Genomic DNA, 72,089 nt, shown 5'->3' with positions numbered 1-72,089 from the left:
TTTCCTGAAGCAAATTCCATTCGTAGACCACCCATTTTCAATGGTGAGGGTTACCATTATTGGAAAACCCATATGCAGATTTTCATTGAAGCTATAGATTTAAACATTTGGGCAGCAATAGAAATAGGACCATACATACCCACTGTAGTAGATATAAGCACAAGCACTGTAGAAGCAAGGCTTCATGATGAATGTAATTCAAATGTTTTTTATGATAACAATGATGACAACAAAAGGTGATGAACAAAAAGCTCAAAGATCAAAGAACAACTCAAGAGAATCAAGAACAATTCAAGAGTTCAAGAATCAAGAACAATTCAAGACTCAAGAAGAAAGCCTAGAATCAAGAATCAAGATTCAAGGTTCAAGCTCTCAAGAATCAAGATCAAGATTCAAGACTCAAGATTCAAGAATGAAGAAAATACTCAATCAAGATAAGTATTAAAAAGTTTTTTCAAAACTTTGAATAGCACATGAGTTTTTGACAAAACCTTTACCAAAGAGTTTTTACTCTCTCGTAATCGATTACCATATTGGTGTAATCGATTACCAGTAGCAAAATGAGTTTGAAAAAGTTTTCAAATTGAATTTAAAACGTTCCAATTATTTTCAAAAGGCTGTAATCGATTACAATGTTTTGGTAATCGATTACCAGTGCCCTTGAACGTTGAAATTCAAATTCAAATGTGAAGAGTCACATCCTTTCACTTAAAATCCTTGTGTAATCGATTACACTAATTTGGTAATCGATTACCAGTGACTGTTTCTGAATAAATCAAAAGGTGTAACTCTTCAAAAGGTTTTTGACTTTTTCAAATTGGTTTTAAGTTTTCCTAAAAGTTATAACTCTTCTGAATGGTCTTCTTGACCAGACATGAAGAATCTATAAAAGCAAGGCTTTGTTTTGCATTTCAAGTATCTTGAACACTTATTCTTAGAATCCTTTACAAGCCTTGAATCTCTTTGAACTTCTTCTTCTTCTTTGTACCAAAAGATTTCTGAAGTTTTATGGTTTTCCAAACCTTGAAAACATGTGCTATTCATCTTTTCATTATCTTCTCCCTTTGCCAAAAAGAATTCGCCAAGGACTAACCGCCTGAATTCTTTTTGTGTCTCTCTTCTCCCTTTTCCAAAAGAACAAAGGACTAACCGCCTGAATTCTTTTGTGTCTCCCTTCTCCCTTGTCAAAGAATTCATAACGACACAGTCTGAGAATTCTTTTGATTCTTCCCATTCCCTAATACAAAAGTGTTCAAAGGACTAACCGCCTGAGAATTCTTTTGTATCCTCATTCACAAAGTATCAAAGGTTTAACAGCCTGAGATCTTTGTCTTAACAAATTGGAGGGTACATCCTTTGTGGTACAAGTAGAGGGTACATCTACTTGGGTTTGATTGAGAACAAGAGAGGGTACATCTCTTATGGATCAGTTCTAGTGGAGGGTACATCCACTAGGTTCAAAGTGAACAAGGAAGGGTACATCCCTTGTGGATCTTTGCTTGTAAAAGGATTTTTACAAGGTTGAAAAGAAATCTCAAAGACCGCAGGTTGCTTGGGGACTGAATGTAGGCACGGGTTGTTGCCGAACCAGTATAAAAACTCTTGTGTGTTTGTTTCCTTCTTCCCTACTCTTTTACTTTCCGTTGTGCATTTAAATTCTGCTTTTACTTTCTGTTAAGTTTCTCTTCTACTCCATATTCTCTTAACAACATAAGTAAAAGCCTTAAAAGAGTAATTTTTTAATTAATAATGGTTTAGGAATAATTAATTCAACCCCCGCTTCTTAATTATTCTGAGGCCACTCGATCCAACAAGTGGTATCAGAGTAGGTTTCTTGTAGAATGGCCTCCTCAAATCCTTTGTTTCCTGAAGGAAATTGCATTCACAGACCACCCATTTTCAATGGTGAAGGTTACCATTATTGGAAAACCCGCATGCAGATATTTATTGAAGCCATAAATCTAAATATATAGGAAGCAATAGGATTAGGACCACATATACCCACTATAGTATATGTAAGCACAAGCACTACAACCCAAAAACCGAGAGATCAATGGACAGAAGAAGATAGGAGAAAAATCTAGTATGATCTCAAAGCCAAAAATATCATCACTTCAGCCCTAGGGATAGATGAATACTTTAGAGTGTCAAATTGTACTAATGCCAAGGATATGTGGGATACTCTCCAGTTAACCCATGAAGGAACCACAGATGTAAAAAGGTCTAGAATAAATACCCTTACCCATGAATATGAATTATTTAGGATGAATCCAAATGAAAATATCCATAGTTTACAAAAGAGATTTACACATATAGTAAACCATCTTGCATCTTTAGGAAAAAAATTTCCTAATGAAGATTTAATTAATAAAGTCTTAAGATGTTTAAGTAGGGAATGGCAGCCCAAGGTAACTGCTATTTCTGAAAGCAAAGATCTCTCTTCCATGTCTCTTGCCACTCTATTTGGTAAATTGCAGGAACACGAGATGGAACTTCAACGACTCAATCAGAATGAAGAAAATGACAAAAAGAAAAGAAGCATAGCCCTTAAAGCCTCATCTTCAATACAAGAAGAAAACGAAGAAGAAGATTCAAATGATGAAGAAGATTTTTCTTTCTTTGTTAAGAAATTTCAGAAATTCATCAAGAAAAGAAGAATTGACAGGCGTCAGAATTTCAATAATGGAAGAAAATCACAAGATGATTCTGAAGTCCTTAGGTGCTACAAATGCAATCGAATTGGTCACATCAAGGCCAACTGTCCGTCAAATGAAGAATGGTCGGAGAATAGTGAAAAGAAAAGATTTGACGAAAGAAGAACTAAGAAAGCATACATTGCATGGGATGACAATGATTCATCTGATGGTTCAGAAAAGGAGATTAATCTTCTAACCAAAGATTACGAAAGTGACGAGAACATCTCTCAAGGATGAAAAACAAGGATAAAAAGCATGATCCTCGTCTTTGAAGATCTAGACACTTCAATCCTGAAAAAGGCAATATCAAAACCATTATCTTATTAAAATTTCTCTTAAAGTTGAAATTTTTTTTCAAACAATTTGATTATGATGACTAACAATTATTTATTTGTTTGTCTTTTGATTGTTTGAAATCATGAGTATATTTGCTTGATTGATTTCATCCTATTTGCATGAAATATTCATTCATTTATTTAAGTAAAATCAATATTTTTCATACTTGTGTTTTGATTGTTCTTGATAAAATTGATTATCTTCATATTTTAAATATTTTTGCATGACATGATATGTAAATTACATGATTGAAAATTATTCATAAAGTATTTTCAAATATAGTATTTACAAATATAGTTTTTTTTAAAACTTCTTCTCTCTTAGAAAGCCTTCTATTTTTGTTTTCTGGCTAAAATAACCACTGGTAATCGATTACCATAATAGTGTAATCGATTACAAGCAGTTATTTCTGGCAAAGTTGCTCTCTGGTAATCGATTACCATATTTGTGTAATCCATTACAATGCGTCCCTGCACCTATATATTCAAATTTCAAATTCTGAAACCTGCAACCTTTCACTCTCTCGAAAACCCTCGCCCCCAATTTTTCTTCCAGCCATATCTCACTCAATTTTTGTCCAAATCACTCCCCGCATAGCCCAAACTTCATCTTTTTTCAATCTCTTTCATTTGAACCAACTGAAATCCCGAAAAAACTCTTCAAATGGTGGAACCATCGAAAAAGAGGAAAGGAACTTTGAGTCGGAGTCAGCGGCATTCCGAGTCACATGAAGCCCCAATTCCTCCCTCCATTCCCTCTGGATCATTATTCTCATCAGAGGAACAACATATATAGTACACAAACCTCTTTTCCTCTCGTTCCATTGTAGACCCAAAATTCATAGATATGGAGTTAATCTCAAATGAGAATTTTGAATGCTTCCAAGCATTTGAAAACTCCAATCTTATTCCATTCATGTCTCTGAAGTTACCAGTCTATTCTGAATTAGTCAAAGCTTTCTATTCTAATTTAGAAATTCATGAAGGTGCTCTAATGTCTGAAATCTATGGGATTAAGATGGTCATTGACCAATCCCTATTTTATGATTTAACAAAATTGTCTAGTGAAGGTGTACCTTTTGAGGGTGCACTGATTGATGAATGGAAATTCGATTTCTCTGTGCATGATGCCCGCCGGTTGGTTTGCACCAACCAAGCGGATATGACCGAAAGGCTTCTTGCCGGTTCATTGGCTTTTGAAAGTCGCATCCTCCATTACCTTATAGTTCGCATTTTGCTTCCTAGATCTTCAAACCTTGCCTAGGTTTCTGAAGAAGATCTCATTGTCATGTGGGCCTTTCATAAAGGTTTACAAATTGATTGGGCACATCTTGTTAGATATCGCATGCATAAGGCAATGCGATTGAATGCCCCATTGTCTTATCCTCATCTAGTTACTCTTTTCCTTCAACACTTCAACATCCCTCTTGATTCTGAACCCTATGTTCCAATCAAGAGATCATTCCTTATAGGCGCTTCAGTCATAGCATCCTTTGGATATGTTAAAGAGCATGATGGATCTTGGATAAAGAAGGGTGCTAGAAATGTTGGTGAAGAAGGACATGAGGGAGAAGATTCATCTCTTCTTTCGAAGATTTTGGAACGGTTTGATGGTCTTCAAACCTTTGTTGGTGAGAGGTTTGATACTTTGGAACTGCAAGTGGATATGCGCTTCAATGAAATGGAGTCAAGAATGACTAAGGTTGAAGAAGATGTATCTTACATGCGGTCAAGCTTTGATTTTCCACCACCGCCACCACCATCGTCTTAGACTTATATCTTAATATTAGTACTTCGATTTTCAGCCTTGTATTTTGGCTATATTAGTATGGTATTTGAACAATTTACTATTTCCTTATTTGCATGGTATGTTTGGACCAATATTAAGTATGTTATTTGACTATGTGGAGTTTATAATTAATATATGCCTGGTTGTTTGATTCATGGTTTCATGGTTCTTGCTTCTTGCTTCATGATTTGGTTGATATTTTTTATGAACATTGTATGGATGCTTAAATTAAATTTATTTGATACGCATTTTGGCTTTTTGTTGATGCCAAAGAGGGAGAGAAATGAGTTTAAATCAAGCATTCACATCAATAATCAACTTATTTTTAAGATATGCATAAATTTAAAAACAAAGGGGGAGAATTTATGAGAGTAATCGACTAGGAAGAAGTGTGTGTGTGTGTTTCTTGATTTCAGAAGTTGTCATCATCAAAAAGGGGGAGATTGTAGAAGCAAGGCTTCATGATGAATGTGATTCAAAGGTGTTTAGATGATAACAATGATGGCAACAAAAGGTGATGAACAAAAAGCTCAGAGATCAAAGAACAACTCAAGAGAATCAAGAACAATTCAAGAGTCCAAGAATCAAGAAGAATTCAAGACTCAAGAAGAAAGCCTAGAATCAAGAATCAAGATTCAAGGTTCAAGATCTCAAGAATCAAGATTCAAGACTCAAGATTCAAGAATGAAGAAAATACTCAATCAAGATAAGTATTAAAAAGTTTTTTAAAAACATTGAATAGCACGTGAGTTTTTGACAAAACCTTTACCAAAGAGTTTTTACTCTCTGGTAATCGATTACCACATTGGTGTAATCGATTACCAGTAGCAAAATGAGTTTGAAAAGGTTTTCAAACTGAATTTACAACGTTCCAATTATTTTCAAAAGGTTGTAATCGATTACAATGTTTTGGTAATCGATTACCAGTGCCCTTGAACGTTGAAATTCAAATTCAAATGTGAAGAGTCGCATCCTTTCACTTAAAAGCCTTGTGTAATCGATTACACTAATTTGGTAATCGATTACCAGTGACTGTTTCTGAATAAATCAAAAGATGTAACTCTTCAAAAGGTTTTTTACTTTTTCAAATTGGTTTTAAGTTTTTCTAAAAGTTATAACTCTTCTGAATGGTCTTCTTGACCAAACATGAAGAGTCTATAAAAGCAAGGCTTTGTTTTGCATTTCAAGTATCTTGAACACTTATTCTTACAATCCTTTACAAGCCTTGAATCTCTTTGAACTTCTTCTTCTTCTTTGTACCAAAAGCTTTCTGAAGTTTTATGGTTTTCCAAACCTTGAAAACTTGTGCTATTCATCTTTTCATTCTCTTCTCCCTTTTCCAAAAAGAATTCGCCAAGGACTAACCGCCTGAATTCTTTTTGTGTCTCTCTTCTCCCTTTTCCAAAAGAACAAAGGACTAACCGCCTGAATTCTTTTGTGTCTCCCTTCTCCCTTGTCAAATAATTCAAAACGACACATTCAGAGAATTCTTTTGATTCTTCCCATTCCCTAATACAAAAGTGTTCAAAGGACTAACCGTCTGAGAATTCTTTTGTATCCTCATTCACAAAGTATCATAGGTTTAACAGCCTGAGATCTTTGTCTTAACACATTGGAGGGTACATCCTTTGTGGTACAAGTAGAGGGTACATCTACTTAGGTTTGACTGAAAACAAGAGAGGGTACATCTCTTGTGGATCAATTCTAGTGGAGGGTACATCCACTAGGTTCAAAGAGAACAAGGGAGGGTACATCCCTTGTGGATCTTTGCTTGTAAAAGGATTTTTACAAGGTTGAAAGAAATCTCAAGGACTGTAGGTCGCTTGGGGACTAGATGTAGGCACGGGTTGTTGCCAAACCAGTATAAAAACTATTGTGTGTTTGTTTCCTTCTTCCCTACTCTTTTACTTTCCGTTGTGCATTTAAATTTTTCTTTTACTTTCTGTTAAGTTTCTCTTCTACTCCATATTCTCTTAACAACATAAGTAAAAGCCTTAAAAGAGTAATTTTTTAATTAATAGAGGTTTATGAATAATTAATTCAACCCCCCCTTCTTAATTATTCTGAGGCCACTCGATCCAACAAGCACCACAACACAAAAACCTAGAGATAAGTGGACAGAAGAAGATAGAAGAAGAATCCAGTATGATCTTAAAGCCAAAAACATTAATACTTGAGCCCTAGGAATAGATGAGTAATTTAGAGTGTCAAATTGCACAAATGCCAAAGAGATGTGGGATACACTCCAACTTACACATGAAGGAACCACTGATGTAAAAAGATCTAGAGTCAATACTCTTACACATGAGTATGAATTGTTTATGATGAATCCTAATGAAAACATCCATAGCATGCAGAAAAGATTTACACATATAGTTAACCATCTTGCCTCTTTAGGAAAAATCTTCCCTAATGAAGATTTGATTAATAGTCTTAAGATGCTTAAGTAGGGAATGGCAGCCCAAGGTAATCGCTATTTCTGAAAGTAAAGATCTCTCTTCTATGTCTCTTGTTACTCTGTTTGGAAAATTGCAGGAACATGAAATGGAACTCCAATGTCTTAATCAAAATAAAGAAATCGACAAAAATAAGAGAAGTATAGCACTTAAAGCCTCATCATCAATACAAGAAGAAAATGAAGAAGAAGATTCAGATGATGAAGAAGACTTCTCACTCTTTGTAAAGAAGTTCCAGAAATTTGTCAAGAGAAGAAAAATAGAAAGGTGTCAGAACTTTAACAATCAAAGAAGATCACAAGAAGACTCTCAAGTTCTTAGATATTACAAATGCAATCAACTTGGTCACATCAAAGCTAACTGTCCTTCAAATGAAGAATGGCCTGAGAAAAGTGATAAGAAAAGATATGATGAAAGAAGAACCAAGAAGGCCTACATTGCATGGGACGACAATGATTCATCCGATGGTTCAGAAAAGGAGATCAATCTTCTAACTAAGGATTATGAGAGTGATGAAAACATCTCTCAAGAAGGTTAAACAAAGAGCAAAAGTATGACTTTCATCTTTGAAGATCTAGACATCATAATCATGAAAAGGTAATATCAAAACCATTCTCTTGTTAAAATATATTTTTAGTTAAAATTTTCCTTCATTTTATTTGATTATGATGACTAACAATTGTTCATTATTTGGTTGTTTTGATTGTTTGAAATTATAAGTATGTGTTCTTGATTGAGTTTATCTTCTTTGCATGAACTCTTCATTCAAATTTTTTGATAATGTCTATAATCATTATTCTTCAATACTTGTGTTTAATTGCTTTGATATAATTGAATATCTACATGTTTTAATGTTTTTTGCATGATATAATATGTGAATTACTTGATTAAGATTCATTCATAAAGTATTTTTAATATATTTTTTTATATAAAGTTTTTTTTATACTCATTCAAATTCCTTCTCCTCTAAAAAGTCAATCAGCTTTTATTTTTTGGCTAAAATAACCTTTGGTAATCGATTACCATATTAGTGTAATTGTTTACAAGCAGTTATTTCTGGCTATGTTGCTCTCTGGTAATCGATTACCATATTAATGTAATCGATTACCACGCGTCCCTGCACCTATATATTCAAATTTCAAATTCTGAAATCTGCAACCCCTCTTCTTCTCGAAAACCCTCGTCCCCAAATCTTTCTTCAACCATATCTCACTCATTTCTTGTCCAAATCACTCCCCACAAAGCCTAAACTTCATAGTTTTTCATTCTCTTTCTTTTGAACCGATTAAAATTTCAAATAATCTCTTCAAATGGCAGAACCATCAAAGAAGCGAAAGGGTACTTCGAGTTGAAGTCAACGACATTCCGAGACATAGGAAACGCTGATTCCTTCCTCTATTCCCTCTGCCTCATTGTTTTCATCCGAAGAACAGCGGATACGGTACACAAACCTCTTTTCATCTTGTTCCATTATTGATCCCAAATTCATTGATATGGATTACTTTTCAAATGAGAGTTTTGAATGCATTCAAGCATTTGAAAACTCCAATCTTATTCCTTTCATGTCTTTAAAATTGCCTGTTTATTCTGATTTAGTCAAAGCCTTCTATTCAAACCTAGAAATCCAAGAAGGCACTTTAATTTCTGAAGTTTATGGGATTAAAATGGTCATTGACCAATCCCTATTCTATGAGTTAACCCAATTATCTAGTGAAGGTGTACCATTTGAAGGTACATTGATTGATGATTGGAAATATGAATTTTTTGTGCATGATGCTCGTCGGTTGGTTTGCACCAACCAAGCGGATATGACCGGAAGGCTTATTGTCGGTTCATTGGCTTTTGAGAGCCGCATACTTCATTACGTTATTGTTCGTATCTTGCTTCCAAGATCTTCAAACCTTGCACAGGTTTCTAAAGAAGATCTTATTGTTATGTGGGCTTTTCATAAAGGCCGACAAATTGATTGGGCATACTTAGTCCGATATCACATGCATAAGGCATTGCGATTAAATGCTCCATTGCCATATCCACACCTAGTCACCCTCTTCCTTCAACACTTTAACATTCCTCTTGATTCTGAACCTTATGTTCCAATCAAGAGATCATTTCTTATAGGTGCTTCAGTCATTGCATCTTTTGGTTATCAAAAAGAGCATGATGGCTCTTGGGTGAAAAAGGGTGCTCGACATGTTGATGAAGAAGGACATGGTGGAGAAGATTCATCTCTTCTTCAAAAGATTTTGGATTGGTTCGATGGTCTTCAAACCTTTGTTGGTGAAAGGTTTGATACTTTGGAGTTACAAGTGGACATGTGCTTCAATGAGATGGAGTCAAGAATCACCAAGGTCGAAGAAGATGTTTCTTATATTCGTTCAAGCTTTGATCTACCACCCCCGCAGCCACCATCATCTTAGTTTTCTATTATTTAATATTACTAGTACTTTGCTTTCTAGCCGTGTATTTGGCTATATTATGACATTTGGATAATTTAGTATTTCTTTATTTTTATGGTTTGAATGAACAATTATGAATTGTATTATATGACTATGTGGTTTTTTTATATATTTGATCTATTCATGTTTCTTGCTTCATGATTGGTTTATATTCTTCAATGTATGCCTTGTGAATGATTAATAGTATATGTTTGTCCTATACTTGTTATGCACTTTGGCTTTTTGTTGATGCCAAAGGGGGATAGAAATAGGGAATAAATCAAGAACTCACACAAGTAATTACTTAATTTCAAATGAAGCATAAACTCAAAAACAAAGGGGGAGAATGGAAATTTATGTGAGTGTTCGACTAGGAAAAAGTGTGTGTGTGTGTGTTTCTTGATTTCAGAGTTGTCATCATCAAAAATGGGGAGATTGTAGAAGCAAGCTTCATGATGAATCAAGATTTATTCAAGGAGTTTTGATGATAACAAAAAGCTCAAAAGTCAAGATCACTTCATGATAACAAAAACGATGGCATTCAAGAATGAGTTCAAGATTGAGTCAAGAACACTTCAAAGATCAAGAGGAAATTTGATTTCAAAAATCAAGAATCAAGATTCAAGAATAATCAAGATCAAGATTCAAGACTCAAAGATTTAAGAATCAAGAGAAGACTTAATCAAGATAAGTATTAAAAAGTTTTTCAAAACATTAAGTAGCACAAGAAGTCTACACAAAATCAATACCAAAGAGTTTTACTCTCTGGTAATCGATTATCAGATTATAGTAATCGATTACCAGTGGTTTAAAAACGTTAAGATTTTCAAAATTCAAAATGAAGAGTCACATTTGTTGATGTGTAATCGATTACAATTACCAGTAACTGATTTCGAAAAATTTATTTGCAAAAGTCACATTTCTTCAAGTGACTTGTTTCTAAAGATTCTTTCAAAAGCCATATCTTTTTAAGTGATTATTTTTAAAGGAATTGCCAAGAGTTACAAGTTTTGACTTGAGTCATCAAGAAACTATAAATATGTGACCTTGGCATGAAACAAAACAACAATCATTTTCATATCCATCATCTTTTTCAATCATTCTATCTTTCAATCTATCTTTCAACATCTTCTTTCATTTCTTTCAGAACTTTATGGTTTCATCTTCTCTTCATCTTTCTAAAAGTTTTTGTTCAAAAATTTCTCTTCCAAGAAAAGTTCTTTGTTCAAAAACTTGGCTATTCATCTTTTTCATTCCCTTCTCCCTTTGCCAAATAGAATTCGCCAAGGACTAACCGCTTGAATTCTTTTTGTGTCTCTCTTCTCCCTTTTCCAAAAGAACGAAGGACTAACCACCTGAATTCTTTTGTGTCTCCCTTCTCCCTTGTCAAAAAATTCAATAAGACATAGTCTGAGAATTCTTTTGATTCTTCCCTTTCCCATAAACAAATGATTTCAAAGGACTAACCGGCTGAGAATTCTTTTGTTTCCCCCTTCACAAAGTTTCGAAGGACTAACCGTCTGAGAACTTTGTCTTAACACATTGAAGGGTACATCCTTTGTGGTACAAGTAGAGGGTACATCTACTTGGGTTGTTGACTGAGAACAAGAGAGGGTACATCTCTTATGGATCAGTTCTAGCGGAGGGTACATCCACTAGGTTTTCAAAGAGAACAAAGGAGGGTACATCCCTTATGGATCTTTGCTTGTAAAAGGATTTTTAGAAGGTTGAAAAGAAATCTCAAGGACCGCAGGTCGCTGGGGGACTGGATGTAGTCACGAGTTGTTGTCAAACCAGTATAAAAACTCTTGTGTGTTTGTCTCCTTCTTCCCTACTCTTTTAATTTCCGTTGAGCACTTTAATTCCCGCTTTTACTTTTGGTTAAGTTTCTTTTCTATTCTTCATTTACTTAAAAACATAGTAAAATCCTTAGAAGAGTAAATTTCTAATTAGTAAAGGTTTAGGAATAATTAATTCAACCCCCCTTCTTAATTATTCTGAGGCCACTTGATCCAACAAAAGGGGAGGGGCAAAAGGGTCTTTTCAAGGATTTTTCTGGACCCCAGCTCACCCAGGCTAGCCTTTGACTTGCCTGGGCCTCCAAATTGCCTAGGGCTGAAGGAACCAGCTCTCCTGGGCGAGCTTGTTACTTCAGGATGAAGCATCAGCTCGCCTTGGTGAGCTGCCATTGTCTCAAATGCCATTTTTTGCTATAAATAGGCGTGATGGGGGCTGAGTAAAGGGTTCCAACATTGAGAGATTTTGGGAGAAATAAGGGAGAAGAAGAAGAAAGAAGAGAAAACGAAGTCGAGGCACTGTCGAATCACGACTGTAATCAGCCTCTACATCGTTCTTCATTCGTCATCCGGTTAGTGTTTGTTTTTAAGGATTTGAACATGATATCGATGCACCCTTAGGGGTCCCTTTTGTTGTTTTGTGCATATACATCTCCTCCTTCTATCATCGGTAATCTCTTTTCTTTTGTAAAGTTTAATCTTAACCGATCTTTTGTAAAGTCATTGAAAGTTGATAAAACCAACGCATAATTGATTTTCTCTCTGTCAAAGTCACTTAAGATTGTTCAAGGTCCAACGCCTTAATGACCTTTTTTGTTCTTCAATAATAAAAATAAATAAATCTTTCAAAAGCATAAAAACAACTCAATGCACAAGCTTTCAGACTTAAAGAACTACGTAGGTCTAAATTCCTCATCGCACCTGAGGATACATAGGAGCAAAGGCAACACCCTTGTCAACCCCAAAAAAATAAAAAATATAAAAAGGGAAAATGCATAATTTTGAAGTCATGTTTTCCAATTTCAATTAAAGGTTGTCGTTCATTGTGACGGGCACGTGGGGTGCTAATATCTTTCCCATGTGTAAACTACTCCCGAACCCTTATTTTCAAAATTTGCAGACCTTTTTTTTGGTTTTTCTAACGTTTTCCTTAAATAAACGTTGGTGGCGACTCCCATGCATTTTTTCTTTTTGAAAAACATGCCTATTATTTCACCTCACCCCTCCCGTCGTAGGGTAGGTTGCAATAGTTGGTGACTCCACTGCGGACTTTTGTTAGAGTTAAGCCTTTTAATTAAGCATGCATTTGTACCGTGACTTTTTCTTTATTCATGTTCCCTTTTCCCTTCTACCTTTTGTGTCGTTCATATTTGTATATAACCTTTGTTGTGTTATTGTGTTTTATGTGTCTATCTACCTATTACATTCGTAGTTAGAAATATTTGTTCATACTATGCACACATGGCACCTACACCTTTGCACACACATTGAGGTATTAGGCCCTATACTCGGGTCTGAATGATACATAGGGAGTGGAGGTTGATTTGTGGTCATGCTAGGTCTCCGACTCGCTTGATAACAGTAAAGCCTTATCTAGAGTTTTCCTCTTTTGATGATACATTGTCACTGGTAGTCCCTACCGCCACAACGTTGACATCAAAGATGATATCTCTAGAAACCTTGAAAGTTACATACAACTACCCTTGGGAATTATCACCGGATAGCGAACTTTTGATCCCTTCCATTAGGATCCTAAACTAGGGACACGAAACAAACTCACTATGTCTTGTTTCCTTGATCTAGTCATGCATATCTTTATACGTTATAATAGTATACATCATTCCTATGTTTATCATTTATATTATGTTCACACGCGGCATTTTGCACTATGTCATTATGTTATCATGCTCACTCGTCTAGCATGTTTCTTTGTGCTGCCAACCATATACCTTTTGTTTCCATTAGTCATTATGTTCACTCATGCATACTTCCTTGTGTCGTTACTCATGCCTTGCATTCTTTTTCGTCATCAAAGTCACAAAGAAGCGTGAAAGTCTGCACTGCTTTCTTAACTGCATGCATTAGGTACCATGGTAATATCTACAAACAAACCATGATGCCCAATGCATTATGGATAAGAAAAGATGGTCTTTCAAGTGTCTTGTCTCATTTGATAAATACGTTTTTCATGCATAACATAACCATGCCCTGATGCATTCATCATATCTCCTCTATAATAGGGTGTTGAAGTATTGGTCACTAGAATTTTCATTCTCGTAAACATGGGGTCGAACCAAGTGCCATCTTTTAAAAAAGAGGTTTTATCATGTCAAAGCCAAGAATCTAGAACTATCCATCTTGCGAGAACTAAGGCAGCAAATGGATTAATTTCGACGTCAAGCCTTTAGCAAGGCATATGGGAAGATCTGGGATTTGGCAATGATTGAAGTGTTCGCAGAAGCCATCACATCCCTCACTCAATACTACGACCAATCACTTAGATGCTTTACTTTTGGGGACTTTCAGTTGGCACCAACCATAGAAGAGTTTGAGGAGATCTTAGGATGCCCATTAGGGGGGAAGGAAGACATACCTCTTTGTCGGATTCTATCCTTCTATGGCAAGAATAGAAAAAGTGTTCAAGATCTTGAAACAAGAGCTAGACTGAGTGAAGCAAGATAGGAATGGGGTGGTAGGGATACCATGGAAGCGCTTGGAGGAGAAGGTAGAAGCTTTGGCAAATCAAGGGGAGTGGACCTCGTTCATTAACATGTTAGCACTATTGGTGTTTGGGACTATACTATTTCCGAATGTGGACGGGCTAGTGGATCTAGCAGCGATGGACGCCTTTCTTGCTTATCACCACGACAAGGAAAGCCTCATCATCGCTGTTTTGGCATATGCATATGATACATTCGACTTGAGGTGCAAGAAGAGCAGTGCGAGAATTGTCTATTGTACTCCTGCTCTTTATGTATGGTTGGCATCCCACATCTTTTATCATGAAGGTAGATCTGTTTGTCCTTTACAAAGTCATTGCATGTGCTCCGAAAAGGGTAAAGCAAATTGGGGAGAACTCTTGGCAGGTATGATGGGAGCGTCCATCAGATGGTTCCCACGGTGGAAGGAAGGAGGGGCAAGAGTGTTATGCTCGTGTGAGGGATTCCCAAATGTCCCTTTGATAGGGACGAGGGGTTGTATTAATTATAACCCCGTGCTAGCCATAAGACAGTTAGGCTACTCTATAAGACAGTTAGGCTACTCTATAAAGCGTGGAATAGAGTGGTAAGAAAAGATAAGGAGCTTAGGGGAAGTAGCAATGATGTCATCAGCGGCTATCACAAGTGGTTGAAGTCTAGAACGCAAGGGATAACTTGGCTCCCAAAGAAAAAAAGTCTAAGTGGGAAAAAGGCTGAAATTCCTGAGAAAAGTGAAGAAGTGCAAGCTTTGAAAGAAGAGCTCAAAAAGACAAGAATGGAAAAAGAGAAGTTGAAAACGACAGTCATTAGGGTCAAGAAAGAGTGTGATGAGCTGAAAGACATCAACATGACCACAGTTGAAGCATTAGAGTGGGAAACAAAAAGGGCCCGAAAGGAAGAATGGAGCAGGAACAAGTTCTGAGGGCCTTTGTAGGGCAGAAGTAATGAGCTCAAGCTTAGAAGGGCCGGGAGGGACAAATCAAGGATGGAAAGCATGGTGTTAGATGATAAATTGAAGAGTTGCTAGAGGTCAAAGAAAAGTTTGACGGAACAGTTGAGCAAAACCGAAGAGAATATGTTGGCAATCATCGATCAATATAAAGAAAAGGCGAACCTAGCCGCTAGTCATGGGTAGAGGCTGGAAGATGAACAGGCAAAGGTATCGGCTCTGCAGATTGAAAGAGAAGCGAGAGAAAGGGTGATAGAGTTATTACATGGGGAAGCTATGAAATGGATGGATAGATTCGCTCTCACTCTAAATGAGAGTCAAGAGCTTCCGAGGTTGTTAGCCAGAGCCAAGGCAGTGGTTGACACGTACTCGTCTCTCGATGAAGTTCACAATCTTTTCAATTACTGCCACCACATGGTCAAACTAATTACCCACATAATTAGGAATCACTGAGGCGTCTGTGTTGTATTTATACTTTGACTCTGATGTAATGGACAATGTTGTTTTAGTGAAAATCTGGATTGATTCGACCCTATGTTCTATGGAATGTCCTGTGTGAATTCAATACTTCAACAACTTATCATTCTCATGCATTTACGTTTAGTTAGTTGTTGCATTACTCATTGCATTCTATTTTTAACAGTCATTGTTGTCATGAAAAAGTAATCATAGTAACCAAAAAGAATGAACACGCTTTACGACACCCTTATCAAACGCGTGTCAGGGCTAGAATCATGAGCGAGGTAGAGGAAGTTCAGGAATAGATGAAGACCGACATGGAGGCCATGAAAAACCAAATGGTCGCCATGTTGAGCATGAGGAAAATAATGGAGGGCAACGCGGTTGCGGTCGCCACTACAAGTGCCGCCACTGAGATAGACCCGTCTCACCCATCCAGTATGAATCAAGTAAATCGTCCAGCCTCGAACATGGTAGGACAGGGAGGCAAAGTATTGGGAAGTATAGGCGCCCCCCATTTTGCGCAGGTCCAGAGTAAGCATCCGTTCCCACCGTACGGCCTACCTCCCAACTATGCACCACCCAATGTTGTACATGTGCCCAAGGAGAATGTTGACCACTCCGCTCCCATACCCTTTGAGAGCCAACAACCTCAATCTGGGCACGCACGTGTTGCTCAACCCATGGGGGAGTCGCATGAGGTACCCCAAGACCACGCTCTGGCCGATCTTGAGGCTTACCTCGGATATGCCACTGAGGGGTAAGCATCTGGTGCTATTCCTCAACCAAACACTATGGGGGGCCTCAGTATTGCCCACAACCGCAACTACAACCCTTACATTTTTCGGTGGGAAGACTGCCTCCGGCCATGATGGAAAGGGAAAAATTTGACCACCTAGAAGAAAAGTTGAGGGCCATTGAAGGAGGTGGGACTACCCTTTTGCCGACATGGTAAAACTATGCCTAGTACCCGACATCATCATTCCTCCCAAGTTCAAGGTACCAAACTTTGACAAATACAAGGGGACTACCTGCCCCCAAGAACCACATGAAGATGTACTGTCGGAATATGGGGGCATACACGAAGGATGAGAAACTCTTGATACATTTTTTCAAGAGAGTTTGGTCGGGGAATTGATCACCTGGTACACTAATTTGGAATCTTCCCGGATCCATTCTTGGAAAGACTTAATGGTTGCCTTCATCAAGCAGTATCAATACAACTCCAACATGACTCCGGATAGAATGCAGTTGTAAAACATGTGTAAAAAGGAGCATGAGTCCTTCAAAGTATATGCCCAGAGGTGGAGGGATTTGGCGGCTCAGGTAGCGCATCCAATGATGGAAAGAGAAATGATAACAATGATAGTGGACACATTACCAATGTTGTACTATGAGAAAATGGTGGGGTACATGCCCTCAAGCTTTACGAATCTGGTATTTGCGGGATAGAGGATCGAGGAAGGCCTGAGAAGGGAAAATTCGATTATGCGGCTTCAACAAGTGTTGGCAATAGAAGGACTGGAACAGGTGGTGCTAAGAAAAAGGAGAGAGATGTTGATGTGCCATTATTTCCTCCTATTTCTTAACCCTTTTTACACCATTTTAAGTACTGATTAGTCTTAATTGTCAAATTAATTAGATAATTTTATTATTTGGGCCCATTCAGCTAATTTGATGTTTTTAATCTAATTTCAGAAATTAATGAAGCATTGGGCTTGAATCCAGAATTGAGCTTGGGCTCGAATCCAAAATTGGGCTTGGACTTGAAGAGGGCAGACTATTTTATTCTACAAAATTAGATCTTATCTTATCTTACCTAGATATTATTTAGATTTGATCTCATCTAGATATTATTTCATCTAGATCTTATCTTATCTTATCTTATCTTATCTAGATTTTATTTTATTTTATTTATGGACTTGGATTTAAAACAGAATTGTAAGCTTTGGGGCTGGAAAACTATATAACAGCACCAAGGCTCTCTCCCTCTCTACCTCTCTTCTCTCTCCCTTATTTTCATTTTTTTTAGTTTTAGGTTTTTCTTTGAGACATTTTTTCGTTTTGCAATTCCAGTAGCAATAAAATTTCGTTCTTCAATTTATAAGTTCATTATCTATTGATTAATGGAAGGCTAAGTCCCCAGCGTTGCTTTCTCTTGAGGATCAAGCGCAGTTCTCTTTGAGGTTCTATTATTACTGTTAAATTTTGTTCAGTTTTTCCTCTTCACTAATTACTCTGAATTTGTTGCTATTAATTCATGCATGCTTAGTGCTTGATTAATTGTCTCTGCGCTTAATTTACGTTCATGCTTAATGATCGTTTATGAGTAATTGGTGTATGTGTTGCTTAATCACATAATGAATGTCTTATGTTAAATTTCGCTTAGTAATTTAATTTAGGGTTGGATTAAGTGGTTAAACTGATAAAGGATAAATTCTCGCAACCTAGGATAAGAGACTTGCTTGTGAATAAAGGGGAAGCAACGTACTTTAATTCTGATATTTTTCTAATTCAATTTTACTCGCTATTTAATCTACAAAAGCAAACAACCCCCCCCCCCCTCAATTTGTTACTATTTCCTACTATCTGTTATGAACATTTGGTTGATCATTGCTTGTTGGGAAACGACCTAGGATCACTTCCTAATTACTACATTTTAATGTTTATTTGATTCGGGTACGGCCTCGATCAGATGTCCATGCCATAATCACAGCTCCCACATGGCCAAGTTTCCAACAAACCCCTCACAACCCCACGTACCAATATCCCTTGCACCAATACAATTACTCAGCCAATATTGGATCTCCTCCCTGTCTGACGCCTATCCAACCAAGAATGCCCACCTAACCACAATTACCTCCCTAACATCACCCACAAAATCCATTCCCCGCACAGCCCCGACCAAGTGGAAATCCCAATCCCAATATAAACACCAACCCAAGAAGGAACTTCCCAGAAAGAAAACCCATGGAGTTCACCCTAATACCATTGCCATATGCCGATCTACTACCATCTTTGCTCATCAACCGAATGGTTATGGTGAGCCCGGGAAAGGTATATCAACCCCCCTTTCCCCGATGGTGCAATCCCAATGCCACTTGCACCTATCATGGTGGTGTCCCGGGGCACTCTATCGAGCAGTGTGTAGCCCTCAAGCACAAGGTACAAAGCTTGATTGATGCTGGATGGCTAACATTTCAAGAAGATAGGCCGAATGTGATGACTAATCCACTTGCCAATCATGGGGAATCGGCAGTGAACCCAGTGGAAGAATGGAAGTCTCGAGGGCTGAAGCAGATAGAGGATGTATCAGCTTTCCAATGGTTCATATTGGAAGCATTGCGTGAAGCCGGTATAATTAACCTTGATGGAGGCAAAGGAGATTCTTGCTTAATGCATCCAGGGGAATCGCACGACGTGGAGACATGTCTAATAGTCGAGGAGCTGCTACAAGGAATGATGAGCAGGGGCCAAATTGAAATCTGCAATGTGAAGAAAGGGGAAGGAGATGTATGTATGCAATCAGGTGACAAAAACACGAGTAAGCCCAAGCCTTTGGTGATCCATTTCACCAGTGACGTCACCACTCAGAGGCCCCAAGGCTTCCAGCCCTTTACAGTAAAGACGCATGCACCCTTCCCTTATAAGAGTGATAAGGCAGTGTCATGGAAATATGTTGTACAAAGGCCCGACAGAAGGAATGGCGCGTCTGTCATACGTGTTAAGAATGACCCGCCGTCTGCTAAAATTACAAATATTTCTGGTACGAGTGGCATGACTCATAGTGGATGGATTTTCGCTGCTCCTGAGCTACCAGTAAGGTCAAAAGACAAGAGGAAGGTGAAGGCAAATATAGGCGAGAGAGACAAGACAGGATCGACCGCAAATGACAAGGCCCCTATTGGAAAAATCATAGAGGAAGGGGATGACTTCAGCAAGAAAGAGATATTAGCTGAGGAGGCGACTGAATTCCTAAGAATCATTCAACAGAGTGAGTGCAAGGTGATTGAGCAATTGAACAAAACTCCAGCTAGGATCTCTTTATTGGGGCTGCTCATGAACTCTGAGCCTCATCGGGCGTTGTTGGTCAAAATTTTGAATGAAGCCCATGTAGTGCAAGACGTATCAGTGGAGAGCTTTGGGGGCATAGTTAACAACATCACTGCCAACAATTGCCTTCCTTTTGCCGACGAGGAGATACCAGTCAAGGGCAGGGGACACAACAAAGCATTGCACATGTCCATCAAATGCTTGGACCACATAGTGGCCAAAGTGCTCATTGACAATAGCTCTTCCCTCAAAGTTATGCCCAAAACTACGTTGGATAAGCTGCCATTTGATGCATCACACATAAGGCCGAGCTCTATGGTGTTAAGGGCTTTCGATCGTAGCCGGTGTGACATAAGAGGAGAGATTGATCTACCGATTCAAATTGGGTCGCACACATGCCAGATAACTTTCCAGGTAATGGATATAAACCCCGCCTACAGTTGCCTGCTAGGTCAGCCTTGGATCCATTCTGTTGGGGTGGTCCCGTCAATGCTTCACCAGAAATTGGAGTTTGTGGTGAAAGGACAGCTGGTTATAGTGTCCGGGGAAGAAGATATACTAGTGAGTTGTCCATGCTCTACACCCTATGTGGAAGCTGCAAAAGAGTCATTAGAAGCATCTTTTCAAGCACTAGAAATGTGAACAATGCTTATGTGGAGGCTACTTCGATGCAACCGCGTCTATCTGGTGCCTCCTTGATGGTGGCCCGAGTTATATTGAGGGATGGGTATGAGCCCGAAATAGGTTTAGGCCAGAATGGTGATGGCATGGCAAGCTTGGTGAGGTTCTTTGAAAACCCTGGAAGGTTCAGTCTGGGTTATAAGCCAACGCATGCCGACAAGAGAAGGGTCTCCTTAGAAAGGAAAGAAAGAAGCCTAGCCCATTTGCAAGGGCGGGGACCACAGATGGAGAGGGTCCATATCTGTCACATTAGCAAAAGCTTTGTCAGCGCAGGGTGGATGCTAAGAATCAAATTACTGTGCTAGATGAAGAAACCGACCAAGAACAGCCAAGTTGGGTGCAGCCATGCTCCCCGGGTTTCAAATTGAAGAACTGGCGAAACGTGGAGCGACCCAAGATTTCGATGTCAAACACAATGTAATCTAGTAGTTTGAACCCTATTGTTGGGCCTAGGCTTTAGGGCATACTTCTTTTGTTAGGTATACCTCTTTCTTTAATGTTCCCGTAATTATAAATACACAACCCTTTTCATTTTGATATGTTCCCTCTTGCACTTTCGTCTATTTCATTCTTCTGCATATTTATTTTTGTTGAGATTAAATGATTTGGCGCAGATCCAATAATAAGTCCTGTGAAACTAGTGATACCGAGGACCTGGATGTTGATTTTGAGTAACTAATAGATCAAGCCGAGAAGGGAGAAGATGAGGATTGGGGGCTTCCCCCAGATTTGAAGAGAATGGTGGAGCAAGAAGAAAGGGAGGTGAAGCCACACCGAGAGGAGACAGAGGTTGTGAACCTAGGCATTGGTGGAGAGAGGAAATAGGTCAAGGTCGACACTTGTATATCTGTAAATGTCCAAGAGGAGTTAGTGGCCCTGTTGAGAGACTACCAAGATATCTTCACTTGGTCTTACTAGGATATGCCTGGTTTAAGCTTGGATATCGTGCAACACAGGCTACCTCTAAACCCAGAGTGCTCCACGGTAAAGCAAAAATTGAAGGGAATGAAGCCCGAGATGTCCCTAAAGAAAAAGGAGGAAGTGAAGAAGCAATTCGACACCGGTTTCTTGGTTGTTGCTCGGTACCCAGAATGGGTCACCAATATCATGTCGGTCCCTAAAAGTGATTGAAAGGTACGAATGTGTGTAGACTATCGGGACCTGAACCAAGCCAGTCCAAAGGATAACTTTCCTTTACCGCACATCGACGTCCTAGTAGATAACACGACTAGCTTTGCCCTATTCTCTTTCATGGATGCATTTTCAGGTTACAATCAGATAAAGATGGCACCGAAGGATATGGAAAAGATAACCTTCATCACTCTATAGGGAACCTTTTGCTACAAGGTGATGTCATTTGGGCTGAAGAACGTTGGGGCAACGTACCAGCGAGCCGTGGTGGCGTTATTCCATGACATGATGCATAAAGAAATCGAGGTCTACGTAGATGACATGATCGCCAAATCAAGGACGGAGGAGGAACACCTAGTCAATTTGTGGAACATGTTCGGGCGACTGCGTAAATACAGGTTGAGGCTGAATCCCACAAAGTGTACGTACATGGTAAAATCCAGAAAGTTGCTTGGCTTTGTTGTTAGCCAGAAAGGGATAGAGGTGGATTTAGACAAGGTAAAAGCAATCCTTGAAATGCCCAAACCACATACCGAGAAGCAGGTCCGAGGTTTCTTGGGAAGGTTGAACTACATAGCGAGATTCATATCACAGTTAACCACCACTTGCAAGCCTCTTTTCAAATTATTGCGTAAGAATCAGTCTATCCAATGGGACGATGATTGTCAAGTGGCATTTGAAAGGATTAAAGGGTGTTTGATGAATCCCCCTGTGCTTGTACCGCTGGTACCCATATGACCTCTTATCCTATACATGACTGTATTAGATGAGTCAATGGGGTGTGTGTTGGATCCTTGCTGTTTCAATCTAATTTACCTTCCATTTTTTGGTCTTATGCTTTAATTCACTCTGTTGTGCTTATTAATTGCATATATACTCCTTTTCTTGGTAACAAAACACCCTATGAAATACTCTATGGAACCCTTTATGATATTACTTTGTTAAGAGTGTTTGGTTGTCTATGCTTCACTAGTACTATAATTGCCAACAAAAAGAAGCTTAATCCAAGAGCTGCTACTTCTGTTTTTCTGGGATTTAAGCCAAACACAAAAGGATATGTCACTCTTGACCTTAAGACCAGAGCCATTTCTGTCTCTAGAAATGTCATTTTTTATGAAGATTACTTTCCTTTCACTGTCCAAAATAAACCTGATCCCATTATAGTCTTACTTGTGTCACCCTCTTCTCTTAATATTGACCAGTTTGGTGATTTTCCCTAGAATCACCAACTGATCATCATATTACTGAACCTACTACCATTGTTTCTGATCTTGATACTTCACAAAGAGACACTCAAACACTTAGAAGATCAATGAGACAAATACAAAGGCCAAGCAAGTATAAAGACTTTCACATCACATATCTGTCATCAAATATTGTCAATCTCTCTACAATGTCATTGAGAATGTCCAAAGCATATTTCCTCTTACAGAGATTGATGCTAGCAGGAGTTCTAGCTACTTCAAAGCCTAGAAAAAACTTCAAATCACCTAGATCCTTTATTTTGAAAGCATTGTCTAACAATTGTGTATAATAAATAAGCAGTTTTAGCTAGAACACCTCATTTTTTTTTGTAAACTAAATTAAAAAGGATTTTTATTGAAAAATAAATAGAGTTTTGAAAAAATGATGAATTTTTTGTAATTAAATAAATAAGGAGAAATAAATTTATGAATCAAAATAATTATTTGAAGAAAAATAAAAGAAAAAAGATATTTATTTATTCATTTTATAGGAAATAAAATAGAGTTCATGTTTATAAAATAATAAAAATAAAGAAAAATAAAATAAATAATAGGCTCAAAGTACCAAATCTATAAATAGAGACATATTATATCAGTTTTCAGACTGAAGATACTTCTCTACGTTTTGTCTTCCTCTCAAATTAGTTTTCCCTTCTCCTTCTTCCAAAATCCTCTCTTTTTTACAGCATATACCCAAACATGTCTTGGTAAAATGACGATCTCGGACTCCTCAACCGATAGATACACGAGATTTGAAACTTATATTTGCCCACACCCGCCGTTGGAACTTTTGAGATAATGTCTATCCTAGAAGAAATGTTCCTCACACTGAGTTTTTTCTTTTCCCGCATACAACCAAACCTATCCCAGTAAAACTATGATCTCAGACTCGTTAAGCGTTGGATCGTCATGAAATTTGCACACTAGATTTGAAATTCACTTACACGCATCTTCACCGTTGGGATTTCCGAAATACTTTATGAGGGATAAATAAGCATCGCATGCAGACAATGGAATGAAGGCTTCAATCTCTTCTCCTTCTCTCTAACGCTTGAAAATCCTAGCAAAGCAACTAGAGAAAAAACTTGAGAAATTTCAGGAAACCACTAGAGATGCCGTTATCACTGTCAGAATACACACGTGAACCCACTTAGAGGTAAGGGATGAGTTTATCGCATTTAGGGGTTAGAATGAACATGTGTAGGGATCTTTAAAGGATTAAATTGGGGTTTATTTTAGGATGTTTATTGAATTATAATTTTCCTTTACGATTATAAATACAATATTGTTGTGTTTGACGCACCAATTGATGTCTTGATGCAAATTGGTTGATAAAATTGAGTGCTCTTGGTGTTTTCTTGTTTTTGACCTATAATTTGGATTAATTGATTTTAATATGATTGTGTGAAATTGTTTGAGGGGTTTTACTCCCCATGTTGTGAGAAGCATTTTTGTATAAATTGTAATATTGAGATTATGAAATGGTGATTCAAATTGCGAGTAAGTGACAAATTGAACATGTGGTGAATGTTGAGATACATGTGTATTGAGATGTTGTATGTATTAAGTTATGAGCTATGAACTGCTCAATCACACAATTGTAAGACCCTTTAAGAGTGACGAGTTTTTGCGCGACGAGTATTGTGATAAGATCCACAGTGAGAACCCGACAAGTTGAATCACTTTGAAGCGCGACGAGTTAAAATGATTTTGCAAACAATTGAGTAATTGTATGTATTGCATAGTTTATATGTAAAGTGTATATGATTCATGAGGTGTGATAACATGCTACTTTGGGATTATAACATTATGATTGAGACCGAGTGTATGTGATAAATTGAGTATATATTGACTTGTAATATATGTATGCATTGGGTTGTGAGCTATGAATTGTATAATCACACGACTATAAGACCCTTTGAGGGTGACGAGCTAATGCATGATGAGTATTATGATAGGAACCACTATAGGAACCCGATGAGTTTAATCATAGATAAAGTTGTGTGTTTTGTACAATTCATAGATAGAGTTTGTGTGCTAAAATGTTTTATAGGTTGGACCTGAATCAGGAGGAAGAGGCCCTGACGGACTCTTTGGAGTCTAGGCCTTGAGGGTAAATACACTCGGTTTGAGTGCTTCTTTAAGTCGGTACCAATCTCACATGGTTGGAGCATTCTCGTAAAACAGCATGACCCTGACTGGTCTCCCTATGATTTTACCTAGTGAGAGAGACCTGACTTACCATTGTGTGGTTTGTCTTATCATATACTCTTGGGCACCCGATGAGGTTTTTTACTGACATGGTACCACATTGCATATAGGATTAAGTCTTAGTATATTTGTTGCATAACGCTTGTGTATTGATTGATATTGATTGGTTGAGTGATATTGTGTTTGACCCTTGAGTACGTGAATGATGTGAAAATAAATGGGGCGTGTTGTGTTGAGGTATGGTGTTACGCGACAGGTGGTGAAATAACATGAAATATGTAGGTAAGTTTTATTTCATTCATATGATATGTATATTTATGTTGTCTCATTTCTCTCTATTATTTAGGAATGTGATAACTCATTCCCCGTGTGTTGTTTGTGTTTGGATCCTGTTATGATCTCGAACTTTGTATTCGTGGGAGCAAATGACTAGGTGGATTACTTTAAGGAACTTTGTGTTGAAGAACGTCGGAACATATTGCTCTGATAGGATGTGATATTGGGGCATGAATTTTTGTTTAATTACATGATGTTTTGAGCCAAAAATGTTTCTGACAAGTTTTATTTGATAATAGTGAAGTGAATGTGAATCTTTTATCACGTGAACTCTTTTATGTTCATTGAATAAAATATCATTTTATGTAATTCCATGTTTTCATGTATTTTATTATATAAATATGTATATCAAGGTAGAGGGTGTCACAGACACTAGCATGCTTGGTTCTAAACCAGTGTCTACTCCCTCTGATTATACCACTAGGCTCCATCATCTTTCGGGTTCCTCTCTTTCGACTGTGGATGCTTCATCTTATAGGAGATTAATTGGTAGAGTGATTTATCTGACTAACACAAGACCAAATATCACTTATGTTGTGCAACATTTAAGTCAATTTGTTGTTGAACCTACCTCAACTCGTAAAAAAGTTGCTTTCATGATTTTTTGATATACCAAAGGGTCTCCAGGTGCAGGGATTTTTCTTTATATAGATAGTAACATTCATCTAAAAGGTTTTAGTGATTTAGATTGGGCTGGTTGTATTGATATAAGAAGATCTATTACTGGTTATGCAATATATCTTGGTAATTCTTTGATTTCTTGGAAATCGAAGAAACAGGCTATCGTATCTAGAAGCTCCTCAGAAGCTGAGTATAGAGCATTAACTAGTACCACTTGTGAGCTACAATGACTTACTTTCCTGCTTGAAGAGTTCAAAATAGGTTTTCATCAACCTATTATTTTGTATTGTGATAATTGATCTGCTCTTCACATAGCTGCAAATCCAATTTTACATTAGAGAACAAAGCACATTGAGATTGATTGTCATCTAGTTCGGGAGAAGATACAAAAAGGAATTGTGAAATTGTTGCCTGTTACCTCTGCTAATCAGCTTGCAGACATATATACCAAGGCTTTGCTGCCTTGTGCTTTTCAATTTTTGTATTTCAAGCTAGGAATGTCCAATATTCATTTCTAGCTTGAGGAGGGATATTAGCATAGATGTCATTTTGATCATGGTTAATTCAGGTTGATCACATTGTAACTAGAGTTAACTTAGTTTGTTTAGTTAGTTAAAAGTTAGTTACAAGTTAGTTACTCTTGTAACCAACTATATAAACTGTAATAGTCAACACTTTTGTAAGCTAATTCTCATTCTATGCTAATTAGATTTCTTCCATTTTCTTTTTCTCTTTAACTTTCTCTGCAAGTTTTCTTTTCATCCATGGCAGAGATGGATTTTGTGACAATTTGAGGAGTTTCTCAATTAGTATCTCAGGTTCACTCGGGAATCTCTGTAACAATCTCCTTAGACGCCATTTCAATTGAAGAACACAACAAAACACGGAAACAATGATAAGGGAATTGAGTGGACACTTTGATATTTTATATATAACGGCAAGTAGAAGTAGCAGCCCTCTAAATCTATATTATCAATCAAACAAGTTAGACACTTATTACTAACAACGACTTCAGTTATGTAAGAATCACATATTACAGCACTACATGGTATTTCATCTATTATAAGACATGTTACTATAAAGTATAAACTTTAAAAAGTAGTTAGGACACTGAAACGCAATCTTAAAAAATAAATAAAATACCATTTTAGTTTTTAGTTTTTTACAATTGTTATAGTAATTTTATAACAGAATGGTATACATTTTAAAGAACATATTATAAATGATAACAATTTACTCTAGTGAAAATAATCTAACTCCATAGTAGTATTTAATTTCTTCCAAAATTTCATTACTCTATATACTTTTAATTTCCATGGTCTGGCATATTTATCAGCTGGTTTTACAATGCTGTCAAGTCGATCAGAATGATAATTATACAACAGGCATTAATTTATTTATAGCATGACAGTAGTTGTTCCTCTTGTAAAGTTTCTTTGAAGTATCTCTTCATGGTTATGAATATTTTTTACATTGTTGCTAAATGCTTTCACAAGTTAAACATTTATAATGTGTTTGGATGGGACAATTTAACAGGGAAATTTATTTTTTTAAAAGAATTTAAAATAATTCGTGATAAAATAGTTTGTTTGAATAGAATATTTGAAAGAGGATTTAATTTTTGGTATTTTTATAAATAATTTTGATTGACTAAAACAGTGAAATTTTAAATTCTCTCAAAAAATATAAAATTTGAAATTCTTTTTTCGGAGATGCTCACTTTAACTCACGTTCTTGCTCGCGACTCTTTCTCGCTCAACACTCACAACTACGAGTGACCAAAGTTTTTACGACCGATATCGACATAAGTTATTTTTCACTGACATTAGCCGAGGTTTTTTCGGTCATAAATTTTTTGTATGATGTCAACCAAAGCTATTTTTTGCCGATATCGACTAAGATTTTTTTTAGATGATGTTGGTTAGGGTTATTTTCTCACTGACGTCAGTCATGAGAAATTTTAGGTAACATCGGCCAATGATTATTTTGGTCATTGTCATCCAGATAATTTTAGTTGATATTGACCAATGATTTTTTTTTCTATTGACATCGGTCATAACTAATTTTTTAGTAGACATCTGTTAGGATTTTTCAGTCGACGTCAACTAGGTTTTTCCAGCCAACATTAGCCAAAACTATTTTTTAGCCAATATCGGCTAGGATTATTTTTTTAGCCGATGTTAGTTAGGGTATTTTGACTGATGTCAACTAGATTTTCTTAGTCGACGACAGTTAGGATTTTTTTTACTGACATCGACTAGGGTTATCTGGCTGACATCAGCCAAAGTTATTTCTTAACCACATTAGCTAGGATTTTTTATTGATGTTGGCTAAGGTTTTTTCTGCTAACACCAGCTAGGTATTTTTTACCAACATTGGGCATGACTATTTTTAGTCAACATCGACTATGTTCTTACAGTCGACATCCACTAGAGTTTTTTCGGTCGACATTGGTCAAAGCTATTTTTTAGCCAACATCAGCCAAGGCTATTTTATAGCCGATGTTGGGTAGGTTTTTTGTCTGACATTGGTTAGGGCTATTTTTTAGCCAACTTTAACTAAGGATTTTTCGGCCAACGTTGACCAATGATTTTTTCAGCCGACATCGAATAGGTTCTATTAGTCGGCATCGACCAAGCTATTTTTTAGCCGATATTGGGTAGATTTTTTTGTCAACGCCTGCTAGGATTTTTTAGGCCGACGTTGGCTAAAAATAGCCTTGGTCAATGTCATTCGAAAATACCCTAGCTGGTGTTGACCAAACAAACCCTAGCCGACGTTGGTAAAAAAATCTAGCCAACATTGCCTGAAAAATAGAGTCAACCAACGTTATCCAAAAAATAGCCCCGGTTGACGTCAGCTGACAAATATTCCAAAAATATTTTGACAAAAAAGCCCTATTTGATGTCGACCGAAAAATAGTCTTGGTTGATGTCGGTTTAAAAACATCACTGGTTGTGGTCAAATAAAAAAACCCTATTTTGTATTTATAAATTATTAAAAATTGAAAATATTTTTTAATTAATATTTCAAATTTAGATTGTGTTTATTTTCTATAAGTTTAATATTAAAATTTCATCTATTTAAAATATAAAATTGAAATTTTGCATATGAAGAAAATTGAATTGCCCTATCCAAACAAAGAATTTAAAATGGAAGAAATTTGAATTAATTTATCCAAATAAAGCATTTGAAAAATGAAGAAAATTAAAATCAAACCAATTCAAATTCTAGACATTTTAAATTCCTTGAAATTTAGAAATTTCTGATCCAACACAAGGTTAGGGGTGGTAAGTGACATTTCTTTATTCAACTGTTATGTACAGCCATGCATAAATTGGATTCAACAAATTTAAGCCCCTCATCAGCAAAACAACAAATTCTGGTATAGCATTTTTCATTCTCAATTTTCAGTTTAAATCATATATCTCTGTAATGTATTGTAGAGATTTTTTTTTTTCTATTTTGAAAGTAGTGCGTAGCAATATGGTCAAGTTGAACAACTGTTTTAGTTGTGTCATCTCGTCCTCACCATCTCTGTTTTTTTTTTCTTTTGGTGAGGGGTTGTGGAAGTTGAGAGATTTTTTATTTAAAATATATAAAACTATTTCTTTCAGACTTTTTCATCTATTTAGTATATTTTTTAGATTCCTTCATTTCATTTTTTTTTTTATATTTTGTCACAATTCAGATTTTGGCTAGACAACAAGCCCAAAGAGAGGAAGAGCTAGCACAGTCACAGCGCCATATTTTAGCTCTTCAAGTATGTCTTTGATTTTTTAGAATATCTATCTCATTTCCCCAATTGAGTCATCTCCCTTACTATATAATAAAATGTTGCTATTTTAGGAAGAAATTGAGGAGCTTGAACGTGAGAATCGTCTCCACAGCCAACAGGTTTATACATGTTAAAATTTTGTAATTGTATTTCCATCTGAAAAAATGTCACAAGTGGCACTACAAGGTCAATGATTGTTTCTTTAATTCAAGGACTAATTTTCTAGGTTTATTTAAAACTGAAATTTCTAATGTGATTTTACATTTCGATATAGATTCCCTTAACAAAGGAAAAAGTTAAGACTTTGTTGTTTTTTTCTTGTGCTAACCTAGGCTCATGAATTTCAAATATTCTAACTCTAGGAGGCAATGTTAAAGGATGAGCTTCACAATATGGAAAGATCAAAGAAAAGGGAAGGTGTTCATATGACATATTTGAAAAATGTGTATCTTAAAGCTGCTTGAGACTGGTATGAATTTCAAAAACAAAATGAAGAGATTCTTTTCTTTTTTTCAATCTCCTTATATTTATTAACTAGATTAAGAAGCTTATTAATGTAAATATTTTCTTTGACAGGTGAAGTTGAGGTATTGCTACCAGTTATTGGAATGCTGCTTCAGTTTGGTCCATAAATTTCAATTTTGTCATCGTCTACTTTGCATCCTTAAGACTTAATGAGGGAGGGATGAACTTGTGCAAATAGCCCACTCTATACGATGTTATTAGATCTCAAAAAATAAAATTAAGTGTTTTAATTTCATTAGAAATCACTTTGAAGTAATTTTGACTTCCAGAAAAAGATTTTGAAGCTAGTTGTAATTGACTAGATTTGCTGTTCAGATTATATTAATCTTTTATAAAATTTTGAATTTCAGAGTGTGTATTTTAATGCTTGAGCAGATAATGCTTGTTGATGTAGATAGAGTAAGAGTTGTAATTTAAAAATTAGCATTGACAAAGGGGATATCTAATTAAAATTTTATTTATCTATCGTTCAAGAAAGCGTTAATTATGGTAATAATTCTATTATTATTATTATTATTATTATTATTATTATTATTATTATAAAAGGACAACATTCTTAATGTCGGTTGGCTCTTGTAGAAGATGGGGATGCTGGTTTAATTTCATGTATAAAATAAATAAAAAAATTAACTTTTAAACACCATCTTAGAAATCCTCAAAGAAAAATTAAATTTATTTCTAAGACGATTTTTGACTTTGACAGTCGTAAAAAAGATTATTTCTATTTTTTTAAAAAAATTATTAATTCAAAAATTATTTTTTTTATAACCTTCTTACAAAATAACAATTTCTAAGATGGTTTTACTATTAAATCGTCTTATATACAAGTAGTTTTTTTCCTAAGACGATTTACGTCGAAAACCATCATAAATTTATAACTATATGAAAGTCAGAGACCGTCGTCAAAAGTATTCATCTTTTACAACATAGTTTATAAAGACGATTAAAAACCTTCTTTGAAAAGTCATTATAATTGATGTTGTATTCCATTTTTTTTATAATGAGTTCTTTATTAGTTTTTAAATTGGTCCACACATCCTAGGCACTTAACATGACTCATTTCTTATTTCTATTTTTTGTACTAACCAACAAAGCACTGACAAATTGCATATTGCGTTAGAATAACTTGTTTCAATTTTGAAGAATAGTAATACAGCCTAATGCTTAAAGCATAGGCACATTTTTTCCAGGGAAGCGAATTAAGTTGCAGATGGAATGGTCAAGCATGCATTGGAGACACAAGCTTAGCTACTTAGTATTAAGTTTATGAAAAATCATATTAATATATATATATATATATATATATATATATATATATATATATATTATCAAAATCATTTTTATTAAATTTTATCAAAATTAAACATCAACAACAAGATAATCAATTAATTTATATTTTAATATATTTTGAAATGTTTATATTACGTTGATTTTAATCTATATGAATGAGATAATAAATAATTTTAAATTAATATTAAATTTTATATATATGATCTATATAAGAGAAACTTTCAGTCAGACTGTGAATTTTAAGAAAATATTATTCTAAAATGTAAAAATTGAATTAGGTGTAATAAGTCCTTCCCAAGAAAGTCATAATTACAAATATGAAAAAAGAACATAGATATTAGGATCTCCAAAGAAATTAAGCCATTCAGCGGGGTAAAGACTTTATCGTCACACAACATCCACTATTGGGCAAATTTACTGTATGGGGTTAGTTTTAAAAACTATTTACGAAAGATGGTCTGTTTTTAAAGTTTTTACGAGGGGGGTTTGTTTCTCCATGGAAGTCGCTAGATGAACTGGCGACATAGTTGTTCCTCCATTGCAGATGGCGAGAATGATGCTGAGCTGGAGGGTGCCGCCACTGAAGATGGCGAGATGCATCCATGTTGGTGCCGCCACTGAAGATGGCAAGATGTATCCACGTTGGATCCGCCAATGCAGTTGGCGAGAAGCGCTGAGCTGGAGGGTCATGCCTATCCCATTGGCGAGACAGCTTCAGTGTTTAGGGTTCCAGTGTTTCAGGCTAGGGTTCAGTGTTGCAGTGTTTAGGCTTGCAGGGTTTGCATGTGAACGTTTGAACGTTGCTTTTTGAACGTTGAACATTCACTTTTTCTGCTATAAAAAAAAAAACTCCATGAACAAAGTTAACTTACATTTCAAAGTTAGAAAGCTTCTTCTCCTCCAAATTTCTAAGCTTCTCCTCCAGTGTGCTACCCTTTCCTTTGTTCTTCAATTTTCGTGTGTGCTTTTTCTCCTCCATAATCCCTGGTAAGTATTTTTTGAAGTGTCTAATATTTATGTATTATGTTTTTAATATTATAAAAAGATTAGATTAGTTAGTATTAATAGGTATTTCAAGATTAGGTTAGTTAGTTTTAAAATATATTCTATTGTTAATTTTTATGTATTATTAGGTACTTGAAGGTTAGGTTAATTAGCATGAAAATATTATTTAGTTAGTTAGTATGAAAATATTATTTGGTTGTTGTATATAACCTGATATATTATATGTGTTATATATGTATGATATTTTAGTTAGACACACGTAAGAAGAAATTCCATAGCAAATTAGTGCTCTAATAGAAAGATGGAGGCCAGAAACACATACGTTTCACATGAGATGCGGAGAGTGTACTAGTACTCTTCAAGACGTCTCTATATTGTTAGGTATGTGTGTGGATGGTTTACCATTAATCGGTCCAACAAATCTTGATTGGGCTGATTTATGTGAGGAATTATTGGGAGTCAGACCACAAGAAGGTGAAAGTAAAGGTACTGTGGTTAAATTAAGTTGGCTGGCTCAAAATTTTGCACAAATAAATAACGACGACGACGAAGAACAAGTATGAAGGTTTGCCCATGCATGCATAGATAGTTAAAAAAAACAAAGGTAGAGAAAAGAAAATAACTAACGTTTCTAACTAACGATCAACACCAATGTCACTCAATCTCGATTGATCCACTCCATTTATTTCAACTTCTAAATGTAATTTTATTTCATTAGAAGTACACATTCAAAAATAAGTAACTGACGATTTCATTGAAGACCACAAAGTAAATACATTGAACAAAACCTAAAGCAATACAAGTCACTCATCTAACATACATAAATCAATTAAATGAATTACTCCCACGGTCAGATTGCATTGGACATCAACGCCTATTGTGCCCTTCTGCTCCACATCTACTACATTTTTGTCGGTGGTCAGATGGTTCGACCCAATCCATCTCATTCCTTATCCTTGTTGATTTTGGCCGACCTTTCGCACAAATTGTAGTTGGGTCAGGGATTAGTGTTCATGCCTCATCAGAAGGAGGAATTGCCGCTTCATTCCCAAGAGGCCACCACTGTGCGGAGTATGCTTTTAAGATGTGCTCATTGGTGTAAACAACATCTATATATTGGTAGTAGTTCATGCTCACGTAACCACAAGCTACAATAATGTGTGAACATGGATAGTGAAGCGCAGAATACCTTCCGCATTGACAATAATGGTCATTCAAGTTAACTGCCCACTTTTGTCCGCCACGTTGCGTTATAGGATTGAAGGTCTCCTCTACTTCAAACCTTGTCGAGTGGATATCATACACGCGAACGATGTGCGAACAAGCTTGTTCTTGATTTTTCCTAAGTTTTGTAACAAGCTTAGAACAATAAACTTGGCCTTCTCTTAATTGTCTTTGGGCTTGGCGACCACGATCAACAAAGTACTTTCGGCACCTACTATATGTTGACTTGACCAACGCTGTTATTGGAATGTTGCAACAATCTTTCAACACCTTATTCACACATTCTGATAGGTTGGTTGTCATGTGACCATATCTTCGTCCAGATGTATCGTAAGCCATGCTCCATTTTTCCTTTGAAATGCGATCAATCCATCTTGCTATGGCTGGACTCAATTGACGAAATTTTTCTAAGTTTTGATCAAACACATGCTTGCAAGGAGTGTACGCTGCATCAAATTTGTTATCATCAAAAGTTGTACATAGATATGAAACTCAAATTAAATTAATGTATAAAATAAACCTTACCCAATTTCTTGAACATCTCTTTTTGTTTCGCGTTGTTGAATTTGCGATTGAAATTGCTGGCTATGTGTCAGACGCAGTACACATGATAACCGTGGGGAGGTTGCCAACCAAGTGCTTCGTTAGCGACAACAGACTTTATACTCGCGTGACGATCAGATATTAGACAAATTTCATTCTTATTTGTGACGTGTTCACGCAAGTGGGCCAAAAACCATGACCATGCTGTTAGCGTCTCGCCTTCGACCACGGCGAATGCTAGAGGAAGAACACCACCATTTCCATCTTGCGATGTGGTCATTAACAGGGTCCCACGGTATTTGTCGTATAAATGTGTGTCGTCAACTTGTATGATTGGCTTACAGTACTTAAAAGGCTCTTTGCATTGACCAAATGTCCAGAATACTCTATGAAACTGACGATGTTTGCGACTCACCCTATTACCAAAAATAAAATCGTCATGCAGTATTTGAAAGTAAGAGCCAGGAGAATGATTTTGTATGTGTGTTAGTCATGACGAGAGTTTCGCATACGACTCTTTCCAATCGCCATATTCAATTGCAATCGCCTTTTGTTTGGCCATCCATGCTTTTCTATATGAAACCTTATAGGAAAATTCACTATTTATCCTTTATTGAATCAAAGAAATTTTTATTGATGGATCTTCTCTGATCATGCCTGTAATTCAAATAATAAAATAAAATTACAAATTAAAATAACAAATAACACAAAAGTAGGATAGTATGAACATAAAAAACGTACCTACTACGCAAGTCGCAATTAAATTTGAATCAAGCTTCTCATGGTCTTGTGTCATAGTCATATTTAGACATGTGTGCGGTTCACCCCATTGTGTCACTTTCCATGCATAAGTTTTTTTGGATAAAATTGCCCTCATATAAAAAGGGCAAGGAGACTCTGCGGTGTTGTTGGGGCAACAAACAATATATTTGTGTGATTTCGTTTCAACAACCTTAAAACTTTGATACACCTTCATCACATATTGTTTCAGTGCATTTTTGACCGCATCTTTACTGTCAAAATCCATGCCAACATATAATTCTTGTCCAACATTAAAAGTCGTTGGCATGTCCAAACCACAAATGTCCTCCTCGTCCGGATGACTCCAATTTATATTATTATAATGCAAAGCATCATTCCAAAATGGATTTTTAATTTCTGGTACACCTAATAATTTAAAAAAAAATCACGTCAACAAACTACTCTTATTTAGTTACCATTAAATACAATTCTCATCAAAAGATAGATGTATTCAACTAATTTTGTATTTCACAAACATTTACCTTCGGTTGGGTGAACAATTGAAACTGGTTCAACGATGTCGGTGACTTCATCGTCTGTATCAAATATTCCATCGACACTATCATCTTCATCGAAAGACTCTTCAACGTATGAGTTAGATGCAAGATAATCATCATCATCATCTTCATCGTCATGTAAATTGCTTATATTTCTTGGCAGTTCCGACTCATGATGAGGTACATTATGTCCACATGACGTAACAAAATTTGCAGCATGAAACATAGAACCGCTAGCAACATTTTCTACGTATAATTCTAGAACTGACATTTGTTGTTGTTGTTGAAAACTTTCGATCATAGTTTCAACATCTTCGTCATCACAAATTTGCAACGCAACATATTTTCCTGAAACTAAAAATCTACAACTTATAGTAGAAATGATTTAATTATTTTCTAACTTTACCTTATCTCCAATTTTTTTTTCAAAGCATTGAAACTAATTCCGCGTTTAATCTGAATGGCCTTTTTAGTGCCTTCAAATATTACACCATCATTGTCTTCATATACTCTTCCGTTGAAATATAACATTGTAATAATTGAATTCATGATATACCTACATGAACAAAATTAAAAAAAATTAATCATAACAACAGTCGTTTTAAAATAAATAAGTGTATTTGCTTGCTTCATCTACTAACTTAAACTTAAACTTAAACTACAGATTAAAATTTCATTCTAACTTCAAAAAACTAGAAGGGAATCGGGTAATTATTTGTAAGGTCTGTCCACCCATGAACAAAGGCTTGTAAATAATTAAGCATTATTAAAATAACTTCAAAGTAAAAAACCTAATTACAAAAATTAATAAGCTTAAACTTCACGTTAAAATTTGTTTCTAAATAAAACAATTATTACTTCAATTAAATATTTTGAGAATGATAAAAATAAAAAAAATCTATTTGCTTCCTCTATTAAACTTAAACTAGACATTGATACATCATTCTAACAAAAAAATTATTACTCAAATTAAATAATTCAAAAAAAATTCCTTAACTTCAAAATCTTCAAGAGTCACCTCTAAATAGTTTTAACTCACAAATACCATCAACAAAAGTTTATAACCGAAACGGTCACACATCAAATTTCTAAGCCACAAAAAATATGAACAAAGAGGATTACAAATAATTACTCATAATAATTTTAAAATAAAAATTCTAATTCAAAAAATTAATACACTTAAACTTTACCTTCAAATTTTAGTCTAACAAAAAAAAATTATTACTTCAATTAAATATTTTGTCAATGATACAAATAAAAATATTTATTTGCTTGCTCTATTAAACTTAAACTACACATTCATACTTTATTTTAAAAAATTACTCTAATTAAATAATTTATGAAAAATTCCTCAACTTCTAAAAAATTTCAAACACAAAATGGAAGGGTTATAAATGGAAGGGTTACACTTAAAAAAATTTCAGACACAAAAATCATAAAAAAAAGGCTTACAAATAATTACTGCTAATAATTTTTAAATAAAAAATCTAATTCACAAAATTAATACGCTTAAACTATAAGGGAATCAGGTAAATATTTCTAAGGCCTAATTAGAATAATTAATACGCTTAAACTTCACGTTCAATTTTTTTTCTAAAAAAACAATTATTACTTCAATTAAATATTTTGTCAATCATAAAAATAAAAAAATCTATTTGCTTGCTTTATGAAAAATTCCTCAACTTCAAAAATATTTCAGACACAAAATGGAAGGCTTATAAATAGAAGGGTTACACTTAAAAATATTTCAAACACAAAAACCATAAAAAAAAATAGGCTTACAAATAATTACTGCTAATAATTTTTAAATAAAAAATCTAATTCACAAAATTAATACGCTTCAAACAAAATGAAAGAAGGCTTTAAAAATTGACTCAATAAAAAATCATTCCTTTAAATAAATACAAAATATCCTTACTTTAAATAAATAAATAACTTTGAGCAAAATCAGCAAACTTCACGAAACTGCCTTTCTTTCTCTCCTCTTCGGAGTGCTTTGTTTCTCTCTTCATACTACCTTTGCTTTGAGTGTGAAATTTTATTCTTACAAATGCTCTTATTTAAAGCCAATTTACACCATGTAGCATGTGATCTTCTCTACAATAATTACAGGCGCATGTGAATATGAAACTGTATCCATGTGAACCCTCAGCATGCCATGCCCTAGCCTGCAAATCAGCAGAACCCTAGCCTGTTGCATGTCACCCTTACTTGAAAACAGTGCCTTAAGCTGCCGTGTGAAGCCAGAACCCAAGTTGTAGCTGTGTCAAGGCGTGAAGAACCAGGTCCACGTTGGTCTCGCAAGAACCAATGGCGGGACTGATCCAAGCACATGTCTCGCTGGTGCTACTGGTGAGTTGCCCAATCAGCACATGTCTCGCTGGTGCTACTGGCGAGTTGCCCTGTAATGCTGTTGGTGCTGGCGACACCCAGCCACGTCAGCATCATTCTCGTTAGAGCTAGTGGCGGCATCCATGGAGTCACTGATGCAGCTGGCGGCATCAAATGAAAAACAGACCCCCCCCCCCCCCAGCAATTTCTTTCAAAAGGGACTCTAATCCGTAAATAGTTTATAAATGTGTCCCTCTGCCGTAAATTTGTCTCCTCTATTGTATTTCCTAATTTTTTTTGTTAAAATTGTATTTCATATACTATGAGCCCAGCAATCCAACACGCTATTAATTAAAAATTCAGTGCCAATTTTTTTTAAAAAAAATCATTATAAATATTGAAAATATAATTCAATTGAAGTGGGCAAAAAACAAGAAACTGACCGAAAATGGTAACATCTAATTAGTTCGTGCTTACCATACTTTAATTGACCAATAATATAACAGCAAGCATCGGAATGAAGTCCCAAGCCATGGCTCTGACCGTAACCAGGGGCGGATTTGGGGGTACTTTAGTTCCTCCTCCCTTAAATTCCTTTTAATGTTATATAATAATTAATATTTTTATTAAAAGATATTTTAAATAAAAACTATATACTAATTAATGATTAACATATATTATCAGATTAATTAATTAATGTACATATTTTTTTACTGGAATAATATATATATATATATATATATATATATATATTCTAATAATTAATTGATATGCTAAAATATGATATCTTTAGGACTTTTCATTAATTTTTATTACTTAGACTAACTAGTTATATAAATTATTATAAGCCTCATTTATTTATTTATTTATATATTTAATTAGTAGCATTGATTATCATTATTATTATTAAAATTATTATATAAACATATTTATATATATTATATATAGTTGCTATAAAATTTGATGACTTTTAGTTATTATTATATTTAATGAGCTTGTTTTTCTTTTTCTATTATGAGGTTATTGTTGTGTGCATGTCTTATTTAATTGTTATCGAAATTGTAAAATTAAAAAGTCTACCAAAATTTGAAATAAAAAATTAATATAAATACAATTTTTATTTGTTTTATTAATTGAAATAAAAATTAATTTTAAATTTACGTGTAAAATTAATAAATAATTTTATAAAAATTTATTATTTATTAAATATTTATTTATTTAAGGTTAGATACTTAAATAATTAAAATACAAAATAAAAATTCAGTCCCCTGCTTGATGAATTCTTGGATCTGTCTCTAACCATAACATGCTACCTTGTCCTTGTACAACAGTTCTCACGTGTAGAACCTATAAACAAGTTATGGAAGCCATATATTTTACAATCAACTTGTTAAAAAAGGAAAAATTGAATATATTTTTCGTTGTACATGTTTTATTGTATGAAAAAAAAATATTTTTCAGAAGTAAGATATTTCCACCATCAAAAGTCACTAGAATAATTTCTTGAGAAAGTAAATAACCAGAAAAGAGCAACTCTTCTTCCCACATACCTTTACTCTATTCACATGTAATTAAGAATCCATACATCTTGTGGGTTATTTAATGGTAAAACTAAACATTAATTACATACTTGGTTGTGTAATCTATATATATATATATATATATATATATATATATATATATATATATATTCTGAAAAATCTTCCACTTTGAAAATTATTAGACTATATGACATTTATATAGTTTTTCATTAATGGGAATAATATCAAGATTTTCAATTTATAAGAAAAAAAAATTCGCGTGAAAATTAACCACAATCACATGATCCCATTACCCGCTTATCTAAAAAAAAACATGATCCCATTACCCATAGTTTATTTTTTTTCAAAAAAGAAAAAGCATTCATTAATCTAAAATAATGGAATGGAATTGTTGTAATTGTACCTTGATTTTTAATTTAAGTAAGGTTATCAATGGTCTGATTATCATAGAGAATAAAGATGGAATTACATTCAATTGTTGAAATTTTGTTGTCCGTTGTCAGTGTGCCACTATGAAAGAGTGGGGGTAGCTTTACATACACTTAGGGAAACCGAGTGAATAGGTAATTTAGTCCCTGAGATTATAACCACTTTGCATATTAATCCCTGACTTAAATTTTAATTCATAATAGTCCCTAATTTTACATAAGTTTTGCAAAATAGTCCCTGTCGTTAAATTCTCAGGTGACGGCGTTAGTGAGGTGTATAGGTGGCAATTCAGTGCCACGTAGATTGTCCAACGTGGCACTGAGGTCTGCATCTATAAATTCTCTCTCACACGCAAGGTTGCTTCTTCTTCCCCCAAAAAATTAGGGTTTACGAAGCTGCTGGTTGCTTCTTCTTCTTCTTCTTCCCACGCTGAGTTGCTTCTTCTTCTTCTACTCTGAGGCTCAGTCGCTGCTGCTTGTTCTCTTGATTTGTCCATGTCTGCAAGTGGCAGTTGTTGTGCATTTTCTGGTAGTTTCATTCGGCAATGCCACCATGGAAGACGTGCAGCTATTCGAACTGCAAGAACAAGAAGGAATCCAGGAAGGTTATTCTATACTTGTGCATTACCCCAAACAGATCCAGATAACTGTCAATTTTTTCAATGGGTTGAAGAAGAAAACCAACTTTCTAATTCATCTTCTGTCTCAAGAGAAACAATGGTAGTGGCTGATTTGAGGCTACAAATTGAAGCTTTGCAGAAGAAAATGAGAAATTTAACAAACATTGTGTTGTTAGGTTTTTCATTTTTAATTGTAATGTTAGTTTTAGGGGGAATGTATTTTAAGTAAAATGTGTAATAGCAGCTTTTGATATTGTAATTGTTGTTTTGCTGAAGAATTTGTAGTAGGAAGTAGCTTTTGTAGTGTAATAGCAACTTTTGTTGCTACTGTCAATTGTTGTTTTGCTGAAGAATTTGTAGTAGGAAGTAGCTTTTGTAGTGTAATAGCAGCTTTTGTTGCTACTGTCAATTACCCATTTCAATTAAATATAATTTGTTGGTGAAATTTGTTGCTGAAATTTGCAGTTTATTAAATATAATTTAATAAAAGAAAGAGAATTAGGTAATAAGAAGCAGCTCATAATGTATATTGGGATGGATTGTACTACTCCAACTCCAAATCCAACACAGTGTATATAATTTATAAAAGAAAGAGAAGAAACATGATATCATTTCGAAGGGACAGCTTGAAATAAAAGAAAGAGAATTAGGTGATGGCACAAGAAAGAGAAGTTTATTAAATATAATTTGTTGTTATATAACTTTTTGAAGTTATTGAAGTAGCACTAAACTAGGTGGTCCTACTCCAACTCCAAATCCAACACAGTGTATAATTTATAAAAGAAAGAGAAGAAACATGACATTAAATCAATTTCACATAATATTTGACATCCCAGAGCATGGTAGTTAGAAGCAATTGTTCAGTAGGCCATAATGTTTACATCATTTCACATGCCAGTGAAGCTTTCAAAATATACAACTACACATCCTAATATCAAAATGCAACAAAAAATGCATTTTCAGTTTTCTTCATCAGCAACCTTCAAACTCAGCAACCTTCAAAATGCAACAAAAAATGGGTCTTCAGCAACCTTCAGCAACCTTCAAAATACAACAAAAAATGCTTCTTCAGTTTTCTGCATCATCTTTATCAGCAACCTTCCTTTGTTTGGCTCTTGTTATGGTTAGCTTATTCCTTGCTATTGGTGGAACAATAGTTGCAGGGACCTACATGCAAATGCCAAACATGAATAATTGTAATATATAAAAATGGAGTGCTGCAACAAATTAGGTTGAGATAAAACTACTTTGTTGTGACAAATATTTACCATCAACTCCATGTCACTATCTTGTGACAAATGAGGCTGAGATAAATTAATCTCCACCGGATCTTGTTGAACATGAGCAGTAGCTTCTTCAGCCTCATTCAAAGCTTGTTCATCTTGAGATAATAGGTGGTCATCCTCATTTGAAGTTGATGGTGCAACATATTTCTTTGGCCTAACAGGAACTCCAATATTTTTACAGCTTCTAATGTTATGATTGGTTTGGCCACACCTTCCACATGTAAACTCAGCCAATTTCCTCTTTAGCTTATGTCCTGTGACATTGTCCTCATCTACAGATCTCCTCCTATTTTTCTTTGGCCTTCCTCTTTGGACCCTTTTATGTGGTGGAACAGGGTGTGTATACTGTGTCTGGGCCCAATAATGTGGTCCTTGGACTGGTTCAATAAAATGCTGGTATGTCTTATTATAAGCTTCTATTGATAGCCACTCATGACACATGTCCTCAGGCTTCCCTCCTTTGTGAGTTATTGTTGCAATGGCATGTCGGCATGCATCCCTACATCAAAGTTGTAAAATCAGCACACATGTAGGTTAGGAATGAAAAAAAAACTATAAAGAACACAACCTGTTAGTTGCCATACTCCACAAGTGCATGTCCACATTCACCTAAATTGACCTCAACCTTATTCCCCCACATATGGACCTCATATCTCAGGCCCATGTTATCACCACACCAAATGGGAGTCCATTGATTAGCAAAATGGAATTCTTTTTCTAGTCTTTTATACTGCACTGGACATAATGGTCCAGGCTTTCCAGAAAGTTTAACCTTGCAGGCAGCCATGGTTCTCATGATATAACTTCTAATTTCTTCAAGCATTGTGATAATAGGCTTGCATCTATATTGTAGAATTCTGGAATTGAATACCTCACAAGTGTTGTTGCATATATTGTCCACCTTGGGTATTGTACTGAAGTGGGCTTTTGTCCATGCTTGTTTGGGCCATTTATTCAAATACTCCCAAGCCTGGCAGTTGATTGTCTTCAAATGGGCCATATGGCCTTCAAACTCAGCAACAGTAGTGGATTTTGCACATTGCCACACAATTCCTTTAAGTTCCTTGCTTTTCCATTGCTTTGTAAAATTTTTCCAAAGATGCAAGACACAAAATCTATGAGGTGCACCAGGCATGACTTCCTGTAAAGCTGGAATAAATCCCTGCAAAATTGCAGCAAAGTAGTAAATACTTCTAGACTAGTCCCTAACTTATGTCATTAACTTCAATTAAATACCTAACTTATGATAATAATTGCAAATCACACCATGTCATACCTTTTGCATGTCTGACATGAAATTCCACCCATTCTGTATGTAATCCCCAAGATCTTCATGCAACAAAGTTAAAAACTATTTCCAATTGTCTTTGTTCTCAATGTCCACAACAGCATAAGCAATAACATAGATGTGGTTATTGCCATCAAGCCCAACAGTAGAGAGCAAGTTTCCTCCAAATGCACTCTTTAGGAAACATACATCTAGACCTATGAATGGTCTACATCCAGCAACAAACCCCTTCTTACAGCCAGCAAGACAAATATATAGCCTCTGAAATTGTGGTGGACCTTCTGAACTTGGCACTGTGTTGATCTTAACTGTTGATCCAGGATTGCTCCTCAACAATTCATGTGCATAATCAAATACTTTGGCATATTGTTTCCTCTCATTCCCTTCCACTAATTGCTTTGCTTCTTTCATGGCTCTCCACATCTTTGTAACTTCAATGTGCACTCCAAACTCTTGCTTGAAATATTCCAAAGCTTCAACACATTTAAGGGTTGGCTGCATTCTGAGTTTGCCCTCAAGTTTACTGACCACCCATTGTCTATTTGCTTGTTTGTTGTTCACTTCTCTGCAACAATTATGGTTATGCTTCAATACTAAAGTTATATTGTCATTCATTCTACACAATCAGAAACCGCAAACATTGTCATATATTAGGAAATAAAAAAACCTACCTCAAAAAGCGCGAAGACATTGACATTGTCAAAAAGCGCGAAGACACAATCAGAAACCAAAAACATTGTCATCTATAAAAACAGAGCATCATAAACGAAAATAATAAAGGATCATAAACCTCCCTACGAAGCGCGAAGACAATGCAGATGAAACCCCTCGAACATATAAAACCCCAAATCAAACCACCAAAACAATGCAAACGAATTGAATGAAACCACCAACAAAAAGCGCGAACCCTCAATCACGAGAATGCAGGGGAGGGAAGAGCAAACCGCAAACAGTTAAAAAACCCTACAAGCAGTAAGACAATGAAAGGGAAAATGAGTTTACTTCATTTTTTATTTCTTTTTAACCTAATTTTTCAATTCAGTCCTTGCCTTGTCACATAATATTGCTGACTTGGACTCAAACCTGCCACATTGGATGCTTACGTTTGCCAAATAGACATTTGACTAACGGAGGAAATTAGATTTTAACAGCAGGGACTTATTTGCATAACGGAGGTAAAGTTAGGGACTATTATGAATTAAAATTTAAGTCAGGAACTAATATGCAAAGTGGTTACAATCTCAGGGACTAAATTGTCTATTCACTTTAGGGAAACCATTATTCACATATTGAGGTGTAAGACAAAATTTTCAAGCACCTTATCCGTATATGCACTAAGGTGTCATCATTAATCATCCTCCACCACTAATTGGACTTATTCATGTCAATGATTATGTTCATGTGTATGATTTGTAATTAAAAATACTTTGACACTTATTTTAATATAAGTCCAACGGATAAAAATAAAATAAAAATAAAAATAATCATTTGTTTGGTTTTGTGTTATAATCACAAAACTTGGATCCAAAATGTGAAAATTGGAAGCTAGTACATATAACTTCTGCTTGAACGTGGGCATCAGACATAGAAAATTAATCATTGACGCAACAATATTTTAAATACGCACTAAGAGTCTTGATCCATTGGTTAAATTATTTTTACCTCAAACATAATTTTACATGAGATTTTCAAACATATTTCATATATAGTATATACACAAAATGATTATATAAGCTAAATAAAACACACACACTTGTCTGATCTCTCTCTTTATAAGACACTACATATCTGATACCAACAGCAAGGGTAATATAATATTCCTTTTTTCTTTGCAACTTTCCTAGATACAAATAAAATAGAGAAGGGTTTTTTTTTTGTTAAAATTTGCTCATCTCCTCATTTCATTGCAACTTTCCTGATACAAATAAAATAGGTGTTCTCGAATATTCTCTCTAACAGAATGCCAGCACATGCACAAGATTATATCCTAACTGACTCAATAATTATTTACTAACTATTTACTGAGATACATTTACCCAATTGATATTTCCCTTAACTATCATAGATGTAAATCTATTTCAGTGGAGCACAAAATCTTCTTTCAGACGTGCCAGACTTGAGCTTCTTATTTGTGCCATTGAACCCAACATTCTCTTCTTCTACATCTATGTCCGTATCAATATCTTGGTCAAAGCACAAGTCTTCAAAAAGCTAGATTCTACAACTTGAGCTGCTGGCCTTAACTTTGATATGGTGGTACAATAATAATATTGTTTCATGCATATGGTGCAGTTCCAAACTCATTAAGAAGATTTTTTTCTTAAAATTATCTTAGAAAGTTAAAATCCTAATGTTTTTAATATTTTTTAAACAATAAATAAAATAATCTAAGATAATTTTTAGGAAAATCAATATAAAAAACAATATTTTAAGACAATTTAAGAATCGTTTTCAACCACAACTTCAAAGTCACATATTAGAATCGTAATAAAAAAATACTACAGAATCATTCATGAAAAATTCTTTTCTAATAGTATAAAAAGTGAAAATCTTTTTTATTATAAAATCAGGAAACTATAAATAGAAGTCATATAATTATGTATAAATGATCAAAATTAAAAATTAATTAGTAATTATATATATATATATATATATATATATATATATATATATATATGATCATTTTTAAAAAATCATGGTATATTTGTAAACTGCAAAAAATTATTTAAATACGTTTTAGTGCATCAAATTTGGATAATCATTTTTTGTCTTTCAAAAAAATTATTTTTATTAGTTCCTCAAAAAAATTTTAAAACTACTTTTAATATCTCACATTCCACCATCATAAGTGTTTTATAATTTAATTTCTTTGAAATGATTTGTGATAGTTTAAAACAATCACAATAGGTAAAAAGTCACAATAATTTTACATTCATGTTTTTATTTTTTCTTTCTAGAAATCGTCAAAATATGTAAAAAAAAAAAAAAAAACCACCAAATCATCGAGTAAAATATGTCGGTTTAAAATTGTCAAAAATAATTTTTTATGGTTAAAAATTATTTCAAAGTGTGAAACTATGAACACATTAAATAAAGAGAGATTAAAAAATTACAAAAATTTGAGAAATTATATAAGTTAAATTGTATAATTTTAGTCTCATAGTTTTACAAATTTAGTTCCCTTTATTTTCAATTGAAACATTTAGGGTATGTTTAGTTTGCATTTTTATTTTTTGTTTTTATTTTCTGAAAACTGTTTTCATTTTCAAAAAATTAGAATTCTGAAAATGGTTTGATTTTTTATTTTCGGCTTTCAATAAATAAAAACACTTAAAATGTGTTTTCAACCAAAAATATATTTTTAGATTTATTCCTTGTTACCGCATTTGAGGTTTCTAGTTTCAACTGAAAATAAAATTTTATTGTTTTATTATTTCTAATTTATAATTCATTTTAAAAAAATATTTTCACTAAAAATGCCTTCAAAAATCTAACTCAATACATTTTCATTATCATTTTATATGTATATTAAAAATGAAAACAGAAAATATCTAAATCAGCATCCTTAGTTTTCAAATTTTACAATTTTGATCATTTTTTTAATTTTATAGTGTTGACTCTCGTCTAATTTTGATTGTATATTACATTATGACTCGTTCAAGATAAGTTTATTAAAACATTATTGTTTAATTAAATAATTTAAAAAAAGAAAAAAGAAATTGTTGAGACCCACCCTCATCCCCCAACCTTTCTTCCCCTTTACTTCACCCACCTTAACGCAAGATCCATATCAAGCCTCGAAGTACAACAAGCGTTATAATCAATATGCTCGCGTTGTCAAAGAAGTCCTCAACGAGCCAAGGCATGTCATCCTTCTACGTTATCTCAAAAAATGCCGCAAACGTATGCGCCTTAAGCTCAAAACTCAAACCTTTCTCAACCAAAACCCCCGCTTGTTCATGCCTCTGACGGAGGCGGCGGTGGAGGAGGTTATTGTGGCGGCGACGCGGGGAATTTGTGAATAGGAAGTGTGCAAAGGAATTTGTGATGTGTGTTCTTTAGTGTCTGCGAAACGAGCCAAGGTGGAGGGTGGGGTTAAGGTGGTCGTTGTAGGAGATGGAGGGTGGGGACGTTTAGGGTTCATAGAGGGTTTTTTTTAAGCAGTTAGGAGGTTATGGTCCCTAATCTATAAATGTATTTTAATACTTAGCGGCTTTTAATTCTTTTAAATATAACATAATAAACCAACTAAAATTGTAAAGTTTAAAATAATGAAAAATAAATGTTACGGTTAAAATAAGAAGATGATAATTATGGATTTATTAAATCAAGATCAAAATTATAATTTAATTTGTTAGAAATGATATTAGAGTTTTCTTTTCAATCATAAAATAAGAAAAACATATTTTTTAATCAATAATATTTTCATATATTGTCAATAATATAAAAGATTTTCTCCCAAATCAAAACAACTAAAGATTACTTTAAGTATAATCGTTAATGTAAAAAGTCAATAATTATTTCTTAGGTAATAATTTATGATTGGAATTGGATTGATAGCTAAACAAACTTTAGGAGTTTTCCCAAAAGCTTTGTATTATTCAAAGGTGCCAAAAAAATTATCCCATTATCAAAAAGAGAAGTAAATAAAAGAAATAATGAGAGGACAAAGTTTTAGGCTGGATTTTAACTATGTTGTTTTGTATTTTTGAAATCCTTTTATTATCACCCATAAAATCATCACACTTGAGGAAGTTTCTGTATACATTGTGAAAATTCTGTCTCCTTCGCATCGGAGAAAATTAATGGGAACACATTTTAATTAGTGGAAGACCCTATTTTCCTAGCCAATCCCAGATCTTCACTAAAGTGCCTCATTATCAACAAAGTGGCAAATAATTCATCAACATCAAATCAATCACTACTTCACTATATAATTGGTATTTGTAGCACTAATGGCAATGCAATACTTCAAGAATTGTGGAAGAAAAATCCCCTTCTTTTTACACATTAATCGTTTCCTTCATTGTCTCAAATCTTCAAATCCATTAACTTGACATCACATCAATAACTCCTTTGTGAGATATTCATCGAGCTGAGAGCATAGAAATGGAAGCAGTAGCATTAGATGTGGAGGAACCAGTTGAGGTAGAGGTTTCTGCCCGAGTCCTTAAGTTAGTTTCTACAAAAACAGGCATAGAAGGCCTTATTTGCCCCAGTGAGTTCTTGCTTTTGAGAAAAGCTACTATTTCAGACATTGCTGGCCTTGCAGCAGCTGATGCTTGAGTGCAAAGCAAAGCAATCTCTATGATTTTCTTCACTTCTTCTGCATCATAGTCTTCAGGGTCCAACAATGTCTTGTCAACCAACTCCAAATGCATATCTTGCACGTATAGTTTCCATGCCTGTTGATTTGTTAAAGTAAATCCAAAGTTCATATGGCAGAATGTTAAAAGAAAGAACTAATTAATTTCTATACACTAGTGGTCTAAAAAGGATTTTACACTGTCAATCAATCAGAATTTATGTAAATATGACTTTTAAGGTAGTTATTGTAAAAAATTATAAATTTACGGTACATAACAATTGTGATAGAATGAAATCGTAAAAACTCATTTGCATTGTCCATGCATAGACTATTAAAAAAAATGTTTACCCTTTGAAGGAGGAATTCACCATCAGCATCTGTCCTCAATTCACTGCTCTTTTGGCCACTTATGATTTCAAGGACTACAACACCAAAGCTGTATGCATCAGCCTTCTCAGATAACTGACCATGGATGGCATACTCAGGTGCTGTGTATCCCCTGACATGTGGACGATTTTTATAGCATAGTTTATTAAAATATACTCATACATAGCATGGAATAGAAACATCAAAGAATAACAACAATAATAATAATAATAATGATGTCTCCTTTATTACAGCTACCTCTCTAATAAAAGTAAAGGTTTGGACTTACAATGTTCCTGCAAATCTTGTGCTGAGATGAGATTGGTCCTCTGGTAGAAGTCTTGCCAACCCAAAATCAGCAATTCTTGGCTGCATCTCATCATCCAAGAGGATATTGCTGGTCTTTATATCCCTATGTATGATGCAAACGTGGAAATCCTCATGTAGATAGGCCAAACCCTTTGCTGTGCCTAAAATTATATCATATCTTTGTTTCCAGTTGAGAGAACCCTTATTTTCACCTGTTTTGAAATTTTGAATAAATACATTGAGTGAAGGGGAAGAATAGAGGAGAACATATAAAAAATAGATATCCAATGAATGCTTAAATTAGGAGATTGACATGAGTTTTACCAAATAAGAATCTGTCCAAGCTTTTATTTGCCATGTATTCATAAACAAGGATTCTCTCTTGACCTTTACTGCAACATCCAAGAAGTCGAACCAGATTCTTGTGATGAACATTACTTATAAGCTTGACTTCACTTTCAAATTGTTCATCCATCTTCCCGGATTGGCCTAAGATTAATTTTTTGACTGCAACTATTTTCCCATTTTTCAAAGTGCCCTGTTCCACAAATTGGTGATTAAGAATATACCAATTTTAAAAAGTGATTTATCTTTGTCTCAAGAGGAATAGCTCAATAAATTTTGCCCGTGCCTAACATAAACTTGCTCAGAATCATGCTTGTTTTTTAACATGTACTCCAATAAAATGCTGAAATTACCTTGTATACATCTCCAAAACCTCCTTCTCCTAGTTTATTTTCATCACTGAAATTTTTTGTTGCAGTCTTCAAATCCTTGTACCTATAGGGAACTGGACCTTTCAACTCGGTTGCTCCCAATATGTCACCTGATCAGGAAAAATAATTTGGAATATCTTAATGAATAAATGCATCCAATTATTCATCTAAGTTCAAAAAGAAAAAGAAAATAAGCATTTCATAGTAATTGATTCCTTGGAATAAAGAATAATGGGCTCATTAGTACAAAATTCAAATTAAACCCTATTAGTACAACTTTAATTTAAATGCACTAATAATTTAAAACGTTTTTAAATTATCATTCAATTACAAATTATCAAATTGTAAATTAAGGGTTTAAAAAGTCTTGTAAACATGAGATAGAAGTCCCCTGCAAATGGTAGTTCGAAGCGTGAACTGATGTTTGCCACGGTATTTTCTTTGGTGAAAAATCATCAAATTCAAGACTTTCCAAATTGTCTCACCTCTAGGAACCCTCTTGGGTTTCTTATACCGTCTAAGCAAGCCAAATAGTGCAAGGAGGATTACAACAAGACCTACACCTCCAACAACACCGCCTATAATGGCTCCCTTCTTGTTGCTTGAACCTCCTACATGATAAAAGTGCAGTTCAAAATCAGTGGTGGATCTAGGACCCTAAGTTAGGGCAACAATCAATTTAAGAAATAAAAATTAATAATTATTTTTATGAAAAGAATGAAAAATTTGGGACATGAGTTCCAATATATAAAATTAGAGCGGACAAAATATACTCAATCACTATATTTATATGTATTTTTTTTAACATGTGGGGTTGCGCCCCCTGGATGTAACATGGATTCACCACTGTTCAAAATATATACTATTCTGCATGTGGTGTGCTAAGTGTAAGAAGGGTGTGATATACTATCATTCATTCTACCTTGTTTCAAAATCAATGTAAGGGTGTAATCCTAACTGTACCTTGTTTCAAGAAGGGTGCGATATCAATGGTCTGGTTATCAGCAAAAAATGCTGTCTCTGAGTATCTCATAAAGCATCCTGCATCAAATGCTCTGCCATCTGTGTTGGGTAAACAAATATGTATGTTGTTGTATCCAACTGTGAGGCAATCCAAACAAGCACTCTCTGTGGCAGTTTCAGCACATTGTGCAATGGCATAGATTGCACCACCACCAGCCAATTGTGTCTTGGTAGCTGCAAAGAAACCAGTAATTTTTGGTGTTGCAATTTGCAGGTCCATTAGCACTTGCTGTGCAGTTGTATTAAAAGATGTGGTGGCTCCTACTGCTGTCTGATTTCCACAAATCATACTGTTGCCAGCCAGTGTGGTCTGGTCAAAGAAGCCATTGCTCTCATACCTATACAACACACATTTGAATGAATCAAATAAACTTGTGATGAAAACATAAGGAAAAACTAAACCACATTCTCAAACATCTATAAAAACATCTTATTGGTTATTTTTGGTCCAAGGTCAGAAATCACAGATTTTCCCCAATCCATGCAATGTCGGGCATGCCTGGTCCAAGGGAAATTTACACATGGAAGAAATAAAAAATAAATCGTTCTTTCATATGTAAGCTTAACTGACTTAGTATGTGCAAACATAAACAAGTGATAAATTATTAGGTGATTTGAGATCTTTACGATAATTTTTATATGACAAGTGTTATTAATTTTTTTTCGTAAATTAAAAAATTTGAATATATATGCCATATAGAGATTAGTCAAGACTATATAATCTAAAACTACTTAATAATTTTTTTGCGAAGGATAAAACGTAATTGATCAAGATATAGAGCTTGTATAAACCCCAGACTCTTTCCAAAATGGAACCGATATTAGAGATTTTTGCAAGAGTTGATTAGCAATGTACCTTACATGAGTTGTTCAGATTTTAAACTACATCTTAAGAATGCATCTATCTAGGGAATCGCATAATCAAATTTTCTGTCAAATAGAAGAAGTCGTATACACTCTGTATGACTTGTAAAGTTAATTGTGGTATACATTATTACATTGTACTAGTTCAATACGTGTACATCACTCTGTAGTGCTCAACTCACTAATAATATCTTAGTTAATACAGTGTACTTGTATTATATGTTGTTTTATTTCCAGAATTTAGTTTCAGAATGGATCACCCTTTTCATTAAATAAGATAAAAAGAAATCTCGCTAAGGTCAACTTAAAGATCGTGGCATCTAGATAATAGTATTAAAAGCCTAACGATTCAGAGAAGAACTGCTAATTTGCTGGGACAAGTTTTTATATATATCTAGAAACAAATTAACCGTGTAATTATATACAACAATAAATATGCCAAAGCATGTCTTTCATTAACTCCAGCCGATAGCTATATTTTTTTTAAGTGATTGATTATATAAATGATTTATTATTTCAAAAGGAATTATTAGAGTTAGTAAGGTGTACTTTAACTTTTGAGGTATCAATTAATTAATGAATTGTTGTATAAATTTTCGTATGAACGTTATTCTTAATGTGTTTATCTTCATTTTTTAAACTGTATATATCAACTTGTAACGAAATTTCTTATTAATAATTTTGTAGATTCACACTTCGTGGTGGAAAAAGAAAAACGAGAAAATAAAGAGGAAAGTCTATGATATTTTCTTTTTACTTGTTTAGATAATTAGATGACTTAAAAGTAAAAAAAATACATGAAAAAGTCAATTAATATATACAAAAAAGAAAAGCAATTTATACAACTAGTTTGCATAATTTTTTTGTATAATAAAGAGAGAAATAGGAAAGTTAGGGGAAAATATAAGATAAAATAAATAAAGTAATAAATAGAAATAATATTATATAAATAATATAACTCAAATAATATTAACCTTTTCTTTCTTCTTTTCAAATTAGCTAGACAAGGTAATGGCTTAAAGGAAAAATAGTATTGTCCTCATCATTACTTTATTCCCCTCACTCAAAACACACCTGTAAAATTATAAAAAAAGAATGTTTTATTTTACTTATGAAATTGTTGGAAACTGATCGATAATACTGAAATTTGAAAATATATTTAATTATACACCAGCATATTTACGTATATGTATATATAATCTATATAGATTATATTTACTTATAAGTTACATTATTTTTTAATAGTGTTACAGAAAGTGTTTAGATTAAGACCCTGTACATCCCATGCCGTATGTTTTTATTATATACTACAGTACAGTAGAATAATTAATACTTTCTCAATTTGCATACTCATCTAGAAACAAGAAAGGAATTTATCAATTAATAAACAACTGAGCCGATCATGGCGGCGTAAAATAAAATAAAATAAAAATAACTTGAAAGAGACAATGGGCAATGCAATTAAGTATATAACATTGATGCAACACCATGGCCACCTCAAGAAAGTCCAACCATTGTGGCTCCGTTTGGACTCGACAACCACTTAATTATTCTTCTCTCTATCTCATTTCCAAAAATATCTACAGAATTTGGCATTTTCTTTGCAACTTAATTTGCATTATATAATAGTAGTACTATTTATACATATAAAACAATTTTATATACAATAACATTTTCATATATGTAACACGGTTTATAATGTCAGATAAATTAATTATTAGGTATAAGAAATAATAGATATAGATAATTTGAACAAATAGTAATAGTTGGTGAAGGTGTACCTAAGGAAGCAGCCATCATAGATGACCCGGGCACCGTTGGCTCCGGCTGAGCAATTGCGGATTTGGGCGGCGGCAACCACGAAGCAGGCGGCGCAGTCGGCGGTGGAGAGGTAGTTCCTACACTGAAACATGGCATAGACAGGGTCTGCTCCTCTAGCTTCTTGAGCCGTGGCAAAGTGCTTGCTTTGGTTGCTAACCTGTGCTCTAAGGTCATCCAAAGTTGCGTTTAGGTTTTGGTTGAAGTTGGACAAGTCGGTTGCGTTGTATTGGCTACACCCCTTGTTGATTAAATGGGTTTGAGGGTCTCCTAGTGCACCCAAAAGGCTCCACCATGACCACAACAACATCAAGAAAGTTATGACTAAGAGGAGATTGTGTTGCACTTGCACCACCATGTTGTCAAGGGAGGAAAATGAAGACAATAAGAAAATATTGGTGGTCTTAATTACCTATATGTATATGTATTATGTGGATTATAATGAGAAATGGTGTTTGAATTTTGATATGTAGGCCTCTAAGAAAAAGGGTCTATAAGTGTATATCAAAAAATGAAAAAAGAAAATTGGGTCTCTACGTGTTGATGGTGTCCGTGGGGGACCAAGACAGCGTGGGCATCGTTGTCAACAATTCGTGTTTTGGTACACAGATTAAGGAGAAATGATCATGCGAATTAATAATAGTTGTGTGAAAGGCCCTTTGCAAGTGTTGCGTCTTCGAATTTCCAATTATACATTCCTGATGGCTGGAACTAATTATGTTTTAAAAAAAACAGTAAATTATACGAATTATATATTTCTTTTCTTAGTTGTAAGTTTAGGTTAGTTAGATATAAAAACTCATCAACATCAGAATAAATCTTAAAGAAATCCTTATAAAAATACTTATAGATTATTTTTATCAATAATATCTTTATATCGACAGTTGAAATTCAACACATATTCGATATAAGTTTTTCTTTCCTAACTGTATCAATCTTGATTAATTGATTACAATATATATAGAGAGAGAGAGAGATTGAAATCATATGACGTTGATTAATATAAAAATAATAAAGTAGAATAATTATGTAGCCTGCCGTATACATAGTATGATTATCACGGTGCTTTTAACTTGTAAGGTGTTTATCAGTCATCCAAGGTTGACGCAAGGAAGTGTATTTATGGAGAAGTCAATGTGGACCCCATCATATATATTCATCTTTAAACGTAAACTAGTCAGCCATCCATGCGTACCACGGGTTGTTTCTTAAGCGATTCCACAAGTTTTTTTTAATTTGCAATATACCTATAAAATGCAATTCAGTGTTGAAGCATAAAATGCTAAATATTAATAACTAAATAATAATGAAAATAATAAAATTAAAAAAAACTAAATAGCTGAATATTAATAACTAAACAATTGTTCAACAACTAAATTAACAAAACATTGTTTTAAAACCCTGAAAATACAAAGCAAACAATAGGAAATGGGTCAAGAGAAGATTTGGAAATAATGGATTCCCCAATTGCACCAACAAAGTCTTTTAACCGGCAAATTGTGAACACGATCAATTCAAAATTATGATCTCCATATTCTGCTGGAGTAGAGTGATCTCCTCTGGCACAAAGGAAAAAACTAAAATTTTCCTGTTGATTTTGCTACCCATAGAAGCCTTGTCAGCCATCCCAAGATTGTATCTACAGTTTCTAATACTTTGACTTTGAGGATGTTTGCTTTGTCATGGCCAACATCGTCTATTGCGTGTAATACCATATAAGGTCTCATCAAAATTAAGTAATCCAAAGATTTATAAACAAATATAACCTAGAAGGCTAGAACAAGGTAAAAAGAAAGAGAAATGAAGGAGCAGCATTCTAAGAAAAAAAGATGCAAGAGTTAACTCTAATATTGTGTTGTGGTTTTCATTAATTAACCATCGTAGAGGTGTTAGACAATGTATTGCTAACACTCCTCTAATATCCCCCATTTGAATGCATAAAACAATTTCAGTAAAATATTCCATACTCATCATGATGGAGGTCTAGTTGGAATTTCTAGTTACCTTCCTGCTGTATATATTGTGTTGCAGTAATGAGCCTTTAAGTTGCCTGGCTTCTTCTTTGGAGAACTCTTTTCTAATTTCGTAACAGCACAAATTACACATCACTACAATTGAATCTAGCTGGTTAGACTTAAGAATGTTTATTTTAAACTCAAGTGGAGTCAATATGAATTCATATGTAATTTACCTTAAGGTACTATAAAATTGACATTCTACATCGGTTAAAATGGCGTTTCTACATCAGTTTTCACTCGTCATTGTAGCCAGTGACGTTAAATTAACATAATATCCATAATTTGTGATTCACAATACTTTAATCCACAGTTTAGTTATATCTAATTAGCTTGGTGACGTGGATAAGCTCTAGGCTCTAATCACATCTCGAATCAACTCATCGTCTCTTTAATTACTACTACGACCTTAATCCTTGCCAATGAAAATATAATATCAAAAGTTGTCCTTAGTAAAGTCGGGTTATTACAGGAGACAATTCCTCTTTTGCCAGGATCACTAAATGCACTAAAAATAAAAATTAATATCCTTCACTGATGCTATACCTGATCGGGACGTCGCGATTATATTTGCATGCAAAAAGATCAACATGATGATATAGTCTTCAAACTAAAGTTCAATTGAAATAATAGTTATATTTGCATGCAAAAAGATCAACAACCCCAAGGTGGCACGCAAGGGTTTAAATGAAGGACAAGCGCCCAATACACACACCAGATGGCACGTCATGAGATAAATGATATTTTAATTTTCCTGAACCATGTATAGCAAGTGAACCAAAGGATTAATAGTAAACCACAGAAGATGCTTCTAACTTGCAGTTTTATAAGAGAAGAAGAATAAATTATCACCTTAAGAGCGAGCAGAAGCAGCAATATTTCAACTGAATAAAACCCTCTATCAACAAAAAATAAAACTTTTTTTGTGCCCCCATGACACTCTGAACACAGAACAAAGCACAAAACAACGAATTTTGTAAATAGGTCAAAATAAAGAGACAAAAAAACACCAAAATGCTACATAAAGGAAACAACCTCTAAAACGCTTTCCATTCTCGCACTTCAATCACTGAATCGCTACTCCTCCCAGAGCACCAGCCCTAGAAAGCACGGGAGGGAGAGAAATGGAAAGATAAAATGGAAAGCGAAAAGGCTCCAAAACGCACACTTCTAAAGTCCACGGGAGAGAGAGAAATGGAAAAAAGCAAAACACGTGAAAAGCGAGAAGGCTCCAGAACGCTTCCAAACTCCACGGGAGCTAGAAAAGAGGGGAGAATGGAAGATTGGAGAGTGGTGAGATCGAGGGGAGAAAGCACACGTCTGAGATGAAGACAGAGGAAAGTGGATCGCGTCAACAAATGAAGAAAGCCCAAAATCCATGCGTCAACAAATCAAGAAGACCAAAATGCAAGGCAAAATGACCAAAAGACCAACAAATTGGACACATGTCATTAGCTGGAGCACAGGCACAATAATAATTTTCCTATACTTCTCTTTTATAATATAGGATATAGATCTTTGTTGAGAAATTGAAATCTCGAGTACGTTAATAAGATTAAAATCTAATGAACTTGGTAATGGAGGGGCTGAGTCAGCAAAAGACAGAGAAAATGAGAAATTAGTTACAAAATTGCGGGTGTGAGGAAAGGCAACAGAGTGCGCTTGGCCCAATAACAGGCTAAGAGATTTTGTGTGAAAAGTTAGGAAAGGGTAATCATTATGAGGGGATTATGAGTAAACTGTGATTTTCTCTCTCTTCCTCTTAATATTTCCTTTGTTTCATTGGTATTTATTTGTCTTTTTGCTATTGTTCATATTGGAATACACGTCTGAAAGACCTGCAAGCTGAGGTCAAGAAAAATGTTGACATTATTGAGAAAAAAATATGTTGATCTCCAAGAAAAGATGGACCATATGCAACTAGCAAATGATTCCAAGTTCAATCACATCACGGATGTATTGAGATGTGTGTATCGAGTTGTGAGCTATAAACTATGCAATCACATAATTGTAAGACCCTTTAAGGGCGACGAGTATTATGATGGGATCCACTATGGGGACCCACCGAGTTTAATCACAAGTACGACAAGATAAAACTATTTTGAAAATAATTGAGAAGTCGTGTGTTTTGTACAATTCATAGATAGAATCTATGTGCTAAAATGTTTTCTGGGTTGGACCTGAATTAGGAAGGAGATGCCCTGATGAACTCTTCAGAGTGTAGGCCTTGGGGGTATGGTTGGAGCATTCTTGCAAAACAACGTGACCCTGACTAGTCTCCCTATGATTTTACCTGGTGAGAGTGACCTGACTTACTAGTGCGTGATTTGTCTTGTCATGTACTCCAAGGCATCCGACAAGGTTTTTCACTGACATGATATCACATTGCATATAGGATTAAGTCTTAGTGTATCTGTTGCATAACGCTTGTGCATTGATCAATATTGATTGATTTAGTGATATTGTGTTTTGATCATTGAGTACGTGAATGTTGTGAAAACGAATGAGACGTGTGGTGTTGTGATGTGATGTTGCATGACAAAATGGTGAAATAATGTGAACTATGCTTAAGTAAGTTGTATTTTGTTTATATGATATTTATACCTACATGTTGTCTTATTTCTCTTTATTAGTTAGGAATGTGATAACTCACTCCCCGTGTGCTATTTGTGTTGGGATCCTGTGATGATCTCAAACTTTATGTTCGTGGGAGCAGATGGTAAGGTGGATGACTATGAAGAACCTCATTTTAGAGGACACGGGAACACAATGCTCTGATAGAATGTGACATTGAGGTATATGTTTCTATATTAATTGCATGAAGTCTTGGACGGCCTTGTTTTGAGTCGAGATGATTTATTATTTATTTGGACAAGTTTTATTATGATGTTAGAAAATTGAATGTGAGCCCTTTACCCTTTTGAAATGCTCGAATTTAAATTTGTTTTAAAAACTTTTAATTAATTCTGATTTCTTATTCCTTTTATTATTAGTACCTATATGTGAGGGGTAGAGGGCGCCACATAAGGGGTTGTGTTATTGGTGTGACGAAAGATTTTCTTTCTCTCACAAATGTCCTAACAAGAACCTCATGATGTTGCAACTTACCGATGATAGTGATCTTGTCGAAGACACTAAACCACTTGACATAGACATTTCTGTTACTGAAATGCCACATGGGGCACACCACCTATCTCTTAATGCTATGAAGGAATTCTAGGGTGTTGGCACTCTTCGATGTACTAGTCATATTGGAAACATTTAAGTGCAAATTTTGGTTGATGGTGGCAGTTCTGAATCGTTCCTACAACCTAGAATTGCAAAGTTCCACAAGTTACCAATTGAACACGAGCCTCATTTTAGTGTCTAGGTTGGAAATGGCCAGATCATGGAAACTGAAGGATGGGTTAGGCAGTTGACAGTGGATATTCAGGGACAAAAATTTTCGGTTCCTGTATATTTGCTACCTGTTTCGAGAGCATACCTTATTTTGGGATCACCTTGGTTAGCCACTCTCGGTCCCCAAGTTTTTGATTCTGCAGCCTTGACACTCAAATTTTTCTACCACAGGAAATTTCTTACATTGCAGAGAGAGGGTTCTAGTACTCCTACTCAAGCTCACCTTCACCGACTCCAACGATTGCATGCTACTAGTGCCATTTCTGACAATTTTGTTGTTCACCTAATGCAACATGATGGTCTTGATGCCAGTCTCACCGAGTTACCAGTGGATATTGCTCATGAGATAGCGACCTTGCTACATACTTATAGCGTGGTTTTTCAATCACCTACGAGTTTACCTCTGCCAGGGATCAAAACCATGACATTCCCCTCCACCCCAATGCAAAGCCTGTTAAAATCAAGTCATATCGATACCCACATAGTCAAAAGGAGCACATTGAAAAAATGGTGCATGAGATGTTTGACCAAGGCATCATTTAGCCTAGTACTAGCCCTTTTTCATCACCTATTATCTTAAGTTAAGAAGAAGGATGGTAAATTGAGGTTGTGTACTGATTATCGAGCTTTAAATGCTATCACTATCAAGGATAGTTTTTCTATGCCCACAGTTGATGAATTATTGGATGAACTTTTTGGTGCTAAGTATTTTTCTAAGTTGGATCTTCAATCGGGCTATCATCAAATTTTGGTCCATCAAAATGATCGATATAAGATTGTTTTTAGGATTCATCATGGCCATTATGAGTGTCTTGTTATGCCATTTGGACTCACAAATGCACTAGTTACTTTTCAATGTTTAATGAACTCTATTTTTCAAAAGGAGTTAAGAAAATTTTTGCTTGTTTTTTTCAATGATATACTTGTTTAAAGCCCTTCCTAGTCTACTCATTTGTGTCATTTAGAGTCTGTCTTACATACACTACAACAACATGTCTGATTTGCTCAACTCTCTAAGTGTTCATTTGGATTGCTTGAGGTGGAATATCTTGGTCATAAAGTCTCAAGAGCTGGAGTAACAATGGATGTTGGGAAGGTGCAAGCGGTGTTAGATTGGCCAAAGCCTGCCAATGTCAAACAATTAAAGGGTTTCCTTAGGTTGACTGGTTACTACCGATGATTTATTAAAGCTTATGCTACATTAGCGGGGCCACTAACTGATTTGTTAAAAAAAGAGGCATTATGTTGGACCAATGCCACCGAGCAGGCCTTCATCAAATTGAAACATGCCATTACATCAACCCCTGTATTGGCACTACCTGACTTTACTCAGCCTTTTGTGTTAGAAACAGATGAATTTGGAATTGGAGTAGAGGCTGTGTTGAGTCAGAATGGCCACCCAATTGCATACTTCTCCAAGAAATTGCTCCCTAGAATGCAAAAACAATTTGCTTACACTAGGGAGTTTATTCACTGTAACAGCAGCATTGGCTAAATTCGGGCATTATTTGTTGGGCTAGAAATTTGTCATAAAAAAATAGAAAAGTTTGAAAAGTCTCTTGGATCAATCGCTACAAACTCTTGAACAACAAGCATGTTTTCATAAATTCATTGGTTATGATTTTCGAATTGAATACAAGCCAGGTAAGGATAATGTCGCAGTTGATGCTCTTTCCCGAGTGTTCTTTATGGCTTGGTCAAAACCACAGTTTCAATTGATTGATAAATTGAATAGAGAAGTGCTTCATGATGAACAGACACAAGTCATCATGAACGATTGCCAAAATGCTCAGCCACCGAACTATCCATATAATGTCAAAGATGGGTTATTATATTGGAAGGGGAGATTCGTGTTACCTTCCAAAAGCCCTCTTATCCAAAACGTGTTAAGCAAGTTGCATAGCTCTCGTATTGGGGGGGTTTGCTAGAATAGTGGCTAGAATTTCGGTCCAATTTTATTGGCCTAAACTCAAACAAGATGTGAAGGAGTTTGTCCGAACTTGCACCATTTGTCAGCAAGCCAAGTCTAAGCATGTCTTACCTGCTGGTTTATTGCAACCATTACCCATTCCTAACCAGGCATGGGAGGATATCGTTATGGATTTTATCACTGGATTGCCTAACTCTAGTGGATTTACTGTTATTATGGTCGTGATTGATAGATTGACAAAGTATAGTCTTTTTGTTGTAATGAAGTCTGATTACACCAGTAAGACTGTGGATGAAGCTTTTATGTGTCATATAGTTAAGTTACACGGTGTTCCTAAGTCCATCGTCTCAGATAGAGATAAGGTGTTCACTAGTAATTTTTGGCAACACCTATTCAAAATACAAGGGACTACCTTAAACGGATGGACAATCGGAGACTCTTAATAAGTGCTCGGAAATATATTTGTGGTGTTTTACTTTTGATAATCCAAAGGCCTGGGCTAAGTTGTTGGTATGGGCATAATTTTGGTACAATACCTTTTTTCCACAGTAGTTTAGGAATGACACCTTTTCAGGCTTTGTATGGAAGGGAACCTCCGGCTTTACTTAGATACAATGACAGCTCTCAAGATCCGCCAACAGTGCGAGAAGTGTTACATAACAGACAAATGCTATTGAACAGGTTGAAAGGGAATTTGATCAAGGCACAAACAGCTATGAAAATCCAGGCGAATAAGAAGAGGCTTGATAGAAAGTTCCAAGTGGGAGATGAAGTGCTAGTAAAACTCCAACCATATAAATTGCAGTTGCCTGACACCACAAAGATTCACCACAAAAATCCATGCATTATTTTGATCCATTCTCGGTGCTTGAGAAAATTGGCGAAGTATTCCTCAAGTACTCATTCAATGGCAAGGTTGTAGCACGACAGAGGCAACTTTGGAGGATGTTACAGAAATTCAAGCCAGTTACCCCACAATTCAACCTTGAGGATGTGAATGTATGTATACATGATTTTGATGATGTCAAAGAAGAATCTAACAAGGCTGCTTCAAATGACAAGCATTTGCTTCAAGAATAATTCAAGATTGCTTCAACAAACAAAGCCTTGTTTCAAGATTCACTAAAGACCAAGCCTTGCCTTAAAACAATGTGCTTTCAAGACATGCAAGGCTCTGGTAATCGATTACCAGGAAGTGTAATCGATTACCAGAAGACAGGGTTGAGAAATAGCTGTTGCAAAATGTTTTGAATTTGAATTTTCAACATGTAATTGATTACCATATGTCTGTAATCGATTACCAGCAACGAAACTTTGGAAATTCAAATTCAAAAGTCATAACCCTTCAAATTATAATTGTGTAATCGATTACACAAACATTGTAATCGATTACCAGTGGAAAGTTTTCAGAAAATCTGCCAACAGTCACATCTTTTCATTAGATTTGTGAATGGTCATCAAAGGCCTATAAATAGGTGACTTGGGCACGAATTTTAGAGAGAGTATTTTTGGTCCAAAATGTCTTATCCTCTCAAAAGACAATGAGAGAGATTCCAAAAGAACTTCATTGTCAAATGCTCTCTCAAAAGAAATCCTTGACCAAACACTTGCAAAATCTATAAGGATTCTTACATGATTTTCATTGTAATATTCTTCTCTTGAAGAGAGAATTCTTCTTTCATTCTTCTTATTCAATGAGATTGGTTAAGAGACTGTGAGTCTCTTGTTGTAAAGGATTCCTGAACACAAGGGATGGGTTGTCCCTGTGTGGTTCAGACTTTGTAAAAGGAATTTACAAGATAGTGGAAATCTCAAGTGGGTTGCTTGAGTACTGGACGTAGGCACGGGTTGTGGCCGAACCAGTATAAAACTGTGTTTGCATTCTCTCTTCCCTTATCTTATTTATTTTGTTGCAATCAATTGTGTCTTGCATGTTTAAAGAACATTGTTAAATTGATTGTTGTTGCTTCTTCTATATTCTAAGCCTATCCCTCTTAAGATTATTGAGGACAAGGTTCCTTTTAAAGGGGGAGGCAATGTAATGAACCTGTCAAGTAATGGAAAGCCTAAGTCAGCAAAAGAGAGAAAAAAGGATAAGTTAGTTACAAATGGTCCAAGAAATGTGGGTGTGAGGAAAGGTAGTAGAGTGCGCTTGGCCAATAGGCTAAGGGATTTTGTGTGAGAAGTTGGTTATTAAAAGGGAAGGGTAATCATTATGAGAAGGATTATGAGTAAACTATAATTTTCTCTCTCTTCCTCTGAATATTCCCTCTGTTTCATCCATATTTGTCTTTTTGTTATTGTTCATATTGGAATTGTATTAGTCATCTCAATTACACTGGTTGAGAGTGGAATTTGCATTTGCCACAACAATAACACAGTACAATTTTAATTTCTTTTTCCTTTGCCGCATTACATACCTTACATAAAACTAGTAAAATTTAAAATGGAAAGTTTGGAACTCAAGATAAAGAAATTGATTATAGTGCCAGATCAAATTGAAACTGAAGAATTTTTTTAATTTTTTAATAGTTGAAATTGAAGAATATGTACACAAAAAAGTCCCGAGGATTTAATTATCTCATATAGAATACTACTATAAGCTTGTTCGATACTTCATATTAAGGAGGGATGGAGAAGACAGCCGAAAATGTGTGTTTTTATATTGTTATTGACTTGGTCAATATTAATTGGGTCTTCTACAAGATAAAAGTTAATAATTAATAAATATATATTTTTGTAATGCCAATTAAATTAAGTTCTGTGGTGATTATTTCTATGATAAGTTTTTATTAAAGTGGTGCATTGAACTGGGCCCGCAAGTAATGACCTCACTCAATGTACTACCAGCTCTGAAATATAATATACACTTATCTCTCATAAATACATCCCAAATTTCTTCTCTGAATTTTTGTGGGATAGAATTGGTCTTCAGTTCAAGTCTGTGATGACAGGGAAGTATCTTTGTGCTGAGTCTGGAAGAGGAACAATCCTAGTTGCAAATTGCACAGTTGCTTCGGGTTGGGAAACATTTAGAGTGAGCTATATATTTATATCTTATGAATTCTATTATCTATTCATTAATTAATTACAATTTACAACTGAATTGCGTTAGAAAGTGATTGCAACTTGCATGTTATTTTTTTTATCATAATGTTAATTACCTGTTATTATATTGTGTATAGTTGTGGAGGATAAACAAGGATACTTTCATATTGAGGGTGTTTAACAAACAGTTTGTTGGTTTAGATAGGATTAACGTTGTTGTTGTTTCCAATATTTGCACTTATTCTGAGACATTTCATATAGTTAAGGAAAGTGACAATTCAAGTCAAATTCAAATCAAAGCTTCTAATGGATACTTCTTGCAGGTGAGCCTTTGCGTTTTTACCTATTCTAATATTCTTTCAACCAAAAAATGGAGACATTAAAATACTTCTACTACCACACACACACATATATATTGAAGAGAAGATTGTGAACAAAAATAGTCAACAAATGTCATAGACCATATAACATGAGAAATGATGATATATCAAAATACTCTCTTGCTCTCTCTTTTCAATATATTCTCTCTTATTACGTGAATTTAATTAAACATGTGGTTTCGATTTCTTAATTAAACATGTGAATTTAATTATTGAGAATCATATGGATTTTAATTAATAAAAGAGATCAATATGATACAAAAATGTGGCTGATAAGTCACTCTAGTACGTAATTATATAAATTATTTTGACCAGTTTACAAACTAGTTCAATTAACCTTCAATCAGTTAATTTATAATTTTTTAAGTTCTCAACTCCTAGCTTATAATAACTTATAAACTTAAGTTAATTTATAAGCTTTTAGCTACTCAATTATAAGTTAGTTTAATTAAACACATCGGTGGAAAAAAAAGTGTTACTATAGCTTTTGAGAAAACATTGTGATTGTGGTGTAAATTAAGGATTATTATTATTATTATTATATTATTATTATTCTACCACATATGTGGATTGTAGTATAAGGGTAAATGATGCAAATTGTGGAATGGAGTTGCAGGCTAAGACCCAGGAGCTGGTGACTGCTGATGTTTCAGAGGTGAGTGAATGGGAAGATGATGACCCAACCATTTTTGTGATGACAATAGCTGCAAGGTTGCAAGGGGAATTCCAAGTCACAAACGGTTATAGGCCCACAAAAGCTCCCCAAGTTATGAAGGTAACATCACCAATTCACAATCATGAACTGGCCACTCTTTATAAGTGCAGGTCAAAATCTGATTAATTAGTTGACACTTGTGTAATTGTGTATAAGAATTAGAGTACCTCTTGTACTCTTAAAATTTATTATTTCGCTTATTAAAAAAAACGAAGACTCTTGATTCTTAGAAAAAAGAGTTTTTTAACACTTTTATTTATTTCTTATATCCCTTTCCACTATATATATATATATATATATATATATATATATATATATTTATATCATATCATATCAAATGCCTATATCTACATGCCCTAACTCCCGTCTCCTGCATACATCTTTTCTATTTCAAGGCTTGTTAGTTTTTATTATAATGTTAAATGATTTGCTTCTAAACCAAGTCTATTTATGAGTATATATAATTGAAGTCCATTTTTAAAGAATTAAATTATTTTTCATAAATAAATAAGTAATGATATATAATATATTGATATATTTACTATTTGACATTTTAAAACATTTTTTTTTACTAATAGATGATCAAGTTTCATGCTGGCTCCTGGAGTAGAGAACAAGCTCGAATTATCTAATAAAATCTGCATGAAACTTTACTTGTCAATACAAGAAATATTTTCAAAATATAGTAAAGTAATCTTAATAAATAAATTAGATTATGTGTTGTCCTAAAAATAATATAGGCAGTACGCACTACTACAATAACGATCTTTTAAGTCAGTTATTTATGACATTTTACGATGGTTTTGAAGCGTCTTAAAATCTAGCGTCGTAATATGGCAATACACTTACAACGATGATTTTTGAACTGTCGTAGAAAATAATGTTTTCTCATACGGTTATTGTTATTCAATAACCGTCTTAGAATCTAGTAGATACAAAGGCAGTTTGCGAGCAACACCGTCTTAGTATCTATTACATTCTAAGACGATTATTGAATAACCATCGTAGAAAGTAGTATATATTAAGATAGTTTTCAGTCCACCCGTCTTAGTATGGCGTAGTCAACAAACGAATTCTAAGATGGTTGTTCAATAACCGTCTTAGAAAGTTCAACATTCTAAAACGGTTCTAAAAACCGTCGTAGTATGTCTAACAAACTATGATAGTTATTTTTACAACCGTTTTAGTTTCTCACCCTCACCAAATCAGCTTTCACATATTTCTCACCCTCACCAAACCAGTTTTCACATATTTCTCACTCTCACCAAACCACTTAAGCAAAAAGAGACAAGAAAATGAGTTGATATGCACAACAAACTAATTAAGGTGAAATCAATATACACTTAGAGAGAGAGAAATTTAACTTTAGATGTGATACTTGACATAGAAATGTTGATGAAGTTAGCACCAACTTCAGTAGCAATTGCCTTTGCAAGGCTGCACAAAAGATAATTCAGAGTCGAGATAACATAATGGATAATATTTTGATAAAGAGCAAGTTACATGCAAGTGCAAATTTTCATTGAATTTGTTACTTGTTAAAGAAGAATGACTACCTTATAAATAGAACCAAAACCTCCTTGGCCAAGCTTGTTAGCATCAGAGAAATTGTCTGTTGTGGCAGCTATGGAGCTAAGTTCAAAGAATGGTAATTCTGAATTTTTTGTAGTGTCAAATTCTTGTAGACTAGTTGAGTCATCGAAGGTAAGATGAAAGAAATACTTGAGATTCCTTCTTATTCCTACCATCAAACAAGGAAATAAATATATTTGACCATGTTATTAGAATTAAGACAGCAAAAACAATGTTATTAGAATTAAGAACACCAAGTTTGATGAAAAAAATAATTCAAGTTACCTTGTCTCCTCGCTTTAATAAACCAATACACGAAAGTGATTGCCAACAACAAAAACAAGAAAATAGCAGCGGTTAAAACTGCTACCATCCCCTTCTTGCCTAGAGAACCATACGGATGTTTTGCATATTTAGCTGCAAAATCCAAATGCACAAATATTATAAGTAAAAGAAATAATGACAAACAAATCAAGTATACAAGATTATTTAACTCAAAAGTTTAGAGAAAATATCATAATTAAAAATATTTTATTTAAGTTTCCAAAATATCTTGATTGATTTTTTTTTTATCTATATTTGATTAGAAAATAAAACGTGATTATAGTTTGATTATGCTATCCAAATAACAGAGAAAAAAAATTATTATACTATACTTTATTTGATTTTTAAAATTTTGATTAAAAGAAATTAGAAACTCAAACGAGTAATAACAATCATGGACTATTTATTGTTACCAGAAAATAATGATGGATTTTCATATTAAAGTAAGAAATAAGGAGAGTACCTAACTGAAGCTTGTCAACTCGCACGAACAAACTTTGTCCCACTTGCATATAAGTCCTAGTGTCTTCCATATTTCCATGCCAAAAAACCCGTAACAAGAAAGTTCACTGCAAGCTTGAACCAATTGACTATTCGAAGTTGAGCTAAGAACAACGTAGATCCATAAGTATAGTTCACTTATTGGACAATTTTATACGATATTAAATATATTACCTGTAAGTTAACTACACCTCCAGACAGAGAGATAAAAAATAATATAAAAAGGTACAAGTAAACAACTAGAATATATAAAGCTTAAAACTCGAGACTAAAAAACAGAAAGACGAGTTATAGAAAGATACAAGTAAACCCGGTAGCCAATAAATGGTTACATCTTTTTCTAGTAATTAGAGCAGCTTCTACTATGCCTCATCTGAAAAGAATAAATTAATTAATTATGTACGAATTATATATATATATATATATATATATATATATATATATATAGCAAATGTTAAAATGCCTAATAGTAAGATTTACTTACCGCATAAGAAGTTTTTTGTTTTTAGAAAATTGCTGGGTAAATTTTATAACTTTTTTAAAAATTATTTAATGTATTATTTTTTATAAACTATTGATAAATTTAATATCACATGTTCGTATCATTTGATGATGTCAAACTAATTAATAAAAGATTAAAAATACAGTTTTAAAAAATTCATGTGATTATTTGTTAGACTTTTTGGTAATTTCGTTATTAGTCACCAATTAAATGTTGTTATTTAAATATTTAAATATGTGAACTAAAAGTAATGACATTTCTAATTAGTTTCAGTCAAAATTTAGATTAAAAAATTAAAAGCATGAATAAATTAAAAGCATAAATAAAAAATAAGGACCAATAAGGACAAAATTTACAAAACCAACCTTGCTCTCCAGGAGGAACTTCAATATGATAATATTAATCGGTGATTGAAGGCCCTGGTAATTAAATGAAGTATTTCGGTTACAATATGCAAATGTTTTTTTAATAAAATAAGTAGATTTTTATTTTTATGATGTGTTTATTTAAATTATTTTTAATTAAAATAAGCAGTTTTTTTTATCTTTTTTAAAAAGGTAAATCTTATTTGTTTATTAAAAAATATTTTTTTAAAAATAACTATTTTAAAGTTTTTTTAGCTTAAACAAATTCAGTCTAATATATTCATCAATTTCATTGATGATTATTTTTTAGTGAAAATTTTATAATTAATGCTTTTAAATTCATATTCACATAACTCAAATGTGGATCACAAATAATTTTTAGTTACTTTTGATATATTTTGACGTAAAAATTTGATTAAACTTACAATCTACTATTGGGGGGAATTTATCGTTAATTAAAAAAATATTCAATTTTTGAAATTAAACTAAAGGAAAGAAAAATATTCCTAAAAAATTAAAAAGAAATTAAAGAGAACTCATTTCCATAATGAAGCAAGGAAATCTTACATGTTGATTCTGGAAGGTACATTTTCTGATGACATAATCACGACTGGAACATATTTCCAAGAAGATCCCTACAGCGGTAGTAAGCAATGTCAAAAGAAGATAGAAAGGAAAACAAAAAAAATAACCAAATAAAAAAAATACAATATGTAGGAGTACGTACACAGCGCATTCAAAAAGTTTCCACTTTTCTACAAAAAGTTTAATTCATTAACTTGTATAATTATTTTTCTTCTTTCTTTATGTTATGACACGATCAAATAAATTCTTGCGGGATATAATGCTATCGAATCTTCAATAAAACTTGCATAAACAGTTACGCATTAAAAAGATAATCTTTTGTTGAAGGGAAGTTTTAGAAAAAAGAGGCATGTGATCTTAATACAAGAGAATTCTCTTGATTGTGGGGGAATGATGCAGCAAGATTTACCTTGATCTTAATGCAAGAGAATTCTCTTGATCGTGAGAATTAACAATTTACCTTCTTTCCCTTTATCTCTGGAGGCACTGGCACTGGCACCCTCGAAAGCAGCTTAGTTTCTTAACACCTATCAAAAGCCTTGCAAGATGACCTCTAAAAGTAACATCTTTGGGATCTGCTTTTATTGCTTTCAAAAGACAATAACCGGCTTCTTCAACATAACCTTGTTCTCTGCATTTGAAAAAGATTCTCAACTCGGTAACTAAATTATTTCTTACAGCACTGTTTAAAATTAATACATGCATAAACTTAGTGAAATGAGAAACAGTAACAAACTCCAAGGACAATGAGGAAGAAAAATAAAGTGGAGAGGCATTTTGGAATAGAATATGAAGTTAACTGGGAACCATATTCTCCATTAATACACTGCTTCATACATGGGTCATTTTTTCCAAGGATACATTACTAGCTTGATGCTCTTTCACAATCAGAATAGGAGTACAAATTCATGAAGCCAAATTATTCCAGAATAATATCTTCACCAAAACAAACTAACAATTAATATTTTCCAATTCAAAAAAAAAATCACAAAAAGTAACAGTGGCAACAAGACTGAGAAGCCATCTCACGTGGATCAGGTAAAAATCATTTTCCAAAAAGATGAATCTTTTTGGATTCAAATGAGCAGCGATCAAGTAAAAAGTCATAGCTCTTTCATAATCCTAGAGTGAAGTATAGACAAGTCCAAGGGTGTGATAAGACTCATGCAATTTTGGTGCTAGCCTAATAACTTCATACAACACAGCTTTAGCCTGCAAAAAGCCAACAGAGCAAAGCAATCCATAATTAATCTAAAAAGCCTAAAACAGTGGCAAAATGTATAATACATATCAAGCGTAAACAGAAGCAAAAAAGCATTCAGAATCAAAAAAATTAAACCTGCTCTTATGTCATCTAGCACAGTTGAGATAATTAGAAAGGGGTAACGTTAGAAAGCGTTTCAATAAACAGGAATGCAACTTCCACCTAATGAGTTTCTGCTGGTGGCAAGTGGCAACGATATCTTTTTGAAAAGCAAGACACGGTAGTAGTCAGATCACAAATGAGTGAGAATGAATATTTCATCAATTTGATGAAGTTAGATTTCTTAACTATTATCAGAAAATAGGAAGATTTTGAGCAAAAAAACAGGGTGGATTAGAAAAAAGCATCCAAAAAGGTATGTCAAACAAACACATGCATTTAATAACCCAGGTTGCATCAGATGATCATATCCTCAAGACACAAAGAGCCTAAACAAAGAAACATAGTCATTTATCCTATCTCCTAAGGTACTTAATACTAGAAAACAATCCTCATAAAAGAAATGAATATAGTAAAATGACTTATTTAACCATCATTTTTTCCTCAACATAGAGAACTGTGATAGTAACTACTAGCAAACTCCAGTACTATATCATGTTGTTATAAATAAACAGAGGATAATGTATCATGCTATTATAAATAAATTTACAATAATGAACTTATATTCCAGTGCAGCAACAGGTGTCATGAACTTATATTCAACCTGAAAAACATAAGTATGGAAAAACATAAGTATGCACAGCCCAATTGATATCCACGAATGAGGGGGCAAAGAGATAATCCTTGGTGGGAATCACCAAATGATCAATCTCGTGAGCCTGAAACAAATCAAGCAAACAAACCAAGATATCATCAATGGTTATTTCTCCTAAAACAAATAGGCTAAATATATTGTGAAACTATTTTGCTTATATAGAAATACATTATTCATGTATCAATTAAACACACAAACATCAGAGATTCGACATGTTTCCAACTGCACACAAAATGCAAAAAAATAAGCATTCTAAAAAAGGAAAGGGGATATGTCTTACCTGATACAACTGCACCAAGATTTCGTAGGGCTCATTGAGAGTAATCACACCACCCACACCAACCTTCTTCAAGTGAGGAACATCTTTGGGGAATGGAACAACGCCCAGTAACAAAAACTATAAATAACAATGAACAAAATTTCAATAAAACCCCAATTACGATTCTCGCCTAACAATTATACAACAATTCAAAACAACAAAACCATGAATAATCAAGAACGAAATCAAATAGGATTGTATGTGTGTGTGTGTGTGTGTGTGTGAGAGAGAGAGAGAGAGAGAGAGAGAGAGAGAGCAAAACCTCGTCAATTTGATCCCACCACCTGAACTCAACTTCAATCTTGTTATGAAGCACATTATACAAGAGTGTGGGGTAGAACAGGATCCGAGCACCTGCTCCAACCAACCTCTCTTCGCATCAATGCTCACAATCTGCCTCTGACACTTCTCTTCCTCGTCCCTACTACACTCTCCATCGTCTAATTCCTCGATCTTCATCGCACGCACCAAACTAAACCCTAATTTTGTTCAGTTAGAAACGTGAAAAATTGAAGGGAATCAAAAAGCACGAGGGAGAGATCATTGTTTCGGACACTAGCTTGGAAACCCTAGCTTCAGTTCGGAGGGGTTGGTGGTGTTACAGCAGCATGAACGACTGGACGATCGACGGTGGGGTCTCTGAGGTGTGCGGTGGCGCCGTGTGAGTAACTGAGAAAGGGAGTGATACAAGCTTTAGGGTTTGGAGGAGAGGAGTGGGGTGCGGCGGGGTGGAGTGGTTGAGAGGGATGAGAACAAATAGGGTTAAGAATGTTCAAGAGCCCGAGAGGAAAACATGAGGTGTGCATTTTGTTTTTTAATCCAAATGAATTAAGACGGTTTTTTTAAACAACCCGTCGTCATCTTAATTTTATACAACATTCTAAGGCGGTTTTTATTAACCGTCTTAGAATGAATGTCGTAAAAAGGTTTTATTCTTACTATAATTACAAAAATGCCACCGCAC

The 72,089-nt window shown here is 34.4% G+C and overlaps 2 protein-coding genes, 1 long non-coding RNA gene and 1 pseudogene across 3 annotated transcripts; 2 read left to right on the top strand and 2 right to left on the bottom strand.

Moving 5' to 3' along the window:
* Positions 1-18,584: 18,584 nt before the first annotated feature.
* On the top strand, positions 18,585-20,309 carry LOC114373205. Its single transcript, XM_028330727.1, has one exon. It carries the CDS (start codon positions 18,585-18,587, stop codon positions 20,307-20,309), a length of 1,725 nt encoding a protein of 574 aa, XP_028186528.1.
* Positions 20,310-29,575: 9,266 nt separating this feature from the next.
* Positions 29,576-30,105, top strand: LOC114374420. The gene is made up of 3 exons (XR_003658560.1): positions 29,576-29,654; positions 29,741-29,788; positions 30,032-30,105. It is a non-coding gene; the product is annotated as an uncharacterized LOC114374420 (long non-coding RNA).
* A 17,615-nt stretch (positions 30,106-47,720) lies between these two features.
* On the bottom strand, positions 47,721-54,056 carry LOC114374410 (cysteine-rich receptor-like protein kinase 3). The gene is made up of 8 exons (XM_028332051.1): positions 53,416-54,056; positions 50,711-51,108; positions 50,233-50,358; positions 49,730-49,857; positions 49,356-49,569; positions 49,012-49,243; positions 48,705-48,855; positions 47,721-48,453 (listed from the first exon to the last, which is right to left on the bottom strand). The coding sequence occupies exons 1-8, from the start codon at positions 53,808-53,810 to the stop codon at positions 48,136-48,138; spliced, it is 1,962 nt and encodes a 653-aa protein (XP_028187852.1). The 5' UTR covers positions 53,811-54,056; the 3' UTR covers positions 47,721-48,135.
* Positions 54,057-69,910: 15,854 nt separating this feature from the next.
* On the bottom strand, positions 69,911-71,600 carry LOC114373204 (annotated as a pseudogene).
* Positions 71,601-72,089: the final 489 nt, after the last annotated feature.

Source organism: Glycine soja, chromosome 11 (genome assembly GCF_004193775.1).
Source record: "Glycine soja cultivar W05 chromosome 11, ASM419377v2, whole genome shotgun sequence".
Lineage (NCBI taxonomy): Eukaryota > Viridiplantae > Streptophyta > Magnoliopsida > Fabales > Fabaceae > Glycine > Glycine soja.
This window is presented reverse-complemented; position numbering and strand designations above follow the sequence as displayed.

Coding starts and splice junctions, on each gene's coding strand:
- LOC114373205 (XM_028330727.1), top strand. CDS start 18,585: ATGGAGTTCACCCTAATACCATTGCCATATGCCGATCTACTACCATCT.
- LOC114374410 (XM_028332051.1), bottom strand. CDS start 53,810: ATGGTGGTGCAAGTGCAACACAATCTCCTCTTAGTCATAACTTTCTTG. Junction 50,359..50,710: donor CGCACCCTTCTTGAAACAAG/GTACAGTTAGGA, acceptor TTTATCATGTAG/GAGGTTCAAGCAACAAGAAG. Junction 49,858..50,232: donor ACCCAAGAGGGTTCCTAGAG/GTGAGACAATTT, acceptor TTTCCTGATCAG/GTGACATATTGGGAGCAACC.